This window comes from Centruroides sculpturatus, unplaced genomic scaffold (genome assembly GCF_000671375.1).
Source record: "Centruroides sculpturatus isolate CEXI.00-Female unplaced genomic scaffold, Cexi_2.0 scaffold106, whole genome shotgun sequence".
NCBI lineage: Eukaryota > Metazoa > Arthropoda > Arachnida > Scorpiones > Buthidae > Centruroides > Centruroides sculpturatus.
In genome coordinates this window covers 498,775-570,863 of record NW_019384517.1, presented here as the reverse complement: position 1 = coordinate 570,863, position 72,089 = coordinate 498,775, and the positions used below count along the sequence as shown (strand labels likewise).

Below are 72,089 nucleotides of genomic sequence, written 5' to 3'. Positions count from 1 at the left end.
ATTAATTAAGCTCCATGATAGAATATTTAAAAGTTTTTCAATATTTATTTTCAATAAAAGATTTATTAAAATATAAACTAAAGTTAAAACAGAAGCAACAATTAAGAAATAATCAAAGCTTTCACAATTTTACTGAAAATTATTTATTACATTATATCAAGTATTTTTGATATTTATTACTACTACTAAGTAGTAAATGCAAATTGCAAACTAATATACCATTTCAAAATCATGTTCCTATAACAGAAATATTAATTAAACAAATTTTTAAAGTATAAATAATTGATTTTTTTTAACTATTTTAATCAGTGTTATTACCTAATACATAAATTATAGCTTTTACCTATTCTGAAAAATTATAGTATGCTTTGCAGGTAGAGTAAATAGCACACACACACACATTTATTATATATTAATAACCTCTTAAATGACAGTTAACATATGGTATTAAACTGTAAAATATTTCCATATTCAATAATTATTTCCATGTAACAATGTTTATATATGACGTTGCATATTTATAAAAAGTTATTGTACCAGATTATTTGTTCTGAAATGTAAACATTAAGATTTAAAATTTAATTTTTATATTTCAAGTTACATTTCCTTTCTCTTTGTATTTAACGAGAGATAGAAAGAAAAAACTCATTTAATTTTAATTCCTTGATATGAAGATTATATTATTGCAAAAATGAGAGAAATTAATAATAAGCTCTTAAAAAATGACTTAATTGTCTTCTTTTTACAAATGCTACAGTTATAATACTCATGACGAATGTGAAACATTTCAAAAATAATTTCTTGAATGCAATCATAAATTTATAAANTACCGTCAGGATTGTCAATCACAAGAACAGTGTGTCACTTTGCCATAGGTCAAACAGGTGCACAGGAAGATAAGAAGAGGATTATCATACTGTACATATCTGTTTTTAGAAAGAGAATGGCTGCTGGCTATATATTTAGATAAAACAAGTGATAATGTCTTAGTTATATTTTTAACAATTTTCATTCAAATTGGTCAATCTCTTTTGTACAACTCTCTCACTTATATGACTTATCATTGGCCCCTTTAGAGTTGTATAACTGAGAGATCACTGTATATAATTTTATTATAATGATTGACAGAATAACAAAGTATTTATTATAACAAGTGTTGCACTTCTGTTTTGAACAGCATATACTTTAAATAATAAACTTGTCAAAATATTTTTTGACCTTTGAATATAATCCAGTTTTTTGATTTTGTATAATAATTATACATTATCTTGCATAATTAAATAATAGAATTGAAAACTCCAACTTAATGTTCAAATACTATAAAAAAATAATCTGATCTTTATAAATTTGAGAAACATTCAATCCAGAAAACTGTTGTTTTAAGTTTATAAAGTAAAAATATTTATTACTTTCTTACTTCTTATTTATATTTTACTTTTATGTATATTTGAAATCTTAGCTATTTCAAAACTATCAAAAATATTTTGAATTTCAAAATAATATACTTTAAGTAGGATATTAATGCTTTTATTTCAAACTTGCATAATTTACAGAAAAAACTTGAACTGAAAAGTTATACAGATAAAAATTTCAATTGTCTCTTAGCAAAATATCTCAACATGTAGATACAGATATAAGCTGAGATATACAGTAAATGTTCACATACTAACATTCAGAGATATCTTCATATATTGTGTATTGACATATTGTATGCACAATCCACTCCAAACTGATTTATTCACATCCATTTTTGTTCAATTAATAGAAAATACAGTATCTTCAGTTACGGAATATCTGTTTTAGCAAACAAATCACATTGAGAGAATTGAACATAAAAATTCTTGCTCAAGACTGGGCACATGGATGTTTTTGGGTGTTTTGGGAAAAATTAAACTGTATATTGCATATAACTTATATTTATTTTCTACCATTCAGTTTCCTTCTTAGTCTATTTAGTGTTATTATAAACATACATTGTACTATATAACTATATTGTAAATATTAATAAACTATATCATGAAAACAATGTGATTTTTAAAACTTCACTCTTAAAAATCCTCTACACGTGCTTGTTCTTGCTAATAACAGTAATTAATTTCAATCATTTAAATCAATAGCATATCTCATCAATTTATACTATCTAAACTAAATATTTATTGCATATTATAGATATTACACTTCTTACTATTTAATATGTTTAATCCCAACAATTATTTTATACAGACATATCACATTAACTAATTACCTTAAATCCTATTTGGATTGCTTATTGTTATAAAATTTTACTTATATATTTTTTAAACAAATATTGAAATAATTTACTATAATAATGATATTAAATTATTAAATCTAAATTGAATTCAAGATTTAAAATTTTAATTATTCAATCTGAAATCAAATAATGAAATATATTATATTAACCTATCTATTAATATTTTAACAGTCAACAGCACTGTTAATACTAAATAAGATAAAGAATACAAAACATCTGGTGATCATCTAATAGTAATAGAAACATGTTATAAATTTACATTTTAATTAAATGTATGATTTAATTAATATGTAAATTTAAAACATAGGTAACAGATACAAAAAAAACATTAACAAAATCATCATCTGGTTAAAAATAAAAAGAATCCAGCAATGAGTTACTTAACTTTACCGAAAACATTTAAAACTGCATCTGTGGCACCATCTGTTATGATATTTTATTAAAAAACTTTTTGCCATTTTATAATAATTAAAAATATAAAAAGCTTAATTTTGAGGATAGGGATGGGTTTTATAAAAATATTGTAAATGCTAATAATGAGTAAAATTGTTAATAAGTCTGACCATATCAAGATAGGACTCATGACTCCTCTCTATCTCCCCATCATGTCGACCTTTAATTAACCACCAAAATTTAATAGCATCAATCCCTTAATATACAAACCTTCCTGTAAATTTCAGAAATTTTCAACAAAAAGCCCAAGAGTTATTATGCTTCAAAGAAAGTGAACAATATTGTGCCTGACACCCATCCACACACAGAAAAACCTCTAAATTTTTTTGCATTTCTTGATGTTAAGGTCCCAAATACAAAAATGTAAAAATCTTAGGGATCATTTTTTGACTGATCACCATTCTTTCCCTCTGTTATATAATATAGCCAGTAATAAGTATTTAATTTGCATAGTTTTTCAAGATGATTTGTATTTTCTCCAAAATTCTCCAAAATTTCTAATTATAATATAATCAAATATGAATTTTAATATATTTTTATTGAAGATATACAATTTTGATTTTATTTACTTTAATAAAATTTAAAGATGTAATAAAAATAGTATATCAATTTTTATTTTTATTATACATTTTAAATACAATAAAAAATAAAATTTATCACTCGTCCCCAAATGACACTTTGCAAGTTATCAATTACAGATAAATCTGATGATCTCTCAAGAGATTTTTGAAACTAAGTTGAAAATCTTCATTTAAGGAATCACTTACCATAAGAGATATGTAGATTTAGAATATAATGAGAATGAGCAATTACTTATTGTGGCATTGTCCTATGCTAAGCTGCAATTTTTTATCATATTTTAATTTTAAAAAATCACATGATTTCTGGTCCAGACCAGAAGTTTGTATATAATCAGGGCCTCCAGCTCAATTAACTATATACAAACTTCTGTGTTTCCAGATATGGAAAACTATCTGGTCTAGATATTCAATTATCTAACTCTGTTTTCAAGATTAATGATGGACAAATGGACAGACAGATGACACTGGGAATCTATAGGTCTGCAATTTGAAAATTACAAACCAAAATTATGATGCAGTCTCTAAATTTGTTTAATCAAAAGTCAAATATAATAAAAAATAGTTAAATGACTATTGGAGAAATATAGATATAAGTTAAAATAATAATTCTAAAAAATATATTTCTGAAAATATATTTTTTAGAATTATTATTTTAACTTATTGAATAACCAATCCAATTGTCTTTAATTTTAATTTTATAAATATAGATATCTTTATTAAAATTCATATTTTAATAGAATTACATATTATACCTCGTATATGTAATATTAACAATGATAGATAATTACTGTATGCATCATTTAATGCCTCCATTGAATTAATTATAGGTAGATTTAATTCCAAACCTAACTCTCAATAATATTTGTATTTATCAGTAATAAAACCTACATAGGTTTTTATATACTATATTTACTATATTACTATATTTAACAGTACAAAAAAATTATCACACATTTTATATGACAATAACTATCATAAGCTTCATAAAAATTTAGGAAATAGACAAAACTACAAAATGTTAATATTTATTAGTCGATATAGTTATTTACCAAACAAACATTCTACAGTCTGCATAAAAACACCAAGAAAAGGTAATGCCTTATATTAATAGCTATATATAACTTCATTACAACATGAATAAAATTTTAAAACTACTAATGAAGCTATTTTGCACGAATACAATATGGTTAGTTATATACATTCTTTTTCCTTACTCTCCCGCTATCTGAATAAGAAAGCTTTTATCACAAAGTTCATAAAATTAAAAAAATTATCAGCTTTTCTATAGCATTTATAGTTTAGGTTTCCTATTTCTGTTTACAAATATTTTTAGGATTTATGCATTTTAAAAAATATTTACTTTCAATGGAAAAAAGTTTAATAATGCAGTATTTAAAGGGTGTTTCAAAGGAGTTTAAATAAGTAGGTACTGTACATTTAAACAATTCATTTTAGAAATAAAAAAATTTAGCAAAAAGTTTAGAGTTAAACATAAAATAATTACTTCGTTTTTTTTCTTACCAAAAGATTCTTCAGTTACAATATAAATAATTTATAACACAAGTACTACAATTTTTAATTTATTTCATTGCTTATGTCTATATTGGATGATCTCTTTTGCAGGAAAAAACATGTTTATGTATGTATGTAAAATGTAGCTACATGCTGAAATTCATTCTTTCAAGAAGTTCTTAGCCATTACTTGAAGTGCTAGCCCATTCTGTAATAGATATTTATTTCAGAATTTTTCTGATTGCATAAACTGGTATAAATAAAGGAGTCAGAGTCATTCAAAAGCCATTTATGTTCCAACTCCATAGCCCTGATTTTACATGAAATCTAATGGCTTATTAACACATGGCATAAAACAAAATAGCTGAATGTTTTTGTACTTCTGTATGTTACAACATACAGATTCCTGGATATATGTCTCCAATGGGAATTTTTACATATTTAAAATTTTTTTTTCATTTTTGGCTCTTAATGCTTTGTAATCACTAAAGCCTTTTTCCATATCTATCAAGGGTTAACCAGGCCATAATTGGATTATTAGATGATGAAGGCCCAACATATCCAGACAGATCACACATGAAAAAATTTGCCCATCTGGATTCAATCCAGGGTCCCCAGAGCAGTAAAGCTGATGCCTTAACTGTCTTGGTCATTCAGCTATCACACTTCTGACACTCAATCTGTCTAGGCCAAGCGGTTCCATTCCCTGAACACTGGAAGTTTGGTTGCAAGTTCATGCCTCGCCAGGACAAGCTGGCCACATGGAGTTTTCCATGTTTTCTCCACATCTGTAAGGCCAGTTACCCTTAAAAAGACCTCCCGGAAGGCATTCCCCTAGGCCAGGGGTCGGCAACCTGCGGCTCGCGAGCCACATGCGGCACTTTGGATGTGAAGCTGTGGCTCTTTAGTTCCATACGCAAATATTATTTATTTTATCAAAATAAAAAAAACATTTAAAAATCGTTCTGAATCGATTAACGAGGATTCAGCACCGATTCTATCTCTCAGCCACTTGTACTCGCTTTCATCGCACCCTTCCCCCGTGACACGCGTCGTCACTGTCGTCAGTCCGTCGGAAGCACTCGAATGACGCCGTCGTCGGATGTTTCTATGAGGTTTAATTCGCTTTCGACGCAAGACAATTCTGAATAAATAGATTAGTTTTTTTATCAAAAACTTTATTTATGCGAGTACTATTTATTGTCGGCAAGAAAAAATTTTGTGGCTCTTTAAAAACTTTGAAATTTTGTAAATTGTAATTTTTGGCTCTTCCGACTCAAAAGGTTGCCGACCCCTGCCCTAGGCAGATTGTTCAAGTGTTGCATTACTGTAACTTAACAAACAAAAATAATCTGTCTAGTCCAATGACAGTAAGGCACAATGCTGCTGAAACTGGAAATAAAATTATGTAGCAATGTTACCAACATTACCTTTTTTTGCTGACTTAAGGATTTATTATTTCATTTGATATTTGCAACTAAAATTATTGTAAATAATAAACAATTATACAGTCTAATTTTGTAGTGTGTTTATCATACAGCATACATTTTCATTTTTTCATTATAAAATTTCATAATCCAGTAACCAGAAAAAATTTTTTGGGAGAACCCATACATTAAAACTTTTTCTTTGAATAAAAAATATTTATAATTTTAAGTTGCCCCTGTATCTTACTTCATTTACATTTTACTGTTTTTAAATATTGTTAAATTCAAAATATACAACATACATTTTTTGCTATTTTATTACATTTGCATATCAAAGAGAAAAAACATTCAGCTACTGTATTTTGTTTTATACCTTATGCTAATAAGACATTACATGAAATGTCTAGTTTCATTAAACATACGCTGAAATATACACTTACTGTATTTCAACGTCTATAGAAACTAGGTTAGCATTTCAACTAGAAAAACTAGACAGATTCTGAAATAAATGTCTATTACAGGATGTGCCAGCACTTCAAGAAATATTATTATTAAATACTTCAAGAAAAGACTAGGCAAAATATTATTTATATATGCAACATTTAAATATATTAATAAATTTAAATATTCAAAAACATTTAAAATCTTGCAGGAAATTTAACTGTTTTGAAAATAATCTGAAGATTATATTATCAATATATTATAAATCAAATACATAAAATTTATATATAATAACATTAATCAATTAAATTGGGTTTAGAGTTGAAGGCAATGATATGCCAAATTACTGGGCTATTTTTAGGCTGCATTAAAAATTAGTTATCAATTAATTTGAATAGTTAGGCAGATATGTCACCGTCTCATATTAATTTTAATAAATGAATTTTTAATTTATAAATTTCTGGAAGAAAAGAATTTGCCACAGTGGGACTCAAACCTGCAATTTCTGCTTACTATTCAAATTATTTGGGAATTAATTATTAACATATTCTACAAATAGCCCAATAATTTACACAAAATTTAAATATATCATTCGATCTATCAATCCTGCCTAGCAGCAGGATTTGCAAAACTGAAAACAAATAAATTAAAACAAGGCTAAAATAATTAAAGCAAAAACCTAGAATAAGAAAAATATGCTGAGCTTTGTCAGATTTACAAACAAAACATAAAAAGCAAATTCACTACTGCTAAGGACAGCAGATCTTTATCAAAAGCCTGGAAATACATAACAATGCACATCACTAATTAACATATTAATATAAACCATTAGTTAACATACAGCAGTATAATATAATTTATGATAAACATTCATATATGTCAACTTTTTTAAATTAAATTTATAACATTTATTTATATTAAAATTTATAAACTTATTTCAATTTTACTCCACTCATGGAAAGAATTAACATTTATAAATAAATAAAAAATTTTAATTTTCTATGCATTTGAATTATTCTACAAATAACATGTGCTATTAATTATGATTTTAATGTGAAAAATGCTATTAATTAAGCTCCATGATAGAATATTTAAAAGTTTTTCAATATTTATTTTCAATAAAAGATTTATTAAAATATAAACTAAAATTAAAACAGAAGCAACAATTAAGAAATAATCAAAGCTTTCACAAAGCTGAAAATTATTACATTATATCAAGTATTTTTGATATTTATTACTACTACTAAGTAGTAAATGCAAATTGCAAACTAATATACCATTTCAAAATCATGTTCCTATAACAGAAATATTAATTAAACAAATTTTTAAAGTATAAATAATTGATTTTTTTTAACTATTTTAATCAGTGTTATTACCTAATACATAAATTATAGCTTTTACCTATTCTGAAAAATTATAGTATGCTTTGCAGGTAGAGTAAATAGCACACACACACACATTTATTATATATTAATAACCTCTTAAATGACAGTTAACATATGGTATTAAACTGTAAAATATTTCCATATTCAATAATTATTTCCATGTAACAATGTTTATATATGACGTTGCATATTTATAAAAAGTTATTGTACCAGATTATTTGTTCTGAAATGTAAACATTAAGATTTAAAATTTAATTTTTATATTTCAAGTTACATTTCCTTTCTCTTTGTATTTAACGAGAGATAGAAAGAAAAAACTCATTTAATTTTAATTCCTTGATATGAAGATTATATTATTGCAAAAATGAGAGAAATTAATAATAAGCTCTTAAAAAATGACTTAATTGTCTTCTTTTTACAAATGCTACAGTTATAATACTCATGACGAATGTGAAACATTTCAAAAATAATTTCTTGAATGCAATCATAAATTTATAAAATGTTTGATTATATTTCAAAGATCTAATCATAACATTCGTCTAGTCAAATTTATCTTACAATCTTATTTGAATTAATTTAAATATAATAAATAGCACAATTATATACATTTTTAGACTGCTTTGACACATTACAAAACAACATTTTTTTCATTATATCCATCTCAGATTTTCATAATACACCTGTCAAATTTGAAACCACAGATATGTTAATATAAGTCGATGCCAACTTCAAATTATTATTATTACTTTTTTTTAATAACATGCAGATTATGAAAAAGTTAAACATAATTTGAAATATAATCAAATTAATTTTATAATAGAAAACATTAAAAAATGCCACAATATATATTTGTACATAATCAAAACTTTGTCATTAAAGAAATTACATTTATTGTTTGAGAAAACTTTTAAATAAATCTTAATTTTTTAATAAAACCATTCCTTTAAATTGAAATAATCAACACAGTTCATAAACTGAATCTATTAAATTTAAAGAGAGCATCATTTTTCCATGTGAAATTTGTTTATAACACACTTATTATTCAAATGGGTATGTATTATTTAAATAAATTAATAAATAATGATCATTACTAATTAAAATAAAAAATATACTTAAAATATATAATTAAATAGATCTAATATGTATAAATACGTATTTAAACATAAGATAGTATGTTTTATTCTGAAATCATTCTCAAGCACTTGAAAGTTTTAAGACCAGGAAAAATTTCGATTATAAATTATAGGTAATTATATATACTGTATAAAATTGTTATATCGATCACTCTTGATAACAATCTTATCAATCTATCATTTTAAGCATATATTAAGTGAAAAATCTAAATTGAAAAGGCTGATAGATTTGTAAGTTATAACGGATGACGGAAATGAAGTTATTGCATAGAAGATTTTCAGATAAGATTCGCATCTTAAGATGGTGAAGCGAAAGAAGCGTATCTGTCGAGAACGGGTTGTCCTCATAAACAAACTTGAGGTCACTTGTGAAAGCTTTCACAACAGAACTACAGTTACTTACCCGGCCCGTTGAACAACACAAATATCGTGAACATAGGCAAGATAACCAATAAAACACCGGCATAAAAAGCAATTGCTGGACGTCTTAATTTCATGCTGTTTTGTTCCTTTTGTGTAGAAAAGTGGAAGCTTTCATAAAAGTTACGGACATGTCTTCAGCCGATGTATACAACTATACCCAGCCACGGTTGTGGAAGTGAATGAACACACCGATTACTCTGCTTGTGGAAACCTTGGCCGTGACGTCACCAATCACCTATCGGTCAGCTTACTTTATTGTAATTTAACTTATGTTTTCTTCTAGTAAATACTAATTTTTTATCGTTTCAATATTATTTTTTATTTATAAGTATTTGCTAAAATATCCATTTATTACATAATTTCGGTTTAATCGGTTTATTGTAGTAAATGGGAGTATCAGTTATTTCTCTCCTTTCTCCATACATTTATTGAGAAATATTCAAAATAAAAAGCGTAATAACGTTATTTACGTTTAAAAATAAAATAATGACGCAAATTTTCATAAAAGTTTAAATAAATTATACTTCGTGCCCATATATATACCGTATAAACTTGTATCATTATTAGACACGTTGTTTGATTTTAAAAAAAAAATTTCGCCCTGTGGATATTAACAGGGCCTTTGGCCTTTTTCTATACACGTTATGGGTTCGGCCAGGTTCATAATGAGGGTGGCTGGATGCTGAGAAACGGTGCCCGACATAGCCAGGACGATCACCCAGAAAAAATTCCTGGGGTTGCTTCCCATATTCGATCTTGGATTCTTGAAAACGGTAAGCTGGTAGTTAAGACGTAACCCTACCGCTAGACCCGGAATCGAATCCGGGACGAACAACCCTAGAATATTTTCCTGGAGGTCTGTCATGAACACGTCGTGCTCCGTCCTTCACCATCCAGCCATCCCGATGTAGGTCCGGCCGAATCAATAGGTGATGTATACAGGAGAGCCCGTACATTGGGACATGTGTATATACCCCTTTTCATCTCGGTTGCCCTTCTCCTAATCTCCAAGGGGGTCCCAAACAACAGAAAATTCGTGACTTTTATACTTGCAGAATAGACTAGAAGAAATTAATGAACGATATTTGTCCATTGACCCGTGCAACTTTTTTGTGTGTTCATCAAAACCCCATTCCTTAACAATAGGACGGCCGGATGGCCGAGCGGTCAAGGTGGCATCCTACCGCTCTGGGGTCCCAGAATCGAATTCGGACGGCTCGAAAAATCCCCAGGGATTTTTCGGGGTGGTCCGTTCGGATATGTCGGGCCCCGTCTATCACCACCCGGCCGCCTCATTGTCGAACCCATAATGGGCTTGCTAAATGAATTCCTCTTAGTGCTCACAGGGCAGAAAGAGTTAATTCCTTTACGACAACAATACCTGGCAATCTGTCACTATTGACTCTGAACGAAAAAAAATAAGGCGAGTGTATAAATTCATTGAACTGTCAGTAGAATGTAGGTTTACGCCTCACCAACGGGCTGGCTGAAGATTTCCGGATTTTCTTTACGTGTTTAACATCTAACGAGGAAATAGGGGTTTCCCCAGAGTCCTCCGGGAGGCGGCCCCTTGGCATATAACCCAATGTTGCGTTGCCTTATTCCATGAATCCATGAATCTCATCCGAAAAAGAAAAACGAACTCACATACAAATCGAGAAGAACCGCGTTCATTCACATTCACGATTAACCCGGCTGCAAAAATTCTCTCCCAATTTCCGGTCGCAATAATTTACCAAAATTTAGTAAATTATTGCGACCGGAAATTGGAACAGAAACAAAATGTCGAATGAATTCGCATTTTGTTTTATATACGTTCGAATTATTCGCACGAGCACTACTAATACAATAAAATTTACATTATATTTGGATACGTTTTCGTTTCACAAAATGGAGTTAGAGAAAAAATAAGACAACCTGTACTTTAGCATACGATCGATGAATTAATTCGAAATGAGCCAATTTTTCAAAACTGGAAAGATTTATATTTCCGTTTTAAAAAAATACTTCTAATATCAGTCATAAAATAGTTTAAAAACGATTTATTTTAAAAGAACGTAGAACATGGGAAATTCAACCTATTTATTACTTTGATTAAAAAAATAATCAGTATTAAATTGTTAGATACATAACAGTAAATCAGTTTGTAAGGATATGATTTTAGGATGCTAAAAATTTTAAAAAACGGGGTGAAGAGTGCTAAAAAAATCAAAAATGGTTCAAATAAATATTGCTAAAAATCATGTTAGGCATCCAACTTGAGTAAAAATTTTCATTTAAATTGCAGGGTACAGTATATTCTTCACAGGTCATTCATTTTTGTTTGTTCGTTAAGTTATGGCAACGCAACACTTGGGCGATCTGCCTAGGGGATGCCTTCCGGGAGGTCTTTTTAAGGGAAACTGGCCAATATTTAGGCGTTATAGACATGGAGAAAACCCGGAAAACTCATCGTGGCCAGCCCGTCCGAGCGAGGCGCGAATCCACGACCGAACTCCCAGTGTTCAGGATACGAAGGCAGCTTGGCCACTGCGTTCATTTTTATTTTCCTGGCTGTTATATACAACAGAGGGAAAGTATGGCGATCGTCAAAAANAAAAAAAAAAAAAAAAAAAAATTCAGGAAATTTTTCTGTATGTATGGATGTTAGTGTGGGGGGCACGATTTTGTTCACCCTCTTTGAAGTTTAGTAACTCTTGTGCTTTTTGCCGAAAATTTCTGAAATTTTGCAGGAATGTTTGTGTAGGGGAATGATACTATTAAATTTTGGGGGTTAAAGGTCGAAAGTATGGGGAAATAAAGACGGTCGTGTGTATCTCCAGTAGTTTCAACTAGCAATAATCGCGCCTCGGATTACTCGTTATTAGCATTTACATTTTTTTTTTTCATAAAACCCCTCCCTATCCTCAAAATTAATTTTTGCCATTTTATAATAATTAAAAATATTTTATTATAAAAAACTTTTTATATCATAACAGATGACGCTATACACGTAATTTTAAATGTTGCCGACAAAGTTGAGCAACTCGTTGCAGGATTTTTATCTCTAACTTAAAAACACTAGGATCAAATAAGTTATCGTTCTTCACTGGCGACACGTGATAACATCAATTCCATGAGTTAACAAAGAATATAACCCCTTTTCCAACGTGTCACCGCAAAACGCCACAGCGCGAATATTTGTTTGTTTAGTTAAGTTACGGCAACTCAACACTTGGACGATCTGCACTAGGGGGATGCCTTTCGGGAAATCTTTTTAAGGGTAACTGGTCCCTATTCAGGAATTGCAGACGTGGAGAAAACCCGGAAAATTCCACGTAGCCAGTACGTCCTGGCGAGGCGCGAATCTACGACCGAACTCCCAGTGTTCAGAGAACGGAACCGCTTGGTCACTGGTGGGCCACAACGCGAATGACTCTATCTCGAAAGTTGCGCCTGAAAAGTCAACAGTTTTTTAAATTAAAATTTAACTACAAATAGAAATAGTTACTATATGTACAGTACGTAGTTAATACGTAGCCTATATGAATTTGTATATATAATACCTTTACGAAAATTCCGCTATTTAGACTAGCATCATTGTTATGCCGTAAAACTCATCTCAGTCCACATCAAGTCGAGTTTACGGGACTCTACTGTATTGACATATTCTAAGTAAAATATACATTTTTCCCTCTTTTTTTTTTTCTTTTCTTTCTTCTTCTTCTTCGATGGTGTTTATATGGAGATTTTAGCTCAATGTAGGCTCTTTCTCCGAGTAGACTTGTGTATGTGTATGATCGCTAGGCGACCGATTAGCCGGCTGTATCGAACAGCCATACGTACGCGCGGGAAATAAATGCCTTCCGGGAGGACTTTTATGGGGAACTGGCCTCCTATTCAGTCGTTATAGGCAAGGAGAAAACCCGGAAAACTCCAAGCAGCCAGCCTGTCCGACCGTGGCGCGAACCCACGACGAACCTCCCAGTCTTTAGGGTCTGGTCACCACTACGATGAGCGGCAACGGAGAACACATTTTCCCCCCTCTTCATCCTGTGTGCCTTAAGAGTCTTTTCCCGAGCTCATCAAGGGTTCTGCCAGCCTGGGCAACCGAGTGATGATGGACGAGATCCTACATATTGGGGAGAGGACCATACCCGAAAAATTCCTGAAATTTTTTGACTGCCCAGATTTCCAGAGTGGTAAGTCGACGCTTTATCTGCTTGGGCTATCCTTCCGGCATTAAAACTTGTATAATTTTTAACAATGTTATAATTTGACTGCAAAGAGGCCAAGATAGTAAAAGCGTCATCCTGCTGCTCTGGGTAATCCGGGTTCGCATCTAATTCAGGAATTTTTCACGGAAGGTCAGTTTGACTCTGTCCTTCACCTCTCAGCCGTCCTGATTATAGGCTTGGCTAAATCCAGAATGTGTATGAAATAAAGGCTGCGTTAGACTACGTCCTACTTGGCAGCATTCAGCAACCGCGGGCGGATAGAATCTTTGTAGGCGCGTCCAGCTCACGAACGACCCGTCCGGAGTGGATATATGCTGTTTACAAAATGGCGGCGAGACGACTTCTTCGAATGCTTTCCATGAAAAAGTTTTCTACGTTGTATTATCAAAACTTTTTATGGGCAAAGAAACGATATTTATAAGAAATGTCGTCAGTTAGGTGAATTTCACTATTTGTATCGTGAAATAAAAGACGTTCAAGCTTTTCTTCTTCTTTGGAAGCGCGAGCAATGAAAGCGGCGATCAAGCTTTCTTGATAGTTGATTCCTGCACGCGTGTGCAGAAGAATCATTTGGTGGTCGCTGCACGTTAAACGCAGTTACACTGGACATACTGTATATATTCGTTTGTATTGGTTTGTCCGCTCCGCTCGCTAGCGCGTCTACGCCCGTGGTCGCCGGACGCTGCCATGTAGAAAGTACCATTAAACTGTCCACACAATGAAGAAGCAAAAAACTGCAAAAATGAAGAGGCTTGGCTTCCTCCTAACTGAGAATCTAATTAAGACATACAATTTTTTTTTTTAGATTTAAGTCTAGCTATTCACAGATAACAATTGTTAATGGATCAACTAATCAGATTATTTTGGCCGAAGAATTCAAACTCAGCACCCTCGAAAACTTTCAGGCATAAATTTTGCGCTTGCTTTTAACACGCCGATATTACAACTTTTTTGTTGGAATGCTACTGTTCCAGGCCCGGATTCACGAAAGTGTCATTAGTTAACGACGTCGCGAGAATACGACGTTATAAATACAGCAAATTTACGACATATCGTATCTGCAATTCACGGAACTCACTGTAACCCGATTTACTATTTACGACAAAATATCAGTGATCTGATTTCGAGAGTATAAAAATAATAATAATGGATAGCATGGATCCAACTATCATTTCTCGCGGAAAAAGTAATTGTTGGAGATTATGCCTAATTTGCGAAGAAGAGAAGAGTGTAAAGAGATGCAAATGGAGAGATTACAAAAGCGTTTCAAAAAGAAATGGCTAGTAAAATTTCTATATAATTGCTTATAACAATCCTGTTTATAATTTTAACGTGATTAAGAGAATATGCCATACATGAGGGGTACGAGTGTTTTCAACTTTTCAAGGAGGTTTCAGTTTCTCAATTAAACTAAAAATTGTTTCTCTGATATTCAAAAGTATCAGATTAATTCCGATAGCAAAATGTCGATCGACAGAAGAAATGAACAATACATTTTCGATGGACTGCGTATTTCGTCGATAAAAAAAAAAAAAAAAAAGCTAAATACTCATCGGCCATCTTGAATTGTCTTGACTTACAACCCATTCCATGTTGTAATATAACGACGCCCATTTACAACATTTTCTGTTACGACAAGTTTTGTGAATACCAAATTTTGTCGTATTGCAACTTACAACGAACGTTCGTCGTAAGTTGCGACATGACGCTTTCGTGAATCGGACCTTACTTTTCAAATGATTATGGGTTACTTCTTTTGTTTCGACTAACAGCGCACTTAACGTGATTAATTATATAATTATAAAATATGATTTTAACCATCCGAGGAACGCCTATTAAACTAAAGAAACAAAATTCAGTGAAACCTGCATAAGATGACCACTTTGAGCTGGACACTTCAGGTCCAGCTCAAAGTGGTCTTCTTTTCAGGTTTCATTAACAGGTTTCATTGTATTCTCAGTTGCCTTTTTACTAGAAAGTTTAATAAAAATATTAAAATCGTTTAATCTATTTCCAAACATTTCATTATAGATTCTACAGATAAAAAAAAATTATAGGTTTAAGTTTTTTGGAGCAGACTTTATTATAAGACTGGCAGTTCTGCACCATCTGTTGTTAAATATAGACATAATCCTTTAAATGCTTATTAGATTACTGGAAGTGTGGAAGATTCTCGAAGTTTTAGATATTGATAAAGTAAACTTGATTTTAAGGAATGTCGTTAAGTCATTTTGACGAGAAAAGAAATGTTGTGACGGTTTCTACGCCGTGGGGGAAGTGGTGGCAGACTGTAGGAGAAGTATTCTTAGAAGTGGATGTCGAAGAAGGAACTTTACCAAAGCAGATACAAATACAAATCAAACCAAATTCCATTAGCTGCAAAGTGAAGGATAAACAAATTTTTGAAGTAAGCGTAAATATACTCTAGAACTTACAAAAGCTGAGACAAGAATTTTTGATAAACTATAGATTTTTATCATTACGCGTTTTCTTTTTAAGACACATACTTGTTAGATGTTTCCAAAGCACACAATTTTTGGGAGCTACCCATATAAAAAGCGCTATAAACAAAAATATCATAGGACTACTTACTAAGTGTGCACCGTTCGAGACGCCATTACTAAAGCTTATTGTCGTCGTGGAGCTCCACATTGGACGGCGGACGCGTACAAAGCGTAGCCACATGGCTTCTTGCCGTCAGTCGGTCACGTGACATCTATGACGTATCTCCTGAGAATTTTTCGAACTCCGAATTCAAACTGTGCATTTATTACGTTTCCGGTAATACCGTAACATTCAATAACAAAACCCGTCGACTTAAGAAGATTATTAAAATTTAAGCCATTAATTGTCAACAGTAAAAATAATAATTAAAAATAAGACGTGATTTTATTTGCCATGCACCATTGCTATTTCACTAGGATTGTAATCCATTCGCATATAAGTAAAAACATTAAAAAAACACTATGAGTTAGGAGTGAATGTCTGTTCGAGATAAGCCACTCCAAAATTTTCTTTGATCTTTTGGTTCCGCCAAACACTTAAAAATTAAATGATATTTTTAAAATTAAAGGCTTCTTTGAACTGTTTACTAGGAAAAATTGTATAATCTGTACATTATATACATGTATGTTATGACTAAAGCCCATAAATTGGATAAAGCTAGGATTAACCGGCTGATGCTAACTTTATCTGAGCTTTTGGTTAAAGCAAATAACAATCTATTCCTTTTGGACTTTATTTGTGCTGTGAGTGTACAAAGCTGATGTTGCCCAAAGACAGATAAATGTAGCAAGGATGAAACTTAAAATTCAGGCTTTATCCAGTTAATAAATATGATTGAAGTTGGACACAAAAATAGGTGTCTTAAAACTTCTTTGCACACACACAGTTTTTTTTCTCCTTGTATCATTCAAGTATTATGTCAGCAGTTAATGGGACAGAGGAATTTATTTGTACCCTTCCTCATACAAGTCTTTGATGACATCAGATTGCACCATTGTTTATTTTTCTTCCTTAGTCATCATAAAATTGTCTGAATTCCTGTGTATGGTAGGACCCCACCATGTGCTGCCTTGCCATATGCGATTTCAGGTTTACACCATTGGCAATCCAAAAAAAAAAAAAAAGGAAAATACAAAAATGAAAAATTCTTTATTGGTGTTAAATCAGTGCCATTTTTCAAGGTCTTAAAGCCATACTCATTCTCATTCTGGAAAAGCTTTATTGTGACTTGTTTTGTAACATATCAAATGAAACAAAGGAAAGCACTGATATTGTATACTATGTAATATCAGTACTTTGTTTTGTTTATGGTAATTATTTTATAAGTATGACACCAAAATGCAAAGCTAATGATGCTGGTAACTCTAAGCCAAAGTAAAGCTGTAAAGTGTGTATTTTAGTGGAAAAAAAATTAAAATTTTAGATTTAATGAGAGGTTGCAAGAATGTTAGGAGAAAGAATCTTTCATTAATTACTGCAAAAAACTGGATACTACTGTAATTAACTCAAAAAAGACTTAAATCCAGTAACAAAAAACAAAATGTAATAAGTGAATACTTTCTATCTTATTTAAAGATCATTATCAGGTTTTTATAATAGAACAGAAAACACCTTTAAAATACAAACAATTCAAATCATATTAAAAAATCCAACTTGGCATTGGTACAGCATAAACAAATGAATTGCTGAAGCAAATTAAATTTGAAGTATGAGGCACTGCTGTATATTAAACTATAATTATCTGAAGAATAATGTTATTTTTAATGAAAAATATCTTCAATTCTTAATTGCTCTGTTTGAATGACACTTCAACAAATAATAAAAGCAGAAAAATAACTATTGAGGTTAATAAATTAACTATATTATACTATATTAAATAATTGTTTATAGTAATCGATTGTAATAATCATTGGACAGATGACCATGTTATAAGATATCACACTACTACAATAAAAGATTCTGGTTCAAAACTAATCCAAACCCATCATGGATAATATAGATTGCAATGTAATTCCCATTCCTTGCTGAAGTTAGTTATCCATTGCAATTCAGACCTGTTTGTCATGAAGTTATGGCTGGCCATATAACCTTAATATACTTACTGCCTCATATCAAATCATAATAATTATTTAGTGCTTTAATTACAAAAATATCCAGTTAATCAGTCATTAATATTTCCACTTAAATAATTCAATTTTTTCAGGGTAAACTTCGTCGTACTGTAAGAGCAGAAGAGAGTACATGGGTACTTGGTATGTAAATAATTAAAATTTAGTTAAATTTCAAATAAATTTTCACTTAAGACTAATTGTAACCTCTTGTTAATCATGCAATCTCCATCAAATGACAATAAAAATTTAATTCTTTTCTATGGGGAAAATCCTTTTCCAAAAATTCTCAAAAAATGGAAGCAGATAGAACCAGCTTTGTGTTATAATTTGATTTAATTCTGTAAACTTGAATTCAATTTTCAAAATTCTGAAGATACATTAATATAAAAATTAAATAAGATTCTAATGCAAAAATCTACTTCTGTTTTTGAAAACTTTTGGAAAAGGATTTTCCTATAGAAAAAGCAATAAATTTTTGCTGGTGATTTCATGCATAATCAATAATGTTATAATCAGCCTTAATACTTAATCATTCTTTTACAGAAGAAAGAAAGCGTATCTCAATATTATTAGTAAAATCAGATCCTCCAAACACTGAACATATATGGCAATCTTTGCTTGTTGGTCAATATGCTCCTAATTCATCGGAATTTGTTGAAATGCAAAAACAGTTGGACCTTGAAAGGTTTCAAATAGAAGTAAGTATTTTAGTACAAGATTAATAAAATTTAAACTTCTTGCAGTGAAAATTTTTTAAATCTTGCTTTACTGTATAATTTTTTAACTTTTGATATTAATTAATGTAATAATTTAATGGATCCATCATAATCTACATTAAAAATATACTGTTTTTATAATACCATATTTACTCGCATTACAAGACAATTTTGCATATAGGATGAGGTGTGACTTTAAAGATCAAAATAAAGAAAATTAGAATTATTAATGCAATTCTAATTTTATTTTGTTTAATCACAAATTAAATATCAAATACACATATACGTACATGCACACATTGTCCCGCAAAAATTACTGGCATTTTAAATTTTACAGAAAAATCTTGTAAAATCGACAACATAATTTGTTCATGTAAAGCTGGACAATCTGAAACCTTTTTTGACAATTGTTAACAGTCAAATCCACTCTCCATCGATTATACTTATGAGCTTCTCCAAATTCTGATTTCCAAATAATCATCTGTTTTCACATAAGAATGGATTAAAACTTATATCGGGCTCCCCATGTGATTTTGGAATTTCAATTTGGAATTAATTCAAAAGCTTTGCTTTTCCTATTGCTATTCACCTTTACTCCTGATAATACACAAGAAGGATTCAAATGACCCTGATAAAATACTTTTGTTTTTAAACACAAGAGGGTGAGCATCCAGTAAAAAATGTTTTTTAAGCTGTCTTATTAAGCTTAATGAATAAAATCTTGTCTTATATGCAAGTAAATATGGTAATTTAGAAGTTTAAAACAAGGATTTTGAAAGTATTAAACATTTTTTTTATCCTTTGAATGCCTTTATGACAAATAATTCACATTATTTGCAAAGGAATAAAACAGCACTATTTCATATTTTAACAATATTTGTATTCAAATATGTTTTAATATAGAGTCACACACATAATCTGTTTACATCTAAAACACTAAGTAATAGTAATTATTACAATGCATAAAAAATAAACTGGCAATTCAATAATAGATTACTACCATGGGTCACTGATTTAGTTGGCTTTTGCAATCAAATAGGGTAAGGGTTCCAACTCGTGTTCCACAATAAAACCCATTGAGTCCTAGTGATGTATGAATGTCCCAGTGCAGATTTGGGATGTGTAGTGTAATTGCTCTAGTCTCAGATCAAGTCCTCTTATGATGTCCTATACACATGCTAGAGTTATTTGTAATTACTTTCTCATCATCAGTAGTGTTGTAGAGAGACTATACAGCATACAAGTGGTCATATCAAAGATTATTAGTTTTGCACTGCAATCGTTTTGTGCTATTGTAAGTATTTTTCATATAAAAATGTAGTGAGAATCGTAGAAATTTGTAGTGATTTTAGTATTGTGTATACTCCAAATTAAAAAATCATGGAGCATTGGCCAAGAGGAGTTTTGAAGAAAAATGTAGCAAGTACTTCAAATGTTTCTAGTGACAGAGATTGAAAAGGTGGATACCAACAAAGGTACAAATCCATACACTAGCACTATTTAAAATATTGAAAGAAAAGAAGTTTAACCCTTCACATTAATGACTAGTTTGAATTAAGTAATAATATTTGCTTTCCATTATTAATTTTTTTTTTCATTTTCAATGATTTGTTTTTGTGTTTCTATTTGATGTTTTATCTATAATCATTAAAAATTGTCAGAGTTCCACGATAAAAAATAAGTTGGAAACTGCTGAAATAAGGCAAACAAAACAAGATCATCTGCATTTAAAGAAGTGATTAATTTTTACTTTTTATGACAAAGTGAGATGTAATCTTTGTACTTTATAAAATTTATTTATCATACCTTTTTTATTTTAAAATCTTTTTTTTAGTAGTTTGTAGTGGTATAGTGGATACAATTTTATTTTTTTTTTTAAATAGTGGATTGCAATTAAATTGAAAAGGAAAAACTCAAAATAATAACAAACTCAGTTCTTAAACAGTAATTTTTATAATACAGATGTACCTCGTACTTCAAATGATCCAGAGTTTGAATGCTAAATTCAATCTAGAGTTCAAATGATGCTTTACATTTGAACTATGTGCACAGTGAAAAAATAAGCTTTCTAAATAAATGTCATCTGTGGTGTGCCTAAGTACTCTCGCTGTGAAAGCATCTCTTGTTTTATGTTTGTGTTTTCGGTGCTTCTTTTCACTTTATTTTTGGTGTGTTTTGTTATATATATAGCCATGGCATCCAAGAAGTGTGTGGAAGCAATGAAGCCTAAGAGGATGGTTGTAGCATTGATGATTAAAATTAAAAAGGAACTTGTCATGAAGCAAAGTGGTACTTCTGTGGTGGATCTGGTGGCCATGTTTAACCCTGGGGTAGTGCAGTGGGGTGTTTCACCCCCAACGTTTTAGAAGTTGCACTATTCATAGATTTCGCAAGAAATATTTGTGTCCTCTTCAGTAGCTTCATCATTTTATGTATAGAGCATGCTCAGAAATTACTACGATGCTGCAGAAATTCCAATAAAAGAAAAACAACAGTTCTCAGTGGGGTGTCCAAACACCCCACAGTATTAATTACGTTTTTTTTTAAATTTTACAAATATTTATTTAGTTTTTTTTATTTTTCAAATAACTATAATGTGACCACATTTATTATTTATAATATAGATATAATAATCAATGTGAATAAAAATAATTTAAGTTTATTTTAATTCAAAATGGCTGACTTTCATAAACACATTGAGAAAATACCAAACATAGCAAGTTGCTTGTCATTTGCACTGAGTGCCAAAGTACAATGTCAGCTATTGAATCAGAGTGACAAAAATGCTTAAAAAACAATTTAGATTTTTACTATTGGTTTAATAATAAGATCTAATGTAATGAGTTTTGATAAATGTTGTTTTTTATTTTCGTGGATTTATGTACTAATATAATATGTAATCATACCTGAATATAATCATATGTATAATGACACATGCCTTTACCAAATAAATGAGTAAATCTTTATGAATTTTTACTTACATGGTTTATGGACCCAAAAAAATGTTGGGGTGGACAAACGCCCCACTGCACTAATGCCGAAAAAAAACTCAGTGCACTAACGCAGGGTTAAGATACTGAAGTCAAAGACATGCAATCAATAAATTTTGTTATATAGTACTTTATTGTTCTCATGTTATTATTTAAGGCATTTAATTATTTTTACCTTAAATTATGTGTATTTACTGTTTAAGTTTATTAAATTGGGTATTTTTTAGGGTCTGGAAATGGATTTTCACTTTCCATTATAGTATTTCTAATGGGAAAATTGATTCAGACTTTGAACAATTCAGATGTTCAAAGTCCAAATCAATCTGAGTTCAGTTCAACTGGCTTCCTGAAACAAATTAAATTTGAAGTATGAGGCACCACTGTACTAGATTTAATCATTGTTAGTAAATATAATTTTATCCATAGTTTTATACTTTCTTTTTAATTTACAGAATCCAGGGTTTGACTTCAGTTCAGCTAATTTATCAAAATGTTATGATAAATCTCCAGAACAACCCACTGATGAAGAATCAAAAACTTAGATTAAGAAAACTAAATGAATAACAACAGTAAGCCTGCTCTGTTATTGAAATTCTTAGTTGATAGCAATTTTTAATGTTTGTGTATTATTTTGTAGTAAAATAAACCATCTACAATAAATAATAAGACTTTGTTTACCCATTACAATAAAAAAAATAAATAAATACTGAAGAATGTGTTCAAGATCCCACAGGGAGAACTTTTTCTTTCTGAATCTTGTTTTCTTTGGATGGATGTGTGATTTGCATGATTTGCAGTTTGGCTATTAATTGTTAATAGAATCGACCACTAAGTTTTTTACATGAATTCTAATCTGCAGTTATTAAGTAATCATTTCAAGCATTTTTTGTAAATAAGTATGTAAGTTAATGTTACAAAATAGTAACTTTTTTGCATTTTTTTTGTAGATCTTGCCCATTGGAAAATTCTGCTGTCACTCAAGAACTGAATTTTAAAAAATCCATGAAGGTCTTTTTTTAACTTTGATATGGTATACCTAATTTTATAGAATTTGAGAAATTGTTAATGAATACAAGAAATTTTGTTATTGTTGAGTAATCCTGATATGAGGAAACAATCCTCTCTGAATAAAATTTCTAATTTCATTATATTGGCATTAAATTTCAAATATACATATTACAGCTTTAAAGAATAAATATACATAATAATTTACACTGTACATTGTCCAATAAAATGATTAATAAAGTATATATATATAATGCTTTAATAATCATTTTTATTGGACAAATACAATTTTAGTTTTATTATTATATATGTTACAGTCAAAACCCGTTTTTAGTTAGAACGTTTTTTAACTAGTTAAAACTAGTTTATATTGAATGTCTTTGTTAAAACCCGTTTTGTCTAGTTAAAACTAGTTTTAACTCAAATTCATTTTTGACTACAGTAAATTCTAGTTTTAACTAGATAAAACCGGTTTTGTCTAGTTAATTTACTGCTGTACATGTTTTGACTTTAGATAAAACTAGTTTTAACTTTTAACATTAGTTAAAACTAATTTTAGCTACATAAATATGTTTGGGGGAAATAAAGTTATGTATAGTGATTCGGCGGAAGATGCCTAACATTTTGCTTATGAAGAAAATTACAGCGCTAATTTGAGTTTAGGAGCCCTCTAATGAAAATATCATATTCTGGAGTATGTCTTTCAAATAAAAGTTTGGAGTTTATTTTAAAAAATTCTATACTGTGTTTGCAATGACGACTTTTTCACTGTCTGGCATTTTAAGCATCTCACCCCAAGTATCTGGGTGAGATGCCAAATGCCATTAGGGTAAGATAACAAATATAATTGCTTAAAATTAATTTTTGAATTTCTTAACCAAATTTAATTTATTGCATATGTAGTACAAAGTACTTCATAGTAAGTATAACAGCACAGTATAAGTATTGTTAAGTTTCCGCCCGTTCTAACGTGTTCTATAGCTAGCTGAAAGCTTTTTTCAGTCCAAAAACTTTTTTGAGAAGTCCTTATATAATTTCTATGCATATCCTGCAATAAAACGAGAAAACAAAAGTTTATTAAAAATAGGCATATTGGAAATCAATTAACAAAAAATAGGCACGTTACCCCAAGAAAAATGTGGCATATTTTCCATTTGTTGGGGTAAGATGCCTAGTAGAGTCACGTGCTCCAGCATGTCCGATCGGGATCGGCGGTAGCTGACAATGGAAACTTTAGAACCTTAACTACATCACACATTAATTGTTTTTAGCAATTTTTAATAAATTCCATTTTAACTTTTAGTTTAAAATTATTCTAGAAACATTTCACAACAAAAACTTCGTTCTTATCTAGCTTTTATTCTTCTCGGATGTAGAAAATGAAGTAACGGTAGCCAACTACAGCTTTCCGCACTCAATATTGGCCCAACGATTCATCATACAAATACATGACAATATGTGACGTCACCGTTTGAAAATATCAAAAATTAGGCATCTTCCCCCGCTTACCATCTTACCCCGAATCACTCTATGCGTTGCAGTCAAACCAGTTTTTAGTTAGGATGCGTTTTAACAAGTTAAAACTAGTTTATACTGGATGTCTTTGTTAAAACCCGTTTTGTCTAGTTAAAACTAGAATTTACTGCTAGTCAAAAATGAATTTGAGTTAAAACTAGTTGAATTTACTGCTAGTCAAAAATGAATTTGAGTTAAAACTAGTTTTAACTAGACAAAACGGGTTTTAACAAAAACATTCGGTATAAACTAGTTTCAACTAGTTAAAATGCGTTCTAACTAAAAACGGGTTTTGACTGTAACATATACAAATGTTATAATAGAAAGACACAAGAGTTTGTTGTAAATATAGAACTTGCCACCTGAATGAAAACACACATTCAAAATCATACACAAAATTTTGATCTTTGTTCTTGGATTAACTTATATGTATGTTAATTTTTATGCTAACATCTCTAATCTTGTTCAGTTCAGAAATCCATTCAAGCAGTTTAAAATGAATATTTAGTATCATTTTTAAACATTCAAAGAAAATAAGAATGTATAATTAAAATGTATTGGAGAGAGAAGTTATTACAGTCAACTCACCTTAAAATGAATATCAATAAAGTGAATTTTGCCATTGCCTTGGTAAAATACCATTGTCACAACTTTAATTTTTACATGATAAAGCAAACAAAAATTTTACCAGAATTAGTTAAACCAAACTGTAAATTACCTTCACAACTCTCCAGAAATAACCCTATTTGCAATAATGGTTGCTTTTTATACGTTTTGATGTAAACAATAAAAAGGGGTACTATAATAAATGTTCCATTTTGAGTAGAAGAGATTTTCTTCTCCTAGTAAGCAAAGACAGGTTTGACCTCTGATTGTAAAGCAATTCAAACATCTGGTTTCAGCCGACCATTCTACTATACTCAGAAAATAGGATTAAAGTTTAAGGACACTCATTCCTTTAAATGGATGCAGTCCTATGTAAACACATGCTAGTTTACATGTTTGTGTGTGTGTATAGTGATGCCAAGTTTGGCTACTTTGCACCAAAAAGTATTTTCTACTTTTTCAAACAATCTTCAACAGAAAAAAAAATCATAGATATCTTTTAGCTTTTTGTTTAACCACTCTGATATACTGCTCCACACTGAAATGGCAAATATTGTCTCCTCCTCATTTTGATTTGAAAATAATTTTAGAATGGGTTTCTGAAGACAGTCTGCCCAGAAAGGGACCACCATTTATTTATCTCTTGTTCCAGACTACACACTTTCTTGGCGACTGACCTTTCTTTTTAGGCTACTGGTCACCAGAAATTAAAAAGTCCTTTTAAAAAACACAAAAAAATATCCAATTAAAATTACAAGTTACAAGAATTTCTAAAAAGGAACTGATGACATACAGACGTCTTCCTTGCTTTCATCCATACCTTCTTGGGGTGTTACTGCTTTTATCTACTGGAGATGAACACTGGATTTAGAACATTTTGTTTTTATACATAAAAAAATTAAATTTAACTGTATTTAATATTTCAAAATATTATTATTCAGATTTCAATCACTTATTAAACCTTAACTCCCTAAATTATATGACCTTGACTATGAAAACTATTAGTTTGCTTTATAAAAAATTTGTAGTTTTTTTCCTTTCAGTGGCTTTAGGCTCTTTACTGCTCAGAGAGCACAAAAAGACCAGAATTATTAACTACTGTTCCTCTAGCAATTTAGCATTAATGGGAGTTGACTGTGTCAGTATACTAAAGGGTTAGCTTAAGAATTATTTGCTTTTCAAAAGATTTTAAATGGCTTTAATATATTAAGTGCCACATGTTGCATATTTGCAACATGTGGCACTTAATGTGTTAAACATTTGATTTGGATATTCGTTACAACCTGATACAGACCCCAAGAAGAGGCCAAAAACATGCATTCTAATAAAGATATGATGCAGAAAAGCATGGAAAGTGTCTTTTATAATTGAATGGTTTTTAACAGTGTTTCATAGTTACAAAGGTTAATTATTAAAACGACAAAAATTAATAACAAATAATGCCATAAGCTTCAAATTTATATTATTATATTAGAATTACAATGCATTTGCATTTAAGTTATAAGCATGCCCAAAACACGTTACGACACAAGTCACTCAATAAATAATACAACACATTTTTACTCAAAGCAGGTTAGTTTTATTCTAGTTTTAAATATATCAATTCGTTCCCCAATTCCTCTGCATAAAAAGTAATTTAGGGACACCAAAAAATACACACAACAGATAAAGTTGTCCAGATCCACCAGTACAATGTAGCCCGTCAACACAAACACACCGTTCTCCATTTCTGTAAGTTCGGAAACGGTCGTCTTACGTCTCACACGGTAACCATACCACGTAATAACACCCCGATTTCTGACACTTAACGGAAATAGTTCCATTTTAGACATTTAGTAATATAAATTTACTGTCTTTATTCAAAAGCAATATATCGTGCATTTTGTTATACAACCAAAACATTTTTATTACATTATACAACATAGACGACTTCTTCAGACAAAATTTCTTTCCACAACACTAGTTTCTGCATTGCTAACTTTAGTTCATAACTTCCAATTTGCAGTTTACTACTTGCAATACATAAATATAAAACATTTCATTTTATCAATCACTATCTTTGGTCACAGAACATGCTAAAAACAAGATGTTTGAGTGAAAACTAATTCAAATATATAAATATTCTTTTAATTGAACACAAACTAATAAAACATCAAAAATGAACCTTCTAATACAATTTAATAACCAAAACAAAGAATTGACAGAAGATTCATTTCAACTATAAAATATGACCCATTTAAAATCTAATTACTGGATAACTTTTGTGTGTATCCTTTAAAAAATGATAAGCATTACAAAGTAAAGAAACTATTAAAAGAACNCTATTGTATCGTTAAAAATTATTTCTTTATTTTTTACAAACAAAATAAATATATTGAAAAATATAAAAACAAAAAAAATCATACTTTAGAAGTTAATCTAGTATCAAAAACGTTCGATTCAGCACGACACACAGTCCTCAGAAAAACACCACACAAAAGTGCCAGTGCTGCCAGCTAAAACACACACATCAACAAAAAAATATTGGATTAGCCCAAGATATAGCCAAAGATTGCAGCGCCACAGCACTAGCGAAAATTTAAACTTGCCAACTGGAATGCTTTCTGATAAATGACGCTCTACTGTATTACTTGATTTTTATCAGAGTTAAAGTTTCTGCACTAGACAAAATATCATGTAAAATAAAAAAACAAGCAAGTAATTTTAAAAGAAAAATTAATTCATCTCTCTGGAATTCAAAGATAACATATACTTTTTGATTTATAAAATTATAAAATCAAAATGGCAATTTTGCATTGACAATTCTAGTATATAAAATAATGCAATTTTAAAGTTTCCTTTAAGCTGTAGTAAATATTGACATAGACATATTTTATCATCAAACCACAGCTGTATTGGTAAAAACCAGTCTGTATACTCTGGTCGACATTGACCCTAATGTTTTATCTCGTCCTGATTTGCCATCTCTCCTGCCAGCAAAATTGAAAAATCTAATAGCAAGGTACTGTCGGCGTAAAATACACGTTTCAATTTATTATTATCTGTAGGAATTTACAAATTACAATACTTCAAAAATACTGAAATTAAAGTTCAAATTTGACTACTTAATTAAATACGTCCCAAAGAACTTTTTTCTCGTCATGGGTAGCTGAAGCAACATGGCTCTTCTTAACTCTACTGTCTATAGCAGAACAGTGGCTAGACAATTTAATGAATTTATCAGGTTTGAACAGATGTAAAGGCAGACTGTTTGCATTTATAAACATTAAACTTGACACATTTAATGAGCAGAAGAGATGACTTTAAATCTGTGATTACATTGCTCATTAAGCTGAATTCTCTTTCACATTCTGCCGTAGAACAAGGCAAAGTAGCCACAGCGTGTAAATTTTCTGGTATGAATTTTGCAGCAAGGTCAGCAGTTAAAGCTGTGCAAGGACTGCGAGAATTAAGTTCATCTAGATGGAAGTGCTGACAAATCCTTACCTCAATTTCTCCATAGCAGGTGTTTGTTTGCAATTTCTATTATTAAAATATCCTCAAGCATTTGAGCATTGCTATCTGATTCAGTGCAGAGTCTTGCTTTCATTCTGTCTGCCACACCTTGGATGAATTGGTTTGCATTAATCCTGACAATTTTAACTGACAATTTGGAATAAGCATTATGGTTTGAAAATTGCCCTTCAGTTTGCAGTCTAAAGCTGTCTGCATTTTTTCACCAGGCTTCCCTTTAAAACTTTCGATAACTCTTATTGTTCTTAACTTAATTAATAAGATAAGATGCTCTGCCTTAGGAAAAGTCATTTTTTGAGATTGAAGTTGTTTCGATAGAGCAGACAATTCCTCCAATATGTCCCATTAATCCCAAATCTACAAGCAATTCAGGGCTTTCAAGTTTTTTCTTCAGTCTGCTGAATATAGCTTTTTTTACTTTGTCAGTATTGTCACAATTTGTTTCTGATGAATCTTTTAAATGTTTATGGATTGCTTGATAAGATGTCCATACGGCCATTATGGTGTGAAAACTGCTTACAACACATCTCACTTCAAGAACATGTCCTATTTTTTGAAACTGGTAACAAGGTCTTTGCAAGCAGACTCCAAAGTACGAGAATTTTTGGCAGACCGACTGTATAATTTGTCCATAAAACATTTGAAATTATTAACCTCTCTGCTACAGAGGTATCCAAACTAAATCTGTGCTTTAATTACCATAATTAAATTTTTTTATTAAAAAAGTTATTTAAAAAAATATATATATAAAAAGTTAAAAATAATTTTAAAAAATGTTTTTTTTTATTTAATAGAAAAACACTCCCTGCAGCTATACAGTTGACCCCTCCCATAACATTGTTGATAATTCTGTTTTATATGAATTCCATGTTGTATGAGTCACTTAGATTTTACAAATATGTGTGCCGGGCTGTGAACAGCTCACGTATTTGTAAAATCTAAGTGACTTGTACAACATGGAATTCATATAAAATGGCATTATCAACAATGTTATGGGGGGGTCGACTATTTATCATTTAACAAGGCATGAAATTTCACATGTGCAGTCTACATTGTTTACAATCTGGTTGACCTTGAGAACAGCTGGTGACAGCTTTCCTGGGTTGTTTACATGTGTGCCACATATATTTAAATATAACACAAATTTTCCGATTTTTATGCTATTAAAATACGGGGTACCGAAAAAAGTTATATATAAAAAATTCTACTGAATAAAAAACAAAAAACCTGCTGATGTCATACAAACGCTATTGGATGTTTTCTATAGCGTATGCAATAGTATTTGTACATTTATTCATACTATATAATAAAAATACCCTTAAAACCTTTAAAAATCAATATAAATGTGTTGGCTAAAATTATAATATGCTTATACAGTAGTTTTCTGTTTTATGCAATGTTACAATAAATTTAAAAATGAAAATAATTTATATGGACAAGTCATTACAATTTCTAAAATATTTTAATATTCCATGTAGATTTTTGTATTTGTATAATTACATAATTAATTAGATTGTTGTATAATTACATAAAATAAGCAATATTTAGAGGTGAACTATTACTCAAGGGTAAATCTAATATGCTTCCTTTTCCTTTTTGTCCTTTCTCATGTAATTTTAATTTTATTTTTGGAAACTTCCCAGAATGAAGATTATCCTTAGATTCCAATAAGCTTTCCTCGACAATAATATGCACACTACATCCTGGTTTAATCATTTGTTTTTCGTGTGCTTCTGCAAGCTGATTAACAACTCTTCTTTCAACCTGTAAATCGTTAAGAAAAAAATTAATTCTTTGGTGTGTAAATTGTTTTTAAGAAAACAAAGAAATACCTCATGTTTGATAGAGCGTGCTCCATAATGAATATCGTATCCATCAGCTAAAACTTCTAATACTCTCTTTTCCCAAGATAATTCAATATTATGTTTTTCTTTAGCCTATTTTTGTAATAAAATTAAAATACCATGTAAATTTTCAAAAAACTGTATTCAAGTTTAAATCATCATCATGCATTTTCTCTATTTCGTAAGTAAAATTTTAAATACGTAAAAAGTTAAAAATATCCACATAATTTTAAAATAAAGTGCTTTTGAAATTGCTGAAATTATTATGTTTATGTGAAAATGTCATGTAGAACTTTATAATAAAAATAATAATTTCATTTTTAATTTAAGAAACTCTGTTATAGAAATAATAATAATTAAACAGAAATGTATTTAAAAATGTCAAATCTAGATTGATTGTGTTGTTTAAATTAAAATAAATCTTCATAGTCACATGTACTCTGGTAGTATTTAGAAGTTTAAAATTAGAAACAATATGATATTTTTAATTCTTAAAACACTATTAAACTGAAGATATCACAGCGCAAAAAAATTTTACTATTTACCATCAGATAGGAAAATACTGATTTCATAGAGGGGGAAAAAGAAATCTGTTGTTATAACAAAATGGAAACTTTAACCAAACTTCATGTTTTCAGCTTCAATGTTTTTATTAAATTCTGTATTTTATTTATTTACTAATAAATCAAACAATCATGCTATCATTTCTTATCAAATTACAAGTTTATATACTTTATATTATAATTCATAATTAATTTTGTTTTATTACGTTATGTTATGTGAGCTATCATTATACTTTTTTCAGTATCTTAAAATGATAAGCAGATTTCAATTAAAATCTGTTTGTTATAACAAAAATTGATTAATTTGTTAATAATTTATTCTTTAATATTTTTTGAATTGAAGCACTGTGTTGCTTGGCCTAATATGTCATATAAAATTAAGTGATTAGAATTATTTTATATGTGTATTTTACATTAGTCAGAGCAGGATGTTTAATTTTTTAAATGTGGTTCTTTAAAAAGAGCAATATGTTATCACAATATTATACATGGCAGAAATTTTAATTAATGCAGCTTTAACAGCTGTCTTTACTTAATTTTATTTTAACATATCTATGTTATTTGTTATTAACCAAAAATTTGTTCTAGCAGGTGGTGAAGTAGCAAAGTACCACTATATTTGATTAACACAATTTTGATATATATAGTAACATCAAGAGATTAATTAACCACGTTAATAAAGGGATACCTGTATTTACAATATTACATTATTATTTTTTTAATATTAATTAAGTACAGCAGTTAAGTACAGTTGTTTTCAGCATATTCCCAAATAACATCACTTATTAAAATATGACACATGAATATCCATCATCATCTGAACACATTGTTACCAGATCAACTTACTAATTTCCTGCATATAAAAAATTCTAATTCATCTTAATTTTAATAATTAGCTTTTCCATTTACCTTTTTAGCCCAAAATTCTAGTTCTTTCGATACCAATTTCAGAAGTTCAGATCTTGAAAAAGGTAAAAAGTAAACCATTTCATTAATTCTCCCTAAAAATTCATCTCTCCTAAAATGTTTCTAGAATAAAATTTAAATAAAACTCATTAAAATAAAAATAAAATAAAATAAAAATAAATATTTGAATTATTTACCTTTAAAATTGGCTGAACAACTTTCTCTTTGAACTGTTTGGATATTGTAATTCTTTCTGTCATTTCAATATCGTCTAGAAAATATTAAAAAATAAAAATGAACAATAGCTTATATAAAGACTAAATAAAGAAGTTCAGGGCTAGGAGTGCTTTTTTTCTCCCTAAAAAAATAGCATAATAATAACTGAAAGTAACAAAAAAATAAAAAAAGGAGGTCATTCAAAATACAAATTTTATATTACCACCATTTTTCTTTGTAGTTGTAAGTGAATAAATAAATAGCTTATCTTTTAGAGAAAGAAAATGTGTTTTTATAACTGGAAAAAAACTACAAAAAATATTTTCTTCTTGTTAATGACACAAAACAACTTGTTTTTGTACAATTTGTTCTCATTAACAAGTGTTTTTATAAGATTTTTTTACTTTGATCAACTAAAAGAACCCAAAAATTGGAAAATTAAAGTTTTTTAATGAAATTTTTAGAATTATAGTAGAAGATGGTATAAAACAATCTGCTGAGAAATCAAATGTCTAGTAATCTGAATATTGAAAATAAATAGGAATTTGCTTTTAGTAGTAGTAATTCAAATACAGATTGGAAATATGACAATAGAATTCTATAAAAGTTCAAAAATCTCAAATGAATGACAAAAATATATATCAGAACTAATGTTATATTTATATTAGTAAAATTGAATTTTATAAAGTAAATGAAAACTTTAAAATAAAAAATCTACAGATAAAGTAAACTTTGAGATTATGCTGTATATATCCAATCCAAAACATAATTGCTAATTGTAATCTTTAAAAGACAATTTTCCAATTCTCACAATAAGAAATATTAAATATAAATTCCCAGTTTTTTGATAAACAGTTACATACTCATATTAATTCTAGAAATAATGTTTTTAAACAATGAACTTCATAAGTCTCACAATTATCATCATTTAGATATATAGTACAACCTCATTTTGCACTTAGAATGCATTCTTAGACAACAAACAGCATTATATGAGGTCCTTTTAACACATTGCAAATAGGGAAAGGGAAACATGCAACCAAAAATAAACAAATTTTACTTTAATTTTAAGTTATTTTTATATTAATTTGCATAATAATATATGTTACATAACACAAACATATGCACACAGAAATAAAGTTCATTTTTTTGATAAAGGTCCTGACTCTTCTGAAATTCTTGATTTTTTGCAATGAAGTCGTCTAGTGTCATTTGTTTCTTTCTTTTTCTCTTGTCAAGGGAATTTCGGTAGCATGAGATTGCATCCAAAACACCTCATCTTGCTTTTGCACTCCTTTCAAAATCTAGATAATTCGCACATAAATTAACATTATATGCAACGCAAATCGTATTGGTAATGTGGACACTGTTTCACTGCTAATGAACACAATGTACAAAAACATAGATTTTCGGGGAAGTACAGCACTATGACAAATTGCCACCTTTTGTTGATTAATTCGTGTTTGGGAATATACGAATCATGAAATGCCACAATAATTTTAATCAGCATAAATTTTGGGTTTTTTTAGGCTTTGAGCAGACTGCTTTATATTGAATTAACATTAATTGAGGAAGCTAAATAAGGTCTTACTGTGTTTAAATAAGCAGCTGAATTTTTACATGCATCTTCTGGATAAATTATTCAAACACACATTCATTATTAGTGTTACAAATTTAAAAAAAATTATAATGTTATGATATCAATAAACAATTACTGGAGTTTTGTTGACATCTTTCATTTTCCAATTTAAATCACTCTTTGCTATTTAATCTACTTTTTGTACAATTTTTTTTCTTCAAACTTTGATTTTTATGATATCATTTTAATGTATGGGAAAGGCTGAAAGTTAATCAGCACTATATTTGATGCAGAAACCTAGTTAAGGAAACTAAAATGTGCTAAATTTTTGTCTGTGTAACAATTCATAAGAAGCAAGAAAACTTGTGATGAAGAACATATTAGACACAACTGAAAAAAATTTAGTTATCTGAGATTTGTAATTTTGTTATATGATATTAATTTAGATTAGTACTTTTAAGATGTATCTCTAATCAAAACTACTTTTGCAACACAGAATATGGTAATCATCTTGCAAGATTACTATCAGATAATTTGTAAAATTATCATAATCCACAAAATTTTAAAAAATGTTTTAGTGGAGTACAAAGTATTTACCTGTTTATATAATTTGTTTTTGTCTTTAAATTTTATTAAACAAACCAAAACTCTTAAAAGAACTCTACTGGAAACATCTGTCATAAGAAGGAACAATTCTGTGCAAAACAACTTGTCGACATTTTGATGATATGTGCTGATTACACATATCATTAGCAAGAATCAAGAAGAGAGTTGCCAGAGGATGAGAAAAAACATCTTCCCAAATATTGGGTCTGCTGTCACTGCTAACCATAAAACTAGGTTCTTAGTTGCCATTTGCATAATTATCTTTTTGCCATTGGACAGAAAGACTCAGACAACTCTCCTTCAGACCTTTGACTATTGTCATTACACAGTTAATATTTATCAAACCAAATATTCTCTCTTTTACACAAATGGGAAATTAATGTATTTCCTCATTTGTACTAAATAAATGTATTTACAGATTCCAGTATATTCATTTGGAGCCACTCTCTATCAGGACTCATGCAAAATTCACCTTTAAAACAAGGAGTGTCACAGATAATTGATGAGGTTCATACAGGCCAACTGCTTGGACATAACCGTATTTATATATAATCAAACTGTAAAATCTCAATTTTGTTTCTGACAAATGATAAAACATTATAATTTGCATCAAATAATGGCTGAAATTTGAAAGCAATGGACTAATCATATTACATATTAATATACATTTTCCAGTATAAAAAGATTCCAGAAATGTTAACAAAAACAAACTATAGCAACCAAATCTGTAAAAAGTAGGGCTTTTTATAAGTTAATAAAAACTAACTATTTTACTAATTCCACTCCAAGCCCTGAAGTTTAGAGATTTTACCTAGTTTTCCACTATATCTCTCTCTTGTAATGCGTTCGGCCTCCTCACGAAGTTGAATGGCATAATTAGCTATTTCATTACTTGCTAAATTAGATGTCATAATAAACAATGCATTTTTACATTCTATTGTATTTCCTTTCCCATCTGTTAAACGTCCCTATTTAACATATTATCAACACATTAATTCATCAAATATAACACTAATAAATTAATAAATAGAAATAAATTTTAAATACTCACTTCGTCAAATAATTGTAACAATACTGTAAGAACATCTGGATGTGCCTTATCTACTTCATCAAAAAGAACAACAGCATCAGGACATTTCTTCAATTTTTTAGTTAATTGCCCACCTTCATCATGGCCAATATAACCCGGAGGAGATCCAATTAATTTTGCAACCTGTAAAGTTTTTAAAATAATATGAAATAAGAATGAAGTATAAAATTTCTGTAAACATTACTATGGGTTCTGGTATTTTAGTACTCTCATTATTAAATAAGTTTATAAAGCTTATCATAGTACTGTATTTGCAAACATTAAAATGCTTAGAAGTAAACATTTGTTCCTAAAAGGTCAATGAACAGTACTTTGAAAAGAGATGTAAAATTATTACAAAGTGATGAGTTAAGATAAAGATTACATGTAAAGTTTTAAAATTATAAATAAAACTATCAGATGTAATAGAATAGATTTTTCCTATCTAACTGAAGTGAAAAAAAATAATAATAATGATACAGATGAAATATAAGCAAGCAATTATGTTCATTCTTAAAACTTCCGACAGTTAAATTTTATAAAACATGACAACTACCTTATTTACAGTACTGTTTGATTCAAAAATGATTTTTACGCTTTTTTCTTATGATATACAATCAAATTAATCTTCTAGTACAGTCAAATGTTGGTTTTTGAACATACTTCATTCCTAAAAGTTGTTCTAAAACTGAAACAAATTTTCCCATAAACAATATAAAATAGATTAATCCATTCCTGATCCCCAAAATAAGCCTTTTCTTTTTACCTTTTTAGCAGTATTTCATGCATCAAAATGCCTACAAATGCAATGTAATATTATATGTAATATATTTATGTATAAAAAGCAAAATCTTTCATCACTGCCAACAGAAACAGAAACTAACACTTAAAAGACGTGCTATAAATAGAGACTCAACTCTGACTGCCAGCATGAAATAAACTTATAACCAAACCAATCAAGACAGACAAGTGCTTTATCCACACTTTCCAAAATATTATGTTTCAATTGATTTGACTTCAATTTAAATCAATCAATTTTGATTTTATGTATAATTTTTAGTTTCACTGTAAAGGCTAGAGTTTTAATTATTATTTTTAAATTTAACTAAATGGCTACCCAGGGTTAATAAATATTAAAATTAAAATATGTAATATTACACTAATGAACTTTTGTTATTAAATTTAACTTAAACATATTTAAACACAATTCTTAGATGCTATTTATATTATGTGAATATCAATTAATGCAGTTTTTATTAATTAATTTGATTTAAATTCAACTGTGGCGTGTATAGTACCAAACAATGGAAATAACTTATTTCCCACATGCACACTGAAATGTTATTTAAATAGCAATGTCATCAATGATTCATGTATTGATGTCTAATAATGAGAGGCGATCTTGGAGCCACTAACTTCTGAATCAGTAGTCCTGTTGTTAATTGGTCAGGCCATCAACTTTATTTAACATAGGAAGTATAGGGAGTTGACTGTCTGTCTCTCTCTAATCTGTGGCCAGCTCTTACTGAGCAGCTTGTTCAGAATTTTAATTATTATACAGAAACTAGGGAAAATATGGGTTTTCAAACAAAGTTTTGAACTAAGGTTTGATTGTTTAAGCATTAAACTGTAAACAGATTAAAAGTCCTTTTAGAATGGATTTTTATAAATATTAAAAGTTTTAAAAGAAAACTTTTTACAAGAATCTGGATCAAAAAGAACTTTTAATCAATTTATATAATTGTAGGCAGAGAAAAAGCTCAAAGAAATAATAGGTTCTGCTAGTGTTAATTGTGTTCCTGAAGTTGGAAAGGATGTAAGAAGACTGCAAATTTAATTTGTATTTAATCTTTAATATGTGTTATTTTTTAATGTAAAAGTTTTTAAAATCCAAAAATTAAATATATCAACATTTTTCAGCTACATATAAATGTGTGTTATATTTATGTAGCCATAGAAAATTATAATTTGTGGAAGTTTTTACTTGATCCCAAGAAGCAAGTGCACCATTTCCCCCTCTGCAGATGCCTACATAAATATATATAAATACTGAATGATCAAATTCAATCTGACCACACATCAGAATTTACCTATATTGTTAATAAACATAAATCAGCTATTGATTTACCCTTACACTAACTATTTGTCCAATCTGTTGCTAGATTTATATCTTTATTCTACTAGCTATATAGTTTATCAAATTCTTCAATAAAAATGGGTCCTTTTCAAAATTAATAAACTTTAAAAACAGCATAAATTATAATCCTTTCAAAACTAAAGAAAACTAAATTCTAAAAATCGTTTTAATATACAATTTACTTTTAATGTTTCAATGTTAAATCAAACTGTATTATCTATAACAATTTTCAGCCTTAGTATGTTTAGTCTAACTAAAAAAAGTGTAAATATACAGGAAAAAAACACAAATAAAAGAAAAAAAATCTAATAATTTACTTTTCTTTTACTGGATATGATTACATAATTTGTCATTAAATAACGACTATTGGCTAAATTGATGATTCAATCTAGATACATTTCATTTCTTATTAAAATATTTAACTTGAATTTCATCCAGATTCCAAAACTATTTACAATAAATTTTCATATGATATGATTTTGAAATTATACATATAATACAAATTGAATTCTCAATTTATTAAATGCAATTTACAGAATCAGCTTTATAAACTCTGTAATTAAGAATGTTACATTTTAACTAAAATATTTACCTCATGTTTTTCTTGATATTCAGACATATCAAGTCTTATAAAATTCTGAAATATTTTTAAATTTTGCAATAAAAATTAATTTTAATTTAAAATGCTTTTATTTAAATTTATTTCATGATCAAATTAAACTTTAATTACCTCTTGTTTTCCTTTATGACTATATTTAGCTATTTGTTTTGCTAGTTCTGTTTTCCCTTTTAAAATCAAAAATGTTATCATTTTTATAAAGAATATATACAAATCTAATTTTATTTTACAAAATGTATATTTACCTATTCCAGATGATCCTAAGAATAGAAACACTAATGGATGTTCCTCGTCATACCATCCATTTTCTTTTCTTCGAATTGCTATATTTTTATTTAAAAATTAAGCTTTACTTATAATTATTGTATAAATACACTGAATACTTTATAATTTCAGCAAACAAAAATTCATAAACATATTAATTTAATTACATGAGATAACTAATTTAAATAAATTTTAAACAAAAAAATGTTAATAAAGTTACAAGTTTTTTTGTACCTATAAAGTAATAATTAATATTTTTATAATCAAGTAACTTATTCGTTGCTGAGAGGGTTTATTAAAAACAAACGTTTTCGATCTATTCAATAGATAATCTTCAGGTTAGAACATACGAATATGGAATACCTCTTAAAATGGAACATCACATTCAAAATTCAAAAATATCAAAAATACTAATAATGGATCAACTACTTAGAATAAGAATTAAATTGTAAATAATATATAAATGTAAAAATAAATAACATAACACAATATTTAAACAATAATACAACATAAAAATAAAAGTTGCTAAGTTTCGGTTAATGTGGATCATATTACAGTTTATAAGCTGCTTGTAAGCTTTTTAATGGCAAACTTCCAAGCCGAGGATAGACCCTCTGCATCTCTGGCATTTATACATCCTTCATCAAGTTTGTTCCTGTATATTTTCATTTTCTCAGCAGTTTTCACTAAAGTTGGAGAGTGCACTTGTCTGATGATTTCCGCTTCCTCCCATCCAACTACGGATCCTTGGGCTTGAGCCATCTGTGCCAATATCGTAGTGTTAGATCCTTTCCTAACATCATATTTATGCTCTCTGATCCTTACCCTGAGACTTCTCATTGTAACTCCTATGTAATCCTTTTTTTAACCCTAACTGCTGGTTCTCATACGGGATCCTATAAACTCCTGCTTTATCATCTTTATTAACATCTCCTTTATCGTTTCTTAGGATTTTGCATAGACTCGGAACTCTTTTCAAGATCAACATTGAATTTTTAATGCCCACAATCTCCTTCATGACGCCTCCTATACTTTTGTTGAATGTAAACTTTGTGTATTTAAACTTTGGACATCGTTTAGAAGTTCTTGTATCGCTCGCCTCAAATTTTCTAATACCAGCAATTATAATTCTCTTGTAAATTAATGCTTCTGCTATCCGCATAATCCTGTCGATTTCTTTAACTCGGTCTATAATGTTGTTGTAATACAGAAAAGCCCTTTTAACTAAGGCACAAAAGGCTGCTAATTTATAATGAAATGGGTCATTGGACCGTGCAGGTACATAGAGTGGGCTATGCATTGGATTAGTAAACACACTAGTGGATACACGCCCTTTTCTAAAGGTGATATTAATATCTAGGAAATGTATCATTAGGGAACTTTTCTGCTCTAGCTTTAGGTTGAGGCCATCTTCATTATTGTTAACTCTTTCTATGAAATTACCAATTTCTCGATTACTTTTCCATAATATAAAGATAGTGCCTTAGTTAAAAGGGCTTTTCTGTATTGTGACAACGTTATAGACAAAGTTAAAGAAATCGACAGGATTATGCGGATAGCAGAAGCATTAATTTACAAGAGAATTATAATTGCTGGTATTGTTAGAAAGTTGAGGCCATACAATAATATCAGCCTTTTCTCTTTCAATACTAAAGAATCAAGAAGCCCTAAATTCCATTCATCATATCACCAAACTCTTCAAATTCTGTCTGTAGCACCATAAATGAACATAAGTACAGGGCTTGCCATAAAAAGACTAATAATCCAGATTTGTCTAAATAAATACTGTACTTATTTAAACAAACATATATTAAAATAATAAGGGACAATTGCTAATGGTGTACAAACAAGGACTATTCAACATATCATATTTTTATGAAATTTCAAGCATTAACATCTATTTGTATTTCAAATGTTCAAGATATCCTTAATCTCAGAAAGTAATTTCCAAAACTATCTAGCAAATTTGAACAAGTTAAAAACATTTACAAATGTTACAAAGATTTATAATTTCTTTATACATATATCTAAGTTAAATATATATCAAATATTAAATTGTGTTATAAGGTTAAAATGATGATTATATGAATATAAATATACAATATAATTATTTTGTTAAACTATTAACTTTCTGTACTACTCCATAAGTATCCTTTGTAATGTTTACCCTTTATTTACTGTACATAATAAAGATTAATTGAATGATTGAATATTTGTTTCATATGTAAAAAAAAATCTATATATTATAGGAGATAAAATCTATTTTTGATTTAAATTATAAATATTCTTCATTCAAAAAATGAAAATATGCTCATAATATTTTACCTGATGCAACAGTAGTAATAGCACCTTCTTGACCAACTATAAATTGTTTAATTCTCTTTTCAAGAGGAAATTTTCTTCTTTCTTCAGCTTCCCTTTCTTTCTGTTTCTCTTCCCACTAAAAATTAAAATTTTAAAAACTTGAAAATAATGTTCTCTCAAAATAATCTTAATTTTAATGACTTCTTAGCTTTAGCTTTAATGTATCACATAATTATATCATATCTTCATTTTAAGAAATCAAACATTTTTGGGAGAGAGAAAACTTTCCTATATTTATAACATAAAATATATTCTTTGTATTTTTATTTATAACTAAATAAAAATACAAAGAATTAAATAAGAATTTATATCATAATTTTAGTTTAGGTGTTCATGATACTACCATAGATCATTTTGCAAATGGCATCACTAAATATGTTTTGTTTAGCTATTTTTATATACTACATGTATGCACATGCATTAACATACAAACATTGAGCATTAAAAAAATGAGAAATTGCAACAAATAAACTCTTAAAGAATAAACAGACAATTTAAAGATTTGATGATAGTTATTGCATCACTTGCATGGTATTCTACAATACCCAGCCAATAATTTGAAATCAATAACAAACTTTTAAAAATTTTATTAATTTACTTCTTTTATTTATCAAATATTGTATCAGATAATTTTGTCCATTCAAAAGAAAATTAAAATTAGAAGTCAACATAACCTATTAAAACATATTATTAATTTATGTTATTTTTCAAAATTTTGTATTCTTCGCTTAAATATAACATCATTAATATTTTTGTTTTCAAACATAATTTCCAATTTTTTCCCCCAACAATTAAGTTTATAAGTAAAATAAAACTTATCTAAAATGAAACCTGTATAAAACAGAACCTATTTAAACAAAAATAAATCTCAGAATAAAATTATTTTCTACGCAAAATACTATCAATATCAATAAATCAGTCTAGTGAGAAGCCAAAAGATTTTTTGATACCAATTGCATAACATATCCCAAAGTAAAGCAGAATGTTTTGGCTTAATTCTAAATCATAAAACACATTTTGGTATTTTCAACATGTCTTTGAAACCTAATAATACATTCTAAATATGAATTTCAACATGTTTTTTAACTTATCTTTTTTTTGCATTAATAAAAGCATAACTTTCTATAAAATGGAAACCTGCCAAAATGGAAATTTCTAATTAGTACTGTAATGCTCTGTTTCAGACAAGTTTTACTGTGTAATCTTTTTTTTTATAACATATTTTTACATATACTAAATATGAAGACAAATCATATGCTCCAGAGATTAATTTTGATTTATTTTTAAAATATGTGCCAATTTCTTTGGGACACGTTTTACAAGTTTTTGGCTGTATAATGTAATACAATATTGATCAAATTGCAGCTCTATTTAATAATCAACAATCAAGTAATATTCTATAAAGATGTTTCTTAGAGTAACAGTACACTTTATAATGTTACTTTCATTCCAATGCAGACTATCATTTTAAATAGGTTGTTCACATTATATCCTTAATATAAACAGAAAATATTTCTTTACTATGTTTGAATCTTGTGCCGTCCAAAGATAACCACAACCTGAATTTTTCAATATCTTCTTTAATCATAATACCCAACAAGACTTGATGTCAGAGATATCTAATTGTACTGTACATTCTATAATAGCATATCTTGACATACAGTAATATCTTGACTTACGCTACCCCAACTTACGCGAACCCGGAGTTACGCGATTTTTAAATCTTGTCGATTCGTCTTTTGTTTGAGCGCCACACAACTCTTGATTACTCACTCCCCCCACACCATTGTTCAGCTTACATGTTCGGACGTGTCACACAGAATCGACACATAGGTACAATTTATTTTGTGTTATTTATTTCTGTGTTTGTTATATCTACAGAGACTTGAGAGACAATATGTGATGATTTCTTGTAACTGTGAACGAATCAAAAGACAAGATAAGATTAACGAGAACATTTATTAGCTTACATACATCCAACTTGGATTTTACATAAATTGCAAAATTATACCCTGACTTACGCAAATTCGACTTACGCGGTCATCGCTCGGTCCCACCTATTGCATAAGTTCGGGGTATTACTGTACTATTATTCTGGCATTTTCAAAGTTTTTATACTTATATAAATTTTATAAATATATTTAAATGTTCTTAAAATATTTCTTAAGTATTAAATGTATAAAATATATTTTTTTTTACTCTTTCCGCCTTGTGGGCACTAAGAGGGCCTCTTATAGCAGGCCCATTATGGCCAGGCCCACAATGGGGCTGCCGGGTGGTGGGGGCGGGGCCCGACATATCCAAACGGACCACCCCATGAAAAATTCCTGGGGATTTTTCGACTCGTTCGGATTCGAACCCAGGTCACCCAGAGTGGTAGGCTGCCACCTTGACCACTCAGCCATCCGGCCACTATGAAATATATTTAATAGAACTACTTAGGAATTAATTTTTTAATCAACACAAGTACTAATATACAGTTTTAAATTGTTATTTGCAGATACCTGAATATCTGATGACTGTTTCCCAGGTGAAAGTTGTGTACATACAAGTGAAAAATGATACCCAATGTTTAGCACAATATTTTGATAAATTCAAAATTAAATGCTTAAAATAAAATGTTGTTCACATTCTATTTATTACATTTAAAAATCAAAGTAAATGTATATTGATAAATCAATATATTATTATTTTCTAAATAAAATTATATTTTATTTTTTACAAAGCAAATAACTCATTTAAAAAATTAAAAACATACCACTTTCTTATATTTTTCTAAAAGTTTCTTCATTTCTGAATTTCTGGAATATTGTTCAGGTTCATGATTACTATCATTTCTAATGGTAGGATCAGCACCTACAATAATTTTTAATATGTATATAAATTATCCTATTATTATTGTTATGATTATATTTTTAGATAACTTTGAATAATTTAAAATTTAGGTTTTCATACACTCATATGATTTACTATATAAGATCTTTCAGATTTCAATTTACACAAACTATATTTAAAAATTAATTCTTTCAGTTGAAAAGATCAGTTCCAGAAGAATACAAGTCCATAGACATATATTTTTAATATATACAAAACTGTTTTTTTTTTTTTTTAAATATATCTAGAAAGTATTTGACATTGGATTTTCCCTCATGGCCAAAAAGTGTTTTTTTTGCTGAGCTGTTATGGCGACATTAGACATGGAATTTTTACAGCAAAATATTAAGTGTAGAACTGAAAAGAGTTGTTTAAATGTTTCATTAACTCGAATAATAATTTTTATGTTACTAATGATTGCTGGCATTGAGCTAAATCCCGGACCTTTTCCTCGATCTCCTCCAATATCAAGTCAAGCAGTTATGCAAAAAAGGGGACGAGGGAGACCACGTAGAGAGCAAACAAGAGAAATAGAAGAAAATACACAGACAAGCGAAATGTCAGGAGAGGAATACCTAATTGAGGAACATTCCAAGAATATTACTGATATCTCGAGGTATGCTACAATAAAAGACTTTTTCGAACCGGAAAAAGAATTACGAACAAAGACTAATGAACCCGAATACTCACTCAAGTCGGTTTATGAATTAATCCAAGACAAATTTGATAGTTTGAACTTCGAAATCCGTTCCATGAAAGCTGAAATCAACAAAATGAACGAAGAAAATTTAAAGCTCAAGGAAGAGTTAAAAGATATGTGTAAAAAAATACGTTTATTAGAAGAAAGAACAGACTCGTACAGCAAGTTAAAAGGTATGGTGGATTTTGAAGTTGATAAAATGATAAACGATAGAACTAAGAAGAATTTAATTATATTTAATTTTCCATTTAAAACCTCGGAATATGTAGAAGAATTTAAAAAATTTATAAAAGTTAACTTAGAGCTTAATGGTATAGAAATCGAAGGTCTTATTCAAATATTCATGGCCAAAAAGCTCAGGGGATTTCTGTCTTAGAAAATCAACTCAATAGATCAAATATCAATGCAATTGTAACCATGCAAAGACTGTATATCCTTGTGTTGAAAACAAGAGTTTCAGTATATCTTAATACACTTTCGATTCAACATTATAAACTTTTATTCAAGGATTTGTTATCCAAAATATGTTTCTTGGTTACTGCAATTCTTCCAAAGAACTAGGAAGAAAGAAATGAAATTTACAAGTTTCAGATTAAATGTTGCTTCAAAACAAAACTGTGCTTTTTGCATCAAACTGATAACATTATGATGAGTAATATAATATCTGACTATACTTGTATAGAGAAAATAATTGCATAAAATACTTAACTATCTAATTACACTTACTAAACAAATATATAGGCCCTCTTAGAGTCCTTAGTTATTTCTTCAGTAAATGTAATTAGGTAGAAAATATTTTCAGTATGTCTTGTACCTGCTGAATTGCAACATGGAGAAAAACCAAGATTCATTAAGGGTGTATTGAAGAATTTTTAAACAGGGCAGGAAGATTTTTCCTATTTAAACATCTGGTAACATTGCCCTCTATGCAACAAAACAGTATATGTTCATAGACTTCTTATCCTGCTGCTTTCTGACAAGCATTTATATACATTGATAACATTGTAGAAAAAAAAATTGATTAATAAATTCTATGTTGTTAAACCAATGGCTATTTGGCTGTTTGAATATTACACCTGATGATAAAGGATTATAGAGTTAAAATTCATATGAATACAGCTACATCAATAAACGCAAGTTTTTTATAACCATTGTTAAAAGAGTATTAACTTAAATTTCAAAGTTTGATAATGTCAAAAAAATTGTTAAATGCACTAAACTCAATGCTATGAAAAACTTAGTTACAGCATAAATTTAATTTCATACCATAAAAATTTAAGAAATTATTAGATCCTACAATTTATCTGCAATCATTGAATGATTACATAAAGTTCTTTAAATTTCCTTTCATTTTAGATATCTTAACTTTGTGAGGTAGCAACAAAGAAATTTTTATTTATAGTTATATCTCATTACTACATTATTTATTTTTCTTTTTGTTTCAGAAAAAATAAATAATGTAAGTAACAAAATATAACCTATAAATAAAAATTTAGTTATTTTGAGTTTTGGGTGTTTAGTTATGTTAAACTTCAACAGCTTTTCAATAGTTATTAACCAATCATTCTTTGCATAATTTCATATCAACATTTGAATAATGAATGGAATTATTACACTAATTTAGGTTTAAATATGACTAAAATATTATTTAATATTTTACTACATTGTTGTAACCAGATAGTATAAATATAATTTAAGAAGAATTCATTTTTCGTAAGCATGCTCAACATGTAAATTAACAATGTACAAAAGACTATCATCAAACTGGCACTGCAAGCCTGTCTTCACTTATACTTATCGGTGTATTGCTGTTGAATTGTAAGTGATTGATTGACTGGTGGTGATTTAGGGTTTCTCTTATTCTAGGTTCTTTTACCTAATCAGATTAATTGTTTGAGACTTTAAAAAATTGAAATTGTTTATTAAAATTGACACTCTTTAAAAAGACTTTTGATCACTTTGACAAATTGATCATTAGTACACTTTTTAAAGTGTACTAATGATCAATTTTATTGTTGTAAATACTGAATTTGACATTAGTATGAAATAATAATTAGTATGAAATATTTGAATTTCATACTAATTATTGTTTTTGAAGTTATAATTTCTGTTTTGTAGTCAGAAAGTCAGTACTGGCATTTATAGTTTAATAAAGTCTTTAATATTTTGGACCTTGCAACTTACGAATTCTGGTTACAGCATAAGTTTAACCTAAAGAAGTTAACAAAATCTCGCAATTAATGATGTAAATATGGTAAATATACATGAAAGAGACTGCTTCTCATTATGAAAAACATGCATATATATATTGTTCCCTTTTTTTTTTTTACAATTACTAAATCAATTTAAATGCATGCCAATGTTTAATCATCCATCTTATTTTACAAAATTAAATTACAAAATACGCATGTATAAAATAGTTAACAAACATAATAAAACTGATAAAAATAGAGAATATTTTCTCTCAAATTCAAAAACTTTTTCTAATGCATATTGTTATATTTTTCTGATATGTATACTTATGTATTTAGTTTACAAATCATAATATAGTTTTAACAGTATATAGAAATTTTAAATATTTTCTTTAAATATAAATTAATTTAATATGTAACATACCATGTTCTAAAAGGTAATGAACAGTTCTTATATCATCTGCTAATACAGCATAATGCAAAGCTGTACAGTTTCTAAATGTCGCACGATTGTTAAGACGGTCACTAAATTCATCTTCACGAGCAACAAGCACTAAAATAAAAAAAATTCTCACTATTAATGTTTATTAACTTATTATGTTTCCATTTTCATCATTTAAAAAAATTAATTTTTAATAACGAATGAAAAACTTATAAATATATAATTTAATTAATTAGATAATAAAATTTTTTGGTTTATGTGCAAACAATGTCCAAACATATGCAAACAAAAATCCAATGGAGAGGTCCATTTATAATGTTTATGAACCTTCTGAAAGTACACTGTGTAGAAGCATATAAAATATGAAAAAAGTTTCCTCAATCAAATGTGGGTAAACATAATATCCATCATCTATTTCTAAAAGAGGTTGGAGAGGAGCTAGTGATGCCACATATCAAAATTAGTAGTAAGGTGACAATTAAAAACCAACACTTTCTGCAATTGATGCATTCTTGCTAAGTGCTAAGGGAAGTATTTCAAATAAAGGAGAAATTCCCCAAAAAAGATGTCTCATATGTCCTTCCAAGAAAGGAATACTGCTGAAACAAATCAGTTATAAATGCAAAAAGAACATATGCAACAAGTATTCAATGTAAAAGTTGTTGGCAAGAAAAAACAGAGTCCAAAGTAAAATAATTAAAACTTCATTTTATTTGATATTATAGAAAAAATATATATATAAAGAGTCTTGCTACATAGTGCCAAAACTATCACTTGACAATATTTTTATTAAAGTGTTGATAAAAATCCTAGTCCACTTATTTTGACATCCAGGATGAAATTGAATCATAAGGCATTTCAGCTAAAGAAAAAAAATTTTAATATGACAGAACATGTGAAATACTGTTTAAGCATTGTGATCATTATTTGGAATTATTCATGAAAAAATTATTCAAAAATGATTCCTATTTTTAAGTGACAGATTCACATCTTGCTTTTTGCTTTCCAGAATCCAAACTGATAAGGCTACCAGCGCTTGCATTAATAAGTAAGTAAAACTGGTGGCAGTAAATTATTTGAAGTGGTGAAAAAATTAAAAATTAGTGAAATGGTTGGCAATTTTAAAAAAATTTTCCAGAGCAGGCCTTGATATACAGGGAGATGCAAAAGTAGGTACACAGTTGTTACTATGGAAAAAAACATACAGGGAGAAAATAGAAAGAAAAACATTTATTTTTATGTACAAATTAAATCACAAATAAGGAATATGAACTAATAAAAGATAATAAAAATAATCATAATGAACACCAAACATTTGTATTTCTCAGATTCTCAACTGTATACCTATATTTGCACCCACCATATATATAATATATTTTAGAAAGAAGAAAACAAATTTAATTAAAAATTTATTACCTTCTAAGGAATGTAGATTTTTCTCTTTTGCAACTTGATAAACATTAGTAAATTCATCACCAAGATTTGGATCAGCTCCAGCTTTTAAAAGAATGTTGACAACTCTAATTAAATAAATTCAGTTTTATCCCTGAACTAATAGTAATAATTTTATTTACACTAAAATTTAACAAAATAACAAAGCTTTTCCATTTTACTTATACAATTGGATGTATAAGAATTTAATGCAATAATAATTGCAGAAATAATATTAATTAATTACAGTTTCTCTAAATAGAACAGCAAAAAATAGTAATTTAGACATATGACATTTATTTAGTACTCGTCCAACATTAAAGCTAAACTGTATGGTTATTCTGTAGCTGAACATTTAACATTCCTAGATAATTTTATCTACAAATTTATTTAAACAAGAGGAAGAAAGCATATACAAATTGGTTTCTATTTTGTTTTCTAATAAAATATATAAATAAATATGATCAGAATTCTATAATTTCAATAAATTTAAAATTCTGTTCTTTAATTGTAAGTGCACAGTTTAAAAATGAAATTAATAAAATAAATTTTGTTTCCAGAAAATTTTTCTTAATATTGATTACAGCTGACTAATTTTGCTTAATATTCACATTTCAGTATTTGTATTTTTTGAAATCTTTATCAAAAATTTGTTTTAATATAAACTATCTCTGCGTATCAATCATTTTTTTTATTCTTTTCTTTTTAAATTTTCTTTAATTGAATCATCTGTTTATTTAATATTAAATTACTGTGTTTATTCTAATAAACAGCAACCTCTAATAGTTAGCATTCTGTTTATTGGAAGAAGATAAAAGCTTATTTTAAATTGAAAACTTACAATCTATTTGATATTGTCACTTTTACCCATGTTGAAATAAAGTGGGAATGGATTAAGTGTTGGCTAAACAAAAGTAAATTGAAAAAGTTACTGAATTTATTTAATTAAAATAGTCACACTCAAATAACAATTACATCCAATAATCAAAAAATAAAAATAATTATAATCATGCTCTAATAAATAGCATAGTTGCAAGCTAAAAAAGTATAGACAGCATGCTGTTTATCAGAATAAATATGATGTATGTATGTATGTATGTATGTATGTATGTATGTATGTATGTATACTACTATATAAAGAGACAACGTATTTTTTGTTTGTGACCACTAATGGTGAAAACTACTGAACCAATCGTTACCAAATTTTAACTGTAGCACCTTTATGATCCCTGGAATGTTTACCACTAATGAAACCCACAGATTTTTTATTAGTTAAATAAAACTGCAATGGATTTTTGTCTGTATTTCTCTCTCTCTTTACTAGATGGCAACGAATTAATACTTTCTGTCTATAAGAAAAGTCTATTATTGAAGTTTACTATTATATTTGAAGAACTGACATTAAATTATAATTAGTTAATTAGCAAAATCTTCGAGAAATTAAAAAAGTAACGTCATCACTCTAGATGGCAGTATGTGTACCTATGGTGGGTTTTTGAATTGTTACACATTAATTTCTGCAGGAAATCATACAAAATATTCGAAATAGTTATTGAATTTATCTCAAATGAATATTTTTGAGACTGATTGATAAATAATGCCAACAGCTGCGAGGCAAGATAATAATAATGTTATTTGGAGTTTCAAAATTACAATGGGTTTTCACATACAATGTGGATTATCCACAAATAATTAATGAACAATTAGTTCAAATTTTCAAAGTTCTATATGTATGTAAGAGCAGGTGAGGCCGCGACAGGGAATGCTAGTGTAGAATAAATATGATGTCTGCAATATGTAACTTTTAGTTTTAAAATTTTTAATTTCTATTTATGTAATATTAAATTAAGAGCTTCATCAGATATTTTTATTTGTATTTTGTTTTTGGAGAATTTGTATTGTAAGAAGTCAAAAATGGGCTAAACATTGCTCAAAATAATTTCTGTTGCTTAAATTACTTATGTCTGTATTAAATAAAATGAATGCTTATTCATTTTATTTAATACAGAATTATCTAATAAGAGAAATTATACTTAAACAGCACAACATAGAATAAGAATAGTTTACACAACAAAACCAAATAATTTTTAAATTTCCAATGTTAAAAATTAATAGTAGTATTCATATAAAATAAAAGTGTAATATATTTGATGTAGATATAATCTACATCAAATATATTAAGTTTTCAAACTTTAATCAAATTCAAGTTTTCAAACTTCATCCTAACAAAGAAATTAAATTTTGTTCTAATACATAAACAAAATTCAAAATGTAGATTAAAAATCTTGTAGATATTTGAACTAAATTTTAAAAAGTATTTAATCATTACAACTATAGAAATTGACACTATAAATTCAATATGTATAGGAGCATAATGTTGTATAAATGATATTGTTGTAATTTCTGACATATATCCCATACCTCTCAAATTGTCAATTAAAATATGCTATCTAACTAGTAATTTATAATTTAGTAATTTAAATGTTTAAAAAACATATTTTTGTGAAATCCGGAATTTTACCGAATTTTCCGATTAATATCCCGCATTTTTCTAAACCCCCAATTAAATTTTCCTTTAAATTCTAAACTAAAACCTAACTTAAAAAAAGGAAAAAATTCCAATCTCCCCTTTCGTTCAAAGTAAACATCCGTCCATTTCAAAAATAATCCCACATTCCAACTCTAAAGTTGATAGTTAGCATGGGCCCAGGGACAACTTTGACCCATCCCATCCGAGTACCTTTTACCTCACAACAATTGGTCACATGACCACTCTCCCACAACAAAACTATAAAAGCCACTTGCTTCCCCCTCTCGGGGGAGTCGTTCATCAGCCGCCAACTACAATTTTCCTTGAATATTGTGTCCTATTGATATACTGTGTCCTATCGATATATTGTGTCCTGCGAAATTATCATCCTTATCCTACCAGTTCGAAACCCATTGGATATCATAACCTTTTTCCTCAAGAATATTTAAAGACATAAAGAGGTATGGAACAAATTTTTGTGAACTCTTTCTCGGCCCTTCGCGTTTTAGGGACTCAGCATTTCCCCTCGATAAATGTTATTGTACCGTCTATGTAAATAGCTAATAAATTGTTGTTTCCTTGTTAAATTGGTGTCCTCTTTACTCGTATATCGCCTGTCACCTTACCGACAGCACTCCTCCCTCTTCCATTCGATCCGAACAATTAAATCCTGTTACTGCAGGATAGGGAAGAAGAAACATTTAAGCCATCTTGACAGTGAGCAGGTTTAACGACCTGTCACCGGAAAGGGAGACCTCCAACCTCCCCGGCAGTTCACATTTTCAAACATTCCATTTTTTCCCCACCATTTCTTTCATTTTATTTCATTGTATATGTAATTATAAAATAAGTGAAATGAAAAAAGTAATATTTAAGACAAAATTGCCTGAACTGTGTTACTCATCATAAATATAATCATAATAATTGCAACTGTTCAGCAAAATATGAGTTTTCTTATATGTTAAAAACCTAATAAACTGTAATTGTTAGGCCATCCAAAAGGATGCTAAAATTATGGTTTGTTTATCCAATTACCATTTATAAAAAGTTACGCAAAAATTCATATTGTTGTTTTATAACTGAAAGTTGTTCTCAATCTCATGGAATACTTTATTTCTAAATTTAAATATTTTACACAGTTTAACAGCTTCCTGTAATTAAACATCCCTCTTAATGGCTTACCCTTATTAATTTTATGCCTATTTGTTATTAATTAAACAAATAGCTTATTAAATCATGGCTAAATGAAAATGGCTTATTACATCAGGATGAGACAGAACAGACTCAATTATTCAAATATAACTTATATTAATATGAGAATGCATTTCAGGTGATTTGACCCTCTCATCAGCCCATTTAAAGAGTAGACATATGGTAATAAGCACAATAAATATCTAAAATATTGTAACAAAATAGTTTACAAACTGATATTACAAACAAAACAGTGCATTGTGTAGGGATTGCAATTGCTGGATCCCTCCCTCATCCAGCAATCCAGCTGATCCAGCGCTGCAGATCCGCAAAAACTCAATTAACTTTCTAAATAATGGCGCAAAAGTCTACGTTGTTGGTGTTGCCACATTTCCACATGTGCTATCGCTCGGCGGCGAGGGTGATGTTGCTGTTCAGTGTGGCACATGCTACACCCCCTCTCTATACTGCACTGCCTGCCCTTTTACCTCTGCTGATCTAATTGCCAGTTGACTTTCCACTCTCACTAAATAAAATAAGTAACTCCTCTCCTAGTCCTGGTGCATAATTCTAATTTACGGTCGGTTGTGATGTCAATGAATCACGTGACGGAACAATCTCAGTTTAAGCCTATGGAGAGCTGCAGCCTTGCGGCTTGTCCATGAAACCTAACCTATAAACTGGCCATAAAAGCTCTCTGTAGAAGAGAGTCGAGTTTGATAACTGCTGACACAACCCTAAAATTTGTCTTAGACAAACTGAAAAGTCAGGACACAATCTTGAATGCCGACCTTTCCGAGGCACTCCGCAAAAAAATCAGAGAACGGCGTCTTATCGAGGTCACAGAAATGCTGATTTACATACAGAACCCGAAGAAGTATAATCAAAAAGTTAGAAAGCCTGATTATTCTTTCACAATACCGAAAAAAATGTAATGCGCCAGGAGATAAAAAATATGCTGAATCAAGTAAACACATATGTACTGGAACCAGCAGCAATGGCTGAGGATATCATGGAAACGGAAAATGATGATCCAGATAACCTGCATTCATTCCGTGAATTTCACATTGAAATAAGAATTGGAGATCCAACTAAAGCGTGAGAAAGAAAACTTCATGAAACGAAAAGAAACTAGTACTGAGAAGGATTATGATAAGTTATTAAAAAAGGAAATGGCTGTTTATGAATGTGAGGGAGTCAAAGGTAAAACTTATCTTTGATTTATGATTATTTGATGACCCTGAAACCAACTAGCATAGAGGCAGAAAGAGCCTTCTCCGCAGTGGGATATACATGCAGTTCATTAAGAAGTAGGTTGGGAGACAACACCATCAATACCATTTGTTTCTTGAGCTCCTACTTTTAGAAAGTCAAAAAAATAACAGAAGTGATTGATTTAATTTTATTTAATCCTTTAAAACACTTTATTCAAGACAAGACTAATATTTTATAACTTCTATTCTAATTCTATTAAGTAAGAGTTTTAAATTTTTATTCTATAAGTGGATGGGCTGGGCTAGGCTAGGCAAATTTATTGTTAAAATTAGTGAGAAACTGAGACTACCTAGTTAGTTAAATAGTTAATTAAATTAATGAGTATCACTATCTTAGATATATGATGATATGAATGCATATAATTCATGATTGTGATAATAATAACTAACTACTAAACTACTACTAATTATTTACTCACTACTTTACTAACACTAATAATTAAATTACTTATAAATAGCTACAGACTGATATGTAGAGCTTATATAAGAAAACTGGTAAGACTGATAGCCACTTAGCCATGATTATCCATCCTTACATTATTATAATATAGTATATTAATATAAATTAATTAGTAGAATTACCTCTGCTATTATTTAACTTAAAGATTACATTATAATTATAATCTAACCAAACATTTAAAGTTAATTATCTCTATCTCAAGTGTTAAACTGAACCAAAGTTAAGTTTACTACCTAAATATGTAAGAAGTTTTATTGATTTACTGTATAGTGACCAGTCTAAATAATAAAAGTTTCTTAAGTATTTAAAAAAATGTTTTATTTCATTAAAAAAAACCATAAGTTGATAGATAGATAGATAGATAACACTTTATTGCACCAAAAATACATCTGTGCTGGATCCGTGCTGGATCCAGCTGGAATGATGTTGATCCAGCAAAAATCCAGCTGGATTGAAAACACTGCTGGATTGCAATCCCTAGCACTGTGTATACAATTACATAAAATACTAAATTAAAATTAATTAAAATTGCACAATACAATAATAAAAACTAATTGATAGTTGTAGTTAGTCTTGAACTGACAAATTAAGCTATTGTCTTCATAATACATAATATTGGTTTTACTAAATTTAATTTTTCTATTAGTTATCTTTATGCTGAAATAAGTAAGCTTCAATTCATATTAACTTTTTCTACATTATTTTGTTTAGACTGTCACAATTTTACAATATTAATAGAACTTTAGATGTCATAAGTTTAGATGATACTATAACCTTGATACTGATGAAAAATTATCAAATAGACAACAATAAGTTATGGTGCCAAGATTCACTGAATTTTAAAATGATAATTAATATTTTAAATTGTTTACAAATGTTACTTAAATACATATAAAAACATTATAGTTGAAAAAGTGAAGCTATAGAGAGTCAATTCTAACCCATTCTATTTTGTTTGGGAATTATTTTGTTAGTTATTCTATTTATTTTGAAGTGTTTTATTTTGTTAAGGATAAACTACCACACCTCAACCAAGAAAAATTCAAAATTAACTCACCTTACTATGACGACTGTTGGTGTCATAATAAGGCATCATCAAACCCAGAAATGACATCTCAGGTTGGAGACTTCCACAGGAAAGTAAAAGAAAGATCTCCCACCCCAAATTGTCATCGGAAATGCCATAAAAATATTATAAAATTAATGGTTAGCGAGTGCTAAGATTGGCTTTACTTTACTTCTACACTTATTACACCACCACAGTCTAGAAGTAAAGTAAAGCCAATCTTAGCACTCACTAACCATTGAGAAGACTAGACAAGAAGCGTATCATAGTATTATAAAATTACTTGTAAGGGAGATGACATGAATTAACAAGACCAATTACTAGAATGAATGAAATGTTAATGACTAAATATGTAAATAGGGTCAAGTGGGCGTGCGTATGCTTGTAATGTCACCCCAAACACACTATAAAGAGATGAATTGAAGAATCAAACAAGGTGGTGCTAAGGACAGAGCAAGATTGATGAAGGGATTTCCAGTTCCAGTGATGACAGTTTCTTTGTGATAGATGAATTAGTAAGATTCATTGTGATTTTTCGATAACTTTTCATATTTTGATTGTTGGTTTTGTGAATATTGTTCTAAGATAGTTGTAGTTTATTTTGTAAGTCTGCAATTGTCAGGAAAAGTTTTTGGAATTTTTGATAAATTATCTTTATATTTTGCAAGTTTTTCTCTAACATTTTTTCTTGATTGTACATATTCAGGCTTGTACTAATAAATAGATTTTTTTGCACTACATATAGTAATTATTTCAGGTTTTTATTTAATAATGAATTTATTTTTATTGCCCATGCTAAGTCTAGGCTTGGCATTTTGAATCCTTCATTCATGTAACACACCATTAGCATATTATCCAGGATTTTGATTTGATTGAATAAGACATTACAAAGAAAATACATTTAGTTTCAATTTAATTTGCAAAATAGCAAAAACTAAGGCTATTGTGTGTAAATGAAAAGAAACATCATACAAGCTACAGATATCATTTTAAATATATAAAATTATTTTAATTCTCAAAATTTACTTTACAGCAATAAGAAGAACAAGTGTTTATAGCCTGTTAACATTATAATTAGCAAGTCATGTCTTAACTGTAAATGGGATTGACAAATCACTCAAGTTTTGAAAATTCATCTTTTGTTTAACAGATTATATATACTGTATATAACAATAACTGTAAAATAAACTAAAAGAAATTAAATAGAAAAAACTTTTAACATGGATAATATCTGTGTTATATAAGTATAACAATAGGTGTATTGAGGTGGAATAAATAAGTGGAGTGTCTAAAGGTGAAGCATATGTTAGATAGTTTCCTGAAAAATTTTATTACCAAAAGAACATATACAGTGCATAAAGAATTTATCACAATCTTTAGTAATGCTCTTAGTAAATTTAGACAAAGGAAAAGCCAAAATATATAAAAAACAACAGACATCAAATTATTACCTAGATGTGCATTTTAAGAGTCTTTTGATGTTAATAGTTCTTCATCAATAAAAATAACAAGAAACATCATTTTTCATACTGAAAAAATTATTAACATAAAAAGACAATATTTTTTTTTAAAAAAAAGAGCAGTTGGACAAGCTAGTAGTTGCAATTTAAAACTGATTCATACCCATTTTTGAATGAACTTTAAAACACACAACTCACAGGTATCCTCATTATTCAAAGCAGATGTTATTGTTCAGATATCAGATGGAACACAAGCAATCACTTGATAAACTGATACATATTGTTTTGAATTCTTTTCTAATAGAACTAATAAACTTAAACCTTAAAAATGTTTTTTCTTACAATTAAAAATTTTGAATTTCAAAAATTGACTGACTATGATAAATTTGAAATAATTTATTGCAATTTAAACATGTAATTAATTAATTAATTTCATTTCAGAATACAAAATCATCCAATAAATATTAATTATGAAGAATTGAAACTTACTCAGAGTGTCCATTCATTGCAGCAACATGTAGAACTGTCCATCCAAGTTTGTGTCTCTGATTAACATCACCACCTGATTCAATTAACCTAATAAATTATTTTATATTAAAATTATTAAAAACATCCATATACTTTAAATAAAATATAATTGTCAAAATTTACTGAATTTGCAGTACAGTAATACCCCGACTTACACAATTTTCAAATCTTGTCAATTCATCTTTTGTTTGAGCGCCACGCAACCCTTGATTACTCACTCCCCCCACACTATTGTTTGGCTTACATGTTTGGACATGTCGCGCGGAATCCACACATAGCTACAATATATTTTGTGTTATTTATTTCTGTGTTTGTTATATCTACGGAGACTCGAGAGACTCTACTATGTCATCCAAACGAAGTACAACTAATTCTTCTGCATCAAACAAGAAAAGAAAAACTTTATCTTTGGAATGTAAAGTTAACATTGGGTATGTTCGTAAAGTCGAACGAGTTAAGCAAGAATGAAGTTATCATTATTCCTACTTCGTTAGACTTTTCGAACGATTCCTTACTAATGCGTTTAACTCGTTTGGCTTTACGAATGTACCCATTATTAAAGACTTCGATACAAAAATGAAATAAAATAAAAGACAAAACTGTCCAAAAAGGATCACCATTTATTACTTGTGTTCCAAGACTAAAACATTTTCGGCGACTGACCTTCCTTTTTAGGCTACTTGTCGCCGTAAAGTTCACAAAAAGTCCTTTTAAAAACACAAAACATCCAATTAAAATTTTATAAAATTTCTGAAAAAGGAACTGGTGACATGCAGTTGTCTTGCTTCCATCATACCTTCTTTTGGGGTTTTCTTCTTCTTTTTATCTACTAAAGAGTAGCGCTGGAAAATGTAGATTTTTAGAAAAGTTGCCCCCTGGTGACGATATATGTAGAAATTTCTTCTGTAAAAAGAAATTTCTTCTTTACGGCAACAAGTAGCCTAAAAAGGAAGGTCAGTCGCCGAAAATGTTTTAGTCTTGGAACACAAGTAATAAATGGTGATCCTTTTTGGACAGTTTTGTCTTTTATTTTATTAAAAATAATTCTCCATCGGACGAACTTTTACAGAACAAAAATGAAAATTTGTGAATTGGCAAAGAAGTTTGATCTACCGGAATTATCGGTCAGAACAATTATAAAAGGCAAAGAAAAAATTCTCGAAGCTGTGAAAAATGCTCAATCTTTAAATTCAAACATCATTCGTAAACATCACAGTATTATCGCTGAGATGGAAACAATGTTAAAATTATGGCGTAATAATCAAGTAAATGTGAAAAATTGTAAAATAATATAGGCCTAATTTGTTACACATGTATTATGTAAGATTTTATTAACCCCTTAAGCCCATAACCCGAGATATCTCGGGTTTTTTCTAAATTATTGCATTTTTTTCTAAATTATTGTTTTCTTTAGTCTCCGGCCTCAATTAAAAATTATTTGTATGTATTTATATGCGAAATTATACCCCAAAATATGCGAATTCGACTTACACGGTTACCGCTCAGTCCCACCTATCCCGTAAGTTCGGGGTATTACTGTATATTGATTTTGTTTAAATTGATTTGTTACAGGCATTTTTGTTATACAGCATACAATAAAATATATTTAAGTGAATACTAATATTAAATATATTAGTATATATATTAGCATTCACTTAAATATTATTAATAATAATAATTTATTAATATTCTAAATATTATTCTAAATGTAATATTCTAAATTATATAATAATAATTTTCATATTCTAAATATTAAAAAAAACAGATAAATGCACAAAAAATTCTTTATGAAACTAGATTCCATTTTATCAACATTTCATTCAAATGATCAATTCATTGTATACTATATATAAAATTCATAATCAATATCATATTTAATAAATAAATTATAAAAGAATAAATAATTTATATGAGACTTCATATTTTTATCATCTCATTACTTGAAATATTACAACAAATTAAAAAAATACCTTTTAACACTTTCTTCATTTCCTTGTTTAGCAGCTTTTAGCAATCTACCATCTAAAAAATAATTATATTGATAATCAAAAGAAAATTATATTTTAATATTGATAATCAAAAAGAAAATTATATTTTAGTTAGTTTTTAAAATGTATCATTATGTTTACAGTTATTAGATTTATAGTCTATAATAAAATAGTTTAGACAACAGACATTTAATCAGACAGTGACACTTTACATAAAAACTAACCAAAATTAAAAAAGTACTACTAAATACATAAATTAACAAGATTAAACATGCAAATATTTATTGTGACGTCATCACAATGCCAGGCTGCAATTTTTAATCATATTTTTAAATTTATTTAATTTAAAATTTATGCTCTCCATCTTCAAATTAGTAGTATCTTGCCCCTGTACATCATACTTTTCCTTTAGTATTCAAGTTGTGCCAGTCATCTAATTCCTTTCATGGAAAACTTTTTAATTGAAATAACGTGACTTCTGGTTTGCATCAGAAGTTTGCATATAGTTAATTGGGCTTCCTGCCCTTAAGCTTTCCATATCTGGTCTTGGCTTTCATCTAAGTACATTCTGTAGATTGAGGAAGGACAGATAGATGGACAACAGTGGGAATTTATACATCTATGATATTTTCAAATTGCAGCCCAATTAATATTGAATGTCTTTAGCCAGAGTACTCGGAAAACCAGTCCTATTTAGCAGTTGTTCCAAAGAGCAAATGCCTGCATACTTTGAACATTTGGAAAACTTCAAAAGGGCTTGGACCTTATTGGTTGAGCCCACAGTTTAAAGAAAGTTCTACAGGAGAAATTCCATTTCAATATAATAAGTCTTTGTAAAAATTCATGATGTTAATGAATCTACAAAAGTGAACCAAAAGTAGGTATATAGTTCCCTTTATGTTTTACTTGTTTTTATTTTGCAGATATCAAAAAACAATGGCAGGGAATCTGAGCAAAGAATGAAGAAAATGGATTCCGAAATTGTATTGGAAGACTAACCCATCAAATTTATATCTGATATGATAAATTATCAAATGTGTTGATGGACTATGTCAAAAATCTTGTCATGCTTTGTGCACCATTTCAGCATTTTCAATTTTCGAATAGTGTTTAAGAATCCACTTTCTTTGTTTTTCAATCAGATTTCCCACCATTGTTTCTCAATACCTGAAAAATAAAAAAATAAAGAATTAAAAGAACTATATACCTAGTTTAGCTTATTCTTTATATAATAGAGTTGCAAATGATAGTTGGTTTTATCAATATACTAGCAATTTTAGAAACTGGCTCTAATTATTGTTCAATAAAAGAAAATAAATCAAACAAACACTAAGAATTCTCTAGCAAAAATTTCTTTAATCATATTCGAACCAGTTTGATGGTTCAGCTTCAGTCACTTACAACTCAATTTGAATGTGAAGAACAAATTTATTCAAATATTAATTTAAGATTAAACATAAAAGAACAAATAACAATTATTTTATGAAATTACAGTCATATAAAATAAAAATGAAAATTAAAAATAAATGAATAATTTTTATTTTGTATGATTTTTGTAATTACTATAAGTAACAGTTACTTGTTCTTTTATTTACTTGCAGAGAATTTATACTACAAACTGAAAATGTTATTTGCACCACGTATCTTCCACGTTTTCTGTGTGTTGAGTTTTTGATAATACACCTGTTTGTTTTGACACAGGCCACAATTAGTGTTTTGTGCACTTTTCTTCCTCTTTGATCATGTTCACTTCATTTTCATACAACTGAATTGGATCAGAGAGCAACAGAAAAACAACTCGCAGAACACCAGTCTATATTCTGCAAGTTGTTTCTCTGTGGAGTGCCATCATGCCGCAATCACATGACAGGTTTGATACACACAGTCTAGAAGAGAGTCTTTGCAAATAATTGATTTTCTGTTTTCATAGCATAGATTTCATTTTTATTTATAATAATAATAATAATAATAAACTAATGGTGTAATGGACTATTAATTTTTAATGAATTAACGTCAATTCGATGATAAGTTGCTACTATTTGAGAAACAATTAAACGATTAAACTTTAAACTAAAAGAAAAATTATTTTCCTCATTCAATATGTATACTTAGGTAAATATTTACCATACTTAATATTAATCATTATATGCTTCATTTAATAAATTATCAAATTTGAATTCAAGCTTTTATTTATTGTCGTCTTACCATTTCTGCGATTGCTCTCACAAATACCAAAGAGAAATAATGCATATCCAATCCAGGGAAAACGTTTTTGATTCCATAATCGATATCGAAACCTATGCGTAAATGTATTTATATCTAAATGTGTTAATGGAGTTAAATACGAAGCATTTCTTCTTCCATCCACGTGATAAAATGTCAATTTTTTCGATAGTTGATTCAAAGAAACATATTTACATCTATAAAATTTTACAAAGTACTTCCTAATTGTATTTGCAAATAGTTTATGGCTAAGTACAACATTTGGTCGAAAAAAAGGCATATTCAGAAATATGTTTTGCTTTCTAAACCATAATTTAACGATTCAATTCAGTCTACTCTCCTTCCGTCACGACAATGTTCGTCGTCGGGAGTTAATTAGCTACGAGGCTATCTTTCATCAGCTATAAAACGTCATCTATAATACAGTAGTTCAAAATGTGAAGATAAAACATGTGATAATTTTTTTTTTTTTTTTTTGTAAATTTGAATTAAATTTTGTTTAAAATATAAATTTCTTATTTTTATAATTACACATATAATATTCCCTATGATTAAAAGAAAAGTATATAAACACTGAATTATTTATAATATGTTTTTTTTTTTTTTTTACTCTTTCCGTCCTGTGGACACTAAGAGGACATAGCAAGCTCATTATGGGTTTTGCCAAGTCCACAATGAGGCGACCGGGTGGTGAGGGACGGGGCCCGACATATCCAGACGGACCACCCTCGAAAAACTTATGGGGATTATTCGACCCGTCTGGATTCGATCCCGGGTCCCCCAGAGCGGTAGGCTGCCACCTTGACCGTTCGGCCATACGACCTGTTTATAAATTGGTTTTACACATGGAGTAAGCTACGTACAGTACAAAAGAAATGCATTAAACGCGGTCGTTCTCAATAATACGAAATGGAATTATTAAATATTTTTTTCTGATCTTACAATTGTTAATAACGTTTTCAGTGGCGTAGTGTGGGTGCCAGTTGCCTGGGGCAAAGGAAAATTTCGCCGTCCCCTTATTTAGGTATCTAAATTTAAAAGACTAAAATTCAGTTTCGTCACAGAATAAGTAATGAAAAATTCCGTGCTAGTGTTGCCACCTTTTAAAATCGCTAACCCGGGCAGGTGAGGTTTGTTCGAACAAAGTTCCTGACGCATGCGTATGTCATTTTGCAATGCGAAGAATAATGTGCAGTGCATACCGGTTCTAAATCAGTTACAGTTAGCGACTAGGGAGACTTGGGTACAGTGACGTGCCGTCATTAGAAGCGGTGGAAGCACCGCTCCCCTTGTATTTTATAAAAAAATAAATACATATTAATTTTAATAATATGAAAATAATCGCACAATATTTTATTATAACCGCATTATGTATCTTATTACAAATTTCTATACTACACGTGAGAAAAAAAGTAAGATTGCTATTGTATATTCGAATATTAGTGGCGGAGTGGAATCTCTGAATTGTCAGATTCCAAAAAGCCAGATTTACGCATGCGCTTTACAGAGCACCAACCTCACCCGGTTTACCCGGTGGAAGCCTACGACCTTGGGTTGATGCTACACATATAATGCTTCCAATTCTATCCGGGACCGGTTCTGGGCAAGGACTATATACTACAAGGATAGCCAGATCCCTATTCTACAATGTTAGCCAGGAATGCCAAGTTAGTGACGTCAGCACAAGACCTGACCTCTCTGTTTACATAGAGCAGGATGTGCACGTGTTTAGTTTTCGCTTTTAATATTCGTCCAATTTTGTGATTAACGAAGTGATTTATTTTAATATTTCTGTAATTGTTTTATTTGACTAAGTTTTTTATAAGGTAAGATGATTTAAATATAAGTCATTAAATATTTAAAGCTATATTTTTATGTTAGGTGAAGAACAAAATGCCGGGTACTAGGTGTGCTGTGTATGGTTGCAATAATAACCTTCTTGCAGTAAAAGCTAAAGGAGAAAGTGTAACGTTTCATGTGTTTCCTAGACAAAAAGACTTAATTTCTAAAAGAATTAGGTCTGAATGGATTAATCGTTGCAAAAGGAGCGATAAATTTAATCCAGATACAAATAGAATATGTTCTGTTCATTTTGTTCAAAGTGATTATGAAAGAGATTTACAAAATGAATTTAGTATAAAACTCCAGAATATTTTCTATTTCAGGTTTACCAGATAGAAAGATTCTGAAGAAAACAGCTATCCCTGCATTAAATCTTCCGGAAAGAATGAACCCAACAGTTACGGAACGAGAAAGAAAAAGTTCAAAAAGAAAACAAAAAGAAGAAGTTAATGATCTTTTAACAAATAATGATAACAATAGTAACAATCTTCAAGATGAATGTCATTACGAAATTAAATATAAGAAGCTGTTAGAAGAATATAATGTTTTAAAATCAGAATATGAAAAATTGAAAAAAGATCATAAAAAAAGAATAAAAGTATTAAACGATTTATTACGATATTACAAAAGAAGAAATATCTATCGTCCAAATGTACAAAAATCAAACCAAATGGCTGCAGATTTGTTGACACAGGTCTTTACAAAAAAATCAAATTTCATTACTATCAAAAAAGAAAAAACGAGTTAACTGGAACACAGAAGATATGTCTATAGCCTTAACATTAAGGTATTACAGCAAAAAATGCTACTTATATTTAAAAAATAAACTGCATTATCCTTTGCCATGTGTATCGTCATTGAAAAAATGGGCATCTCAAGTAAATTTACGAGAAGGAATATTGAAAGATGTCTTATTAATGTTGAAATTGGCTGGAGAAAATTTTACACCTTTTGAAAAAACAGTGGTGCTTTCATTTGATGAAGTAAAAATTAAGGCAGTTGAAGAGTATGACGTCTCTGCAGATGAAGTTCTAGGACCTTACAGTCAAATGCAAGTCGTCATGATAAGAGGTCTTTTTTCAAATTGGAAGCAACCTGTTTATATCGGGTTTGATCAAAAAATGACAAGAGAAATACTTTTAAAATTAATAGCAGAACTTTATTTACTATCATATAATGTAGTAGCTTGCGTCAGTGACTGTAGTTGCAGTAACATAAGTTTATGGAAAGAATTGAATGTGAATATCAATGAAACGTTTTTCCTTCATTCAAATACAAAAAATCATGTATAGTATATATTTTTGTAGATGCTCCTCATTTACTGAAATTATTGCGAAACTGGCTCATTGATGTAGGTTTTAAATTTGAAGACGGTTCTGTAATAAATAAAACTCCATTGCAAGCCCTAATTTCTATCGCCGATACTGAAGTGAATTCGTGTTGGAAAATTAATGAAAAACATATAAACTGTCAAAAAAGCCAGCGCCAAAATGTTAAGTTGGCAGCTTAGATTTTATCAAATACCGTGGCTACAGCTCTTTTACACTACCTTCCTGGTACAGACAAAAAAATGGCAGAAAGATTGGGTAATTTTATTAGACATATAAATATGTGGTTCGACATTTTTAATAGCTATACACCAAAAGGTTCTGTTCCAAGCAAAAATGGATATGGTATAGACTTGGAATTACAAAAAGAACATTTAAATAAAATGATAAAAATAATCCCAACAATGAGAGCAAGTGGAAAAAATGCCCTCCAAATTTTCCAGAAAGGAATGATAATCTCAATGAAATCGCTAATTGGTCTTTTTCAAGATATGAAATCCACTTTTGATATAAAATACATCTGTACTCACAAGGTTAAATCAAGATTGTCTCGAAAATTTTTTTTCAAATTAGAAGCCGGGGTCCTAATGAACATTCAAGCCCATTAAATGCTATATATAGGATTAGATTGATTATTTTAGGTAAGAATCCTGGTATTTTAGAGTCAAAAGTAAATACTATAGATCAAAGACAAGAAGAATATATTATACCCAAAGTTTTAGAGAAAGCACATGTAGAAGTATCAAGTGAAAATACAGACCAATATACTAAATGTAAAACTACTTTTTCTTCAAATAAATCTTCAGGAAACTCTACATGCAATCCAGACTTTAACACAATCTCTGAAGAAACTTCCCACGATGCTCTCGAGTATATAGCAGGATATCTTGCCTATAAATATAAAGAAAAATACCCAAACTTGGGTAATTCCACTAGCAAAATTAAAAATCATCACAACTATAGCATTCCGTCATGGGTGCAGCGTTTATCTTATGGAGGGCTTTATTAAACCTACTGATGAATGGCTAGCAAAAATTACAGAGTGGAATAAATATTTCGAAATATATCACGGTGAATCGTATAAAAAAGGCCCCGGAGTTGTACAGAATTTGTCAGTGGAAATATCAAAACAAGAAACAGTTTTACCTTTTACCTTAATAAAAGATTTTTGTAAATTAAGAACTATAATAAGAATTAATTATAGAAATCTTAAACAAGAAAACTATAAAATATTGAAAAGAATGCCTTCTGAAAATGGTGATTGTCGAAAAAAAATTAAAAAGTTAAGTAAGATAATCACATAATAAAAAATACAGCTCATTAATTTGTTAAATAAATGTTAGACAAAAGACTTGTAAATTTATTTACGTACACTTATTAAATCCGAAAATTCTATAGTAGTTTACAGTTAGTAGTAATTTAGTAATTAATTAAGAAATGATTAAGTATTTTATCGTATTTTGTTATTTGAAAGGTCTGTCTTGAAGTAGAGGGCTTGCTGTGACGTCACATAGATCCAAGGTCACGCTAACAAATATACTGGATCTGGCTATCCTCTGTAGTTTAAAGTCCTTGGGTTCTGGGCTGTTAGCTGATTACGTGAATAACGAGTAGATTTATAACTTAACCCAACCGATAAGAATTTACTGGTATGTTTTTACGATAGTTCTGTATAGTTGACAGGAGTTAAAAAAATTCATTAAAATATTTGATATTTTTATTCCGCCCTCCGATTTTATATTACTCACGGATTTCGATGTTAAACCAGTGATATTACGATTTCGTATATCCCATGAGTGTAAGGACGCCGATTGGGGGGGATTTTATTCCCTACCGTCGGGATGGCAATTTTTAGGAGGCAGGAAAGACAAGTGTTTCGCAAAGAATATGCTTACATAAAATTATCAAGCTCCTGGGTTTGAGAGTTCTGTGAGTTGTCTTCGGAAGTCTCTTTCCTTTCGTTCCGGTCCAACGCTGACAGGGCCCCGGGGCGGCGACACTTTAATGTTCGCGATGAACGGACGTACGATAAGCGGAGAGGGAACGAACACCACTGGTAGACTAGAGGCCACCCTTCTGTCCTTGACGTCGGAGTTTTTATAAGTTTTTCGTGGGGGAATTTTATCAACTAGATCTTGAAATGTCTTTTGTTATTCAAGAGGATATATTTCAGGTTATTGAGTCTACTTTATACAGTCGACCCCCCTATAATGTGGGTTCCTATAACGGAAATTCCTATAACGTAGCGAAAAAATTGCGGCAGTATTCGTATAAAGGGATTCGTAAAACGTCGTCGCCGACTCGTGTCGCGACAAGATTGGTCGAATCTGGACCAATAGTGGATGAGCAGCCGAACTACTTTCCGCCGACCCTGCGCCACGCTACGGAGCGGCTAAATTGAGTTTGCTATCGTCTGTTTAGTATTATATATAAATTATATATAAATTAGGTACTGTACATATAATTATATATTAATTATATATAAATTAGGTACTGTATATATAATTATATATTAACTTAATTTATTGTAACTTTATTATAATTATATATATACTTTCCGCCGTCCAGCGCCACGCTACGGAGAGTTTAGGCGAGTAAGTTGAGTTTACTATCGTCTGTACAGTATGTAAATTAGGTACCGTAAGTCTAATACAGCACTAATTTTATACATTTCTTGTGAAAGAAACATTTCTTATTCAACGGCCATAAAAATTATTTATATTAATGATGTCTCCAAAGTTCAACGAAGTTTTCACAGAAAAATAACGTATCAGAAAACGCGGCCGCCGTTTGGTGCGCTGCTCCGCGACGAAAACAAGCGTAAGAAACGGCGTAGTCGAACGGTGCACATTCGGTAAGTTCTCCTACAATTTTTTATTTATAGCATAGTTTATACGGATTATTCCCAAAAAATTATACGTTTTGGAAATGTTAAGTCGAATTAGTCTAGAATCGGTTAATTTTATAGAAGAAACCTTTCAAACAGCCTTAGTCCGTAAACTTCACACGTGTCGGGTTGTGATTGACTCATGTATTTAAGGATTCCTACAACGTAAAATTCTTATAAAGTGGAACGTATCTAAGCGTTATAGGGGGTCTACTGTATAAAGTGTTTGCCAAATTTTCTAGCATGTCTGTTGATAAAAATTTTCCATGTATTACATACAAAGATTTTGTGACTGAATCGTCGCTAATTGGACTGACTTTTCTTCTGCGCTTTCTAATTGGTCCCCCACCTGTCTCCAGGTGTAAATGGAGCTCCGTGTCGGTCGTGGGAAAGGTCGGCTAAAGATCGTATATTCGACACCTTCCTTTAGACCAGTGTTTCTCAACGGGGGCGATATCGCCCCCATGTGGGCGTTTTTTCATGTTGAGGGGGCGATTAGTAACAATTTATACTTTGGGGGTGAAAAATAATTTTCTGAGCGATATAGTAAAACATTATATTAAGAATAATTAGATATTTTATTCGTTATGTTGTACAATAAGTAAACAAATAACATTATACTAGTCACTAGTCTATTCAATGAAGTACGAATTTGGCGTTAGTCTTGGCCCTCGGCATCGGAATTTTGAAGTGAAGGGGGCGATACTACGTAACTTATTGAAGGGGGCGATGATTCGTTAGAGGTTGAGAAACTGCTTTAGACTCTGATCGCGTTTAATTAATCGATGACTGACACCCACGCTCATTCTGATGTTTTTTAGTTTCATTTTGCTTTCTAAATTGCGTCTTAATATTTAAAATTATTTTTTTTAATTTTCTTTAATTGAAATTTTGCTTTTCCTGTTATTCTCTATGAGCGTCGACGTCAAAGCCCTGTGTCGCCGACTCGACACTTATATAATTTAATATCTTGAGGTTTAACTTAACAAATTCTTACATATCTTTCTTTCTTTTTGAGGGGGCTATTTCCGGTGCCTCACATGAGAATTGTTTTAAAAAACTAAAGCCTTGAAATTCATTGGCATATTGTGAGACTTGATAGATACGCAGTTGTAAAGTTGGTTATTTTTTTAAACTCTTTCCGCCCTGTGGGCACTAAAAGGGCCTCTTTTTAGCATGCCCACAATGGAACGCGGCCCGACATATATCACTCCCCGAAAAATTCCTGGGGATTTTTCAACCCCGGGTCTCCCAGACCGGTAGGCTGCCACCTTAACCGCTCGGCCATCCGGCCCGTAAAGTTGGGCATGGCTGGATCTATATCATGATGAAATGTGACTGGAGCTCATGTATCTTTATTTCCGGTTTTAATACCTTCTCCACATAGTATTCTGCATTAACTGTAAGTCATTCTTATTTTGGAACTCCGATCAGAGGAAGGGTACCTACGATCACAAAGCCTTCTGATCATCTTTCATCGCAGTGAACCAGCCACTCACAGGAACATTTTCTTGTTTAGCATACAGAATCTTCTCCTCCTTGTTGCAGATGTAAGCCTCGTATATAGTGACTATGCACTCTGACCATCACTAGCCATTCGTGCATCTTTCGTCTATGTCTTCCGGTTTAGAATGCTCCTGATTTAGCCTATGTCCTTTCGTCTTTTTCCTGGTAACCAAGTCCAAATATTTGGTTGTTATTATTATTCATACTCCCTACTGTCATTTTACAAGCTTTTTCAATAGCTCTGACTCGAGGGAGGATTAAGTTCCAAAACTAATTTTCGTACATCTTTCTGTATACTTTGCTCGATTCTTGTAGTTTTCAGCTTAGCACACAATGCAGATTTCTCGTCTGCTAACACTGCCAACTGCTTTTGCCAACATTTTTGATGATTCTGCAAAATCGTGCTCTCACACAAATATTTGTTTTTCTAATTCTTATTTTATGACATTTGACGAAAAATTCTGCTAGAAAGGATTCTGATCCATATTTGTTCCAACATTCAACACTACAAGACAATATCACTGATATTGTATATCACAAGAAAGGTTTTAGAAAAATTGTAATTTCTATGATAATGTTTGCTATAACAATAAAAATAACAATTATTATGAAAACTTGAATAACATATTTTATTATATTATAGAGCTAATTTATTTTACAATATTAACAAATCATATTGAAAAAGCTTGCATTACTTTAAAAAAAAGGGTGATTAAAAAAGCAGTTGAAAAGGCACAATAAGGCTCATTTTTATTATAGTTATGATGCAATATTAAATTTGTAAAATTTCTGTTAATATGCTCATGTTGTTAAATGAACAGTTAAACAAAAGAATATCATTACATTGTTCTAACATTTGTTGTAATGTAAGCTTTTCAATAAAATCTGAATTTCAGCATAACGTTTCTCTTCATGCAACTTGCGTATGTCAATTTGCATAAAGCTTTACATTCAAAATGTCTTTTTATTAGCAGAAAATAATTTTCCTTTAAGCTACTTTCTTAACAATGATTTTTAAAATTCAAAATATTGTAACACTGAAATTTTCTTACATTTATGATTTATACAACAAATTCATATATAAATCTTTTAAACTTTTCCAAAATCTGCACTTGTCGTAAACAAATTTCAAAAATTTTTACATCTTTTTTACAAAAGAAAGTTTTCAGCACCATTCAATGAAATATGCTAGATACATGAATTTCTGCAACAGCAATTAAATTTCTATATTATTGTTAAAAGCTGTGCCAGAATAGTTTCTTAACAAAATTAATATACAAATTGTATCACAAATTTTATTGACATTATATTGAACACATTTAATTTTCATTATTAGAGAAAAGAAGAAAATCTAGAATAAAATAATGTGAAATATATAAACAATCTGATTAATCATTCACGTTGAAAACTGTGATTATTAGAATTATTCTACACAATATATATTACAAAATAATTATAAAATGTATGCCTGAAATATCACAAAAAGTAAGTACAAATTATCTGAAAAGTCAACTCAACCTATACATATATAATAATAAAAATGGAGGAACAAAAGCATATTAATATTATCAAAAGTATATGATCTGTATGGCCTGTAGCTTTAAGGCTTGTTAAAATTCTGTGATGTATGAAAGCAGTGTTACACCTGAAGTGATTGAAGAGTTATAAAATTTTTTTCATTTCTTCTTCAATTTTTTTATTCATCCACTGAAAAAAATTAAATTAAGAAATTAATTGTAAAGACTGATTTTTCTATATGAATATTTACTGTACATGTAATAAACAATGAAACACTAGAGATGTTGTGGCTGAAATTTTCAATGCAAAAACATGTACGTCAGACTTTCAGCGCTGCCTTCCTGTAAGCCTAGAAGTTTGACAATGGCATTTGGAACATCAGTGAAATCATGCTTCACATTCAAAATGACATTGTCAAACTTCTAGGCTTACAGGAAGGAGGCACTGAATGTCCGTCGTACATGTTTTTGCGTTGAAAACGTCAGTCGCAACCTCTCTAATATTAAGTAATAGATACTGATAACAAATTATGGAAAGAGATTAAATCTATTCTCATACTATATTAAGCATCTTGACATGTATAAGCATAAAATTTAATATTAGTTTATTGATACTTGAATTACAATTAAATTCATACTTGAATTACAATTAAACTATTCAGTTCATCACTATAGTTTCCTTTTGCTTAGAGTAAAAGGAAATTACTTGTATGCATTTAAAAATGCTTTATGTGCTTTTAACATTGAATAAAAAAAAAAACATAATATTTAATTATAAATTTTAGTTATACAGTAACGTACATGTTTTTTCAAAATGTATTTTATTTTCAAGTCAAACCAATCTGGCAATGAAATAAAGATATCTTGAAGTGTTTAATCTGAATAAGAATTTAAAAGTGACTTTTTTAATTACAGGAAGGTAATTAATGGTTTAAGATTTATGGAATCAATATTTCAAGTAAGAATGTGTGGGTAAGAATAGAAATCAGAAATAAAAGTTGCTAAAATTAAAGGGGTATTTTTATATGATAATCAATTAACATAATTAGATGTGTTAAAATGCCATTTTGTACTAAATTTAAAAATTAGGTTTTAATATATGAATTAATTTAGAAAAATCTAATAAAAGGAAAGATCTGACTTGGAGTCAGACCTAAAACTGCAACTATTGCAAGCTAGGTAGAGAACATTACAGATTACACATCTGGACTTGCTAGTAGTAGGCTTGCAAATTTTCTAAACATATAACTCTTTTCATGCATTCTGCTTCTGCTCTCTCCTTTTTTCAAAACTGAGTTTATCAATGCCACTCTTCTACATTGCAAGGGTAAAAATTTGATATCAATCTACTAATATTTGATGTAGAAAGTGTCAGAGCACAATCTAAAAATGGAATAGTTAATAATCTTGTTCAACAAGTTTAAAGATACAAAGAAATCCTATGAAATGATGGCATTGAAGATAATTAAGGTATTTTTATTTTTTATGTTTAATTACATTAATATTAAAAATTGCTCTAGGCTTAAGGAGTTAAATAGTATTCATGGAAAGCATAATCTGTTATACTGTCTGCTTACTACAGGTTTTGAAGAATAGGAAGGTAGGAAATTTTCATCTATTGTCCATAGAAAATTTCATCCACCTAATCAAGTTAAAAATACATCAATTACTAAGCCAA

The 72,089-nt window shown here is 29.4% G+C and overlaps 3 protein-coding genes across 4 annotated transcripts in view; 1 reads left to right on the top strand and 2 right to left on the bottom strand.

The window, feature by feature from the left end:
* The first annotated feature begins 15,801 nt into the window (after nt 1-15,801).
* On the top strand, nt 15,802-22,740 carry LOC111622601 (nudC domain-containing protein 2-like). Of its 2 annotated transcripts, XR_002756302.1 has the most exons (6): nt 15,802-16,251; nt 18,553-18,601; nt 19,004-19,158; nt 20,838-20,939; nt 21,060-22,533; nt 22,619-22,740. XR_002756302.1 is itself a non-coding variant. In XM_023365012.1 (4 exons), exons 1-4 carry the CDS (start codon nt 16,060-16,062, stop codon nt 22,706-22,708), a joined length of 486 nt encoding a protein of 161 aa, XP_023220780.1. In that variant the 5' UTR covers nt 15,808-16,059; the 3' UTR covers nt 22,709-22,735. The 2 variants fall into 2 exon arrangements, 1 of the variants encoding a protein (XP_023220780.1); XM_023365012.1 differs by lacking the exons at nt 20,838-20,939; nt 21,060-22,533 and having other exon boundaries at nt 15,808-16,251; nt 22,619-22,735.
* A 7,539-nt stretch (nt 22,741-30,279) lies between these two features.
* Nucleotides 30,280-61,725, bottom strand: LOC111622600 (caseinolytic peptidase B protein homolog). Its single transcript, XM_023365011.1, has 16 exons — nt 61,314-61,725; nt 59,091-59,142; nt 57,082-57,168; nt 48,597-48,700; nt 47,163-47,291; nt 43,731-43,828; nt 40,934-41,048; nt 38,590-38,667; nt 38,456-38,511; nt 38,318-38,362; nt 35,571-35,732; nt 35,331-35,487; nt 32,316-32,389; nt 32,122-32,241; nt 30,638-30,742; nt 30,280-30,569 (listed from the first exon to the last, which is right to left on the bottom strand). Exons 1-16 carry the CDS (start codon nt 61,609-61,611, stop codon nt 30,330-30,332), a joined length of 1,920 nt encoding a protein of 639 aa, XP_023220779.1. The 5' UTR covers nt 61,612-61,725; the 3' UTR covers nt 30,280-30,329.
* A 7,817-nt stretch (nt 61,726-69,542) lies between these two features.
* Nucleotides 69,543-72,089, bottom strand: part of LOC111622618 (vacuolar protein sorting-associated protein 13-like) — a 435,263-nt gene continuing 432,716 nt past the window's right edge. Inside the window, exon 84 of the mRNA XM_023365028.1 lies at nt 69,543-70,601. Coding sequence (XP_023220796.1) covers nt 70,557-70,601 — 45 coding nt within the window. The 3' untranslated portion in view covers nt 69,543-70,556. The remainder of the gene's footprint in view (nt 70,602-72,089) is intronic.

What these genes read in the sequence shown, in the direction of transcription:
- LOC111622601 (XM_023365012.1), top strand. Translation starts at nt 16,060, where the DNA reads ATGTCGTTAAGTCATTTTGACGAGAAAAGAAATGTTGTGACGGTTTCT. An exon ending in AGAGAGTACATGGGTACTTG is followed by an intron (nt 18,602 to 19,003) that starts GTATGTAAATAA and finishes ATTCTTTTACAG; the next exon opens with AAGAAAGAAAGCGTATCTCA. An exon ending in TTGAAAGGTTTCAAATAGAA is followed by an intron (nt 19,159 to 22,618) that starts GTAAGTATTTTA and finishes TTTAATTTACAG; the next exon opens with AATCCAGGGTTTGACTTCAG.
- LOC111622600 (XM_023365011.1), bottom strand. Translation starts at nt 61,611, where the DNA reads ATGCCTTTTTTTCGACCAAATGTTGTACTTAGCCATAAACTATTTGCA. An exon ending in AATGAAGAAAGTGTTAAAAG is followed by an intron (nt 57,169 to 59,090) that starts GTATTTTTTTAA and finishes ATAATTTATTAG; the next exon opens with GTTAATTGAATCAGGTGGTG. An exon ending in TCATTACCTTTTAGAACATG is followed by an intron (nt 43,829 to 47,162) that starts GTATGTTACATA and finishes AAATTATTGTAG; the next exon opens with GTGCTGATCCTACCATTAGA.